Here is a 72,089-nt window from a genome sequence, read left to right on the forward strand (position 1 = left end):
AAATGTAACCAATTGGAAAGTATTCTTGGAAAAAACCAAAACAAATGAGAAATTTGTGTAAAATGATATTTTGCAAGGTTAGAGAGGCAGATTTAATGTCCACATCCATGTGTACTAAAGTCGGTCCCACCAGCTCTTTTAGTTTAGGGCACCACCAATCCAAATTATGATGACATGAACAAAAAACTTGGACCATATAATTTAAAAAGCCATATTTTCAGTCACTTTTATTCTATGAAAATTTTTTAACCATATTCTAGCTCTATTAAACGATTTTACCACAAAAAAAACACCCAAAACATTACATGTATAATGTATTACGAGATGATCAAAGCAACATTTGCATCCACAAATTTATATATCCAGTTATATCTTTTATACCCAATAACATACGTCCACTATTATTTCTTAAAATAAGCATCAAACATCTGTGAAGAAGACAAAAACACAAAAATAGTATACTCAAGCAACAGATTGAGTCTTTTCAGGAACAACAGCACCATTTCCAATTGACTCCTCATCGTCTGATTTCAATTGCGAAGATACATCATCAATGGCATCATTCAGCTGTGCTATCTTCTCTGTTAGCTTTTTCCGTGTTTTCTGAACAAAAGAACCATATCAAATTCAGAATAGATTATATATGTTTACAACAATATCATACAAAAACTTTGAAAACAGATTGTATTAGTATGTATACCTCCAAAGCTTTTTCTTCATCATAAATGAATGTAGGGAGCTTCTTCAGCAACTCCTTTTTGTCAGTTCCAGCTACAGATAACGCCTTGCTTATCTGGTTTAAATCAAGATTATGCTTTTGATTAAGTACAAAGTTTAAACAAATCATAGGATTATGCTAAGTTTTTAATAATCTAACCTGAGGTGCATATACACAACCAAGTGTGCCAATAATTAATCCACCAAGAACAAAGCCACCAACAAAGGCATTCCCATTGTTGGATCTTCCATCATCACTGGAGATGAATAAAACAATAACTTAACAATTGAAGAAATGAAGAAATGGAAAGAAAAAAAAAAACCAAGGGCAAATTTGTACCTATATCTTGCTTGAATGGAGAGTGTTCTTTTAGATGTGTGTAATTGTACTTTACTCACATGGGTTTGTCCAAACAACAATTTGGTACTCTGATCAAGCGATTTCAAATCTACCATGAGATCAAAATTGTAGAAAATGATTATCTGGTTTGATTCTTGAAGTCGCTATAATCACTTTGAATAAGCACATCCAAACATATCTAATGATTTATTGGTATAAAAAAGCTCCTCAGATATCCTAAATTCCTAAATTTTAGGTAAAAACAGACATTTTTTTGCAAATTGGGAAGTGATACAAGAGCTATGAGCAATGCAGATGTTAGGGTTTTGAAATCTCTAGCAATGCATGAAAACGAGATAAATTAAGGAAATAGAAAAGGAGTAAAGGACTCCCCACAAAAATCAATCCGTAATCATAAACTTGTCACGATGAATCAATAAAAGGAAAAGTGAAACAACAACGATTCAACTGAAAGAGCAATAACAGTAATGCTAGCGAATGAGCAACGATACCTGAGGATAAATGATTTGGTTTGTTCCTGGGTAAAACAAGGGAGTTTGATAGTGCAGTCATGTTTTCAGATTTGCAATAGAGATCACCGGGTGTGGAGGAGAAGAGAGAGAGAATGGAGAGACAAAGAAATCGAGGAGAAGGTGGTGGCGATTATGCGAGTTATTAATTTTCCCTGTTCGATGATACCAATGCTTAGCGGCGTTGTTAACAACGATTGTCAAACCGACTCAAAATTGATTGCTGACGTAGAACAGTTTCTGTACAAACTAATTAGGGTGTTTAGTCGTCTGCAGTAAATCGTTCCAACTAAATTACATTTTTGTGCGTATACATCATTTTATACGTTTGATCATAGTTTACGAATTGAGAAAAAAAAAAGGAAAGAAAAAAAGAAAACTATATACATTGGGCCTCTATCTTCCGGTTTCTCGTATAAGACATTAATTTCTCATCCCGATATCGTATTCTCTCTTCCACCTTCGTTATGTTTTACAGTGTGGATGCTGACAATTTCGTTGACGATGTCAACTATTTCATTCGGTTATGAGGATGCATATGCCGCTTTCTTTCATTTTTGTTGTCTTTGAGGCGGTGATTCTTCAACATAAAATGTATACAGCTGTTGGCTGAATCCAGGTAAAATTATGAATCAGAAGATGTTGTTTAGGGATTGGATGAAAATGTTTTGGTTCATTCTGATGAAGGAGGTAGGGAGTCTTCACCGACTTTTTTACGTGCAACCATTTCACTTGATGTTTCAAAATATCACAAGTTGACATGGGATGTAATCACAAGTTTTTTTCATGGGGAAAAGTTTTCTGATTATTAAGCCTCTGATACTCGCTTTGTAAATCTTTAAAAACATCGACCTCGGATCTCCCGCTAGTTAGACTATTCATCTTACGATTGTAGATGCTATTAAAATCTTTAAATTTCTTTTAGAGATCTTTCCATTTTGAACTTACTTGGTGCCTTGTCTGATTCGAACCTCCCAATTGAACATTAAAATGTTCTTAAACCCGCACCCAAAATGCCTTGGACCTTTGTTAATTTATGTGTGCCTTATCTTCATAAACAACGGCATACGCCTTAGCCAAAGCCACTTATTCTTTTTCCAACCATTTCTTTGACTTTTAACATTTTGTGTACTCGTGTTAGTTATCGGAAATTGGTTCATACGTATCGCTTGCTTGTTGATAGAACCACTTTGTTTGGATTTGCTACAAAAATTTATAGAGTGAGTTGGAGAGGTGTGGAATAGAATTGTAGAGGTGTGGAATGAAATTTAAGATAAAATGGAATTGGAGATAGAATAGAATCGGTTGCGGTTTGTTTTAATAGTTGAGGTATAGTAATATAGGTAAAAGTCAATAAATAAATAAATATTTATTTATTTCTCTTTGATCAGAGAGAGAGAGAGAGAGACTCGTGGGTTCACTAACCCACCAAAGTGATAACCAAGGGTAACTCTCTAGGTCAAAATTTCATTTCCCCGATAGTACCGCCACTGTTTTCCCATCTTTTGATCGATACCTCCACCCTTACGAGTCGTTCAAAAAAATAGAATATTACACATAAATTTTTTTGAACAACTGAATATTATAAACGAACCTAGCAAGAAGCTAAAATTACAAAGAAATAGCTAGAGATGAGTTTTTAAACCACTCAAACTAACTACCATTAGTCTTATTGTTTCTAAAAACAAACCAATTATACGAGTAATCAACTATATTATCAAAAATACAGTTTTTTTTATCGGAAGCAACTCCCCAGAAATAACTCAATTATGAAATCTCCAAATCAACCAATGAATAATAAAATCCAAAACTACCGTTATATTTGAAGAGAGAGACATACCGCTTCCAACCAAGAAAATAAGTCCAGTAAGACATGCACACCCGACATCACCAAATCCACCTATCTAAATACCCTTTTCCAAATAACAGAAGCCTCCTCACACAATAACAACAAATGATCACTTTTTTCCACATGTTTAAAACATAAAGGGAAAAGCAACGAAGAAATATCCAAACCTTTGAGGCTTAGACTGTTGGGTTTTAGTATACTACAACATCCTATGGTGCACATACAACCCTAAATACCTTGGATCTATGTTTTCTCTATTATACATGCAAATATGAAATTTCCAAGGTATTACCCTATCTAGCATACAATCTTTGATACTTGGGTAATAAAATAGATAGAATACATACCTTTTTGATGTAACTTGTCTTCATGAAGCTTGAGTGCCTAGTGCCCCAAGTGTGACACCTCAAATGGTTCACACAACACCATGAACACTTGGAATAACCTTGAGAATAAGGATACTTTGGTTCTCTCTAGTGAAATCGGCCTTGCCCTTTTGTGTACACACACTAGTGCCAATTTCACCAACCAAGGACATCTTTATATAGTGTGGAGATTAGGGTTAAACCCACGACCCTTCATTTCATATGATCCATGGGTTAAACACTCCAAGGACTATCCATGAAAGCTTAGCCCAACCTAAATGAACTTGGCCCATCACACATATATATCTAAGAGTCCATATTTAATTAGTTCCTTTTGATCACTTAATTAATTATAAATTAATTCTTGATCAATACTAATTAAATAATATGATTATATATTAATATATTAGAACTTATAATATATTAATATAAATCACTAGTATCCTTTTTTTCCTCATCTTGTCTATCTAATTGTCCCGATGCCATGCAACCCAAATGGACCATGCCGGGTCAGGTCAAGTACATACCAAATATAGTTATGGACTTAGACATTAATCCAAGAGTTCCCACTTGGATAAGTCTAAAACTATTATTGAGTATGACTTCAAAACCCGACTAACAGTCGTAGCTCTCAAAAGCTTCTGTCGAACTCTGACGTGTTAACTGAACTCTGATCTTGTCAATGACTTGTCCATTAGATAAGGGATCATATATTCCTCCATTCTAGATATCATATGGATTGAGACATGGATTATAAATCATTCTCTCTGTCCATTTGTTGTTTCCCGATTTCCGATTTATGACGACTGACTGATTGAACAAATCAAATCAGTCCTGGCTTGGCCAAGCACTCACATGTGTCATCACTAAATCATCGAGGGGCCCACGCATATCGCTTTTATCCCTTTAAGGGTAAAAGGAATGGATAAACTTCGACTCGTATGGCTTGTTCTACTACTTCTTGAATCATACACAAAGGCACGTTTTATAACATCGAGTTACCAATGCGTTTTCGTGCAATCAATGTATAACCAACTCATAGTAACAACTCATATCTCTAGGTTTGAAGAATATAAGATATTATCGTCTCATGATCACTCGTGATAAAATCCATGAAGTGATTCAAATGAGCGTGGGTTGAATCCAATACTCATAGCTTATGAGAACTCATGAGTGTTGTAGCACCACTTTGTCCAACATCTTAGACCTCTACAAGCCAACCCATGACAGTCTTGATTCATATCTACTTCGAACATATGACCGACTGTGGATGGTTTGAATAACTTAGTCATTCGGGAAGAATAACCTAGTTTATTCTGGAAGTCAAAACATGCAAAATGAAACACAATAATAATTGAATCCAATATTGTATCAAAGCCTATGAATATAAATAAGACACTTTTATCACCATACTGATTACTCATTATTCATTGTTTCGGTTTTATCAACTTTATACTTGAATTAAAAAACACTAGTTGTCCCATGCTCCAAGCAAGTACACTATGTTTTTCAAAACAATAGCTTTGCCATACACCAAGTATGCACTCTATGTTTGTCTATGATCCTTACTTTGTGAACTAGATCGATTGACCATACTTTCAATGATTCTCTTTTCACACTTGCAAATCCTTATCGAAAAATGTGAGAATTTCAAATTCCTATCATTTATCGAAATCTGTTTAGATTTTAAACTTATATGCACTGACCCTCTTGTAATGAATATGTACAAAGTCACAAAGACTTGTCAACAGTCATTATAAGGTATTCCAATGGAGATCAACTCCATGGAAACTAAGTCTCATATTCAAAGTACATTGCTTTGAACATGCTTCTTGCATTAAGTTTTCTAATCTTACACAGATAACTTCCACCTATGGAGACAACTCCATATTCTCATTTTGACTATCACTTCTGAACAAGAGATGCCTCTTTTCAAAATATGTCAATATGGTCCTTCCAAAATTAGCACTATACTTCCAACTGTCCCTGAGCAACCAATCTTTGGTAAACCTTAGATTGTCCTCGACAATTGCTTAATCATTTTAGTCATATCCAATTCTAGACCTTTTCCCTTCTTAATAACTTTGGGCATTTAGAAAATTTAGAAAGGACAAAGATTATAGCACATGCAATCGATCATGTACCCAAAGCAAATGGGACACGATTCATGATGTCTCACATAAAGACATGATTCTAGACCAGTATTTTGCTACAATATTTTTGTTTACCATGTTTTCAAAATTTGACTATGAAGAGGGATGTCGTAATCATAATCGAATTTTGAGAACGCAATATATAGAATTTCCTTAAGTTGAACCAATCCAACATGAAATTCATATATATATATATATATATATATATATATATATATATATATATATATATATATATATATATATATATTCTTGACTAAAGATGATTAATGTCTCAATCTAAGCCTTTAGAACTGAAATGAAGTATATTCTCTCCCTTAATTATAGCAAAACAAATTTTTCAACCCCTGCAACTTCACGAATTGAAACTTTTGTTTTCTATAATTAACATTGCAACGGTTTGACTCAGACGAGAGTTGTGCAACAGGGTCAGATCAACCACTCAGAGATTATTTAATCCAACTCCAAACAACTTAGTGCATATCCCAAACATAAGCGACTCGGCACACGAATCCCAAGCCAATAAACCCACCTCGACTCTTCTTACTACCACTTACTACTCTCTAAAGGCAGTCGAGACCTCCCTGATCTCACCTTATCTGTCAACTGCTTGAAACATCGGACACCTAACCGATTGCTGATCCAGGACACACGCACAACATTCCCTCACGACCTCCGAATGATACCTCTTCTGACAATAATTTCCCTATCTATACCGCCACTCATGGCTCCTTCAATCCTTTGATCCATCCGATCATGATGGCTGACAACCTGTCGCCACTGAATCCGACACAAAAGGTGAATGCTACTAGAATAATTGTAGTCTTACATCATACCCGGTCTCCTTCGACCTACCGTTTCCTAACTTCCGTTGTGTTGTGACCTACTCACAACCTTGCAAACTGGCTCAACCTGGCCTAAGTTATCTGAATGAATCCGTGAATGTCACGGCTACCCTGCAGTCTTTCTGCACTTCCCATACTATCTGACCGCTTGTGAACGCTACGGCTCCCCCGCAGTCTTACAACACTCTCCACATTATCCGACTACTAGTGAATGCTACGGCTCCCCCGTAGTCTTACATCACTTTCACCCAACTGACCATGAGTGAATGTTACGGCTCCTCCTGTAGTCTTACAACACTTCTACTCCCACTGACCATTAGTGAATGCTACGGCTCCCCCGTAGTCTCACAACACTTTCACCTTGTTAACCCTGAGGAATGCTACGGCTCCCCCATAGTCTTACAACACTTTCACCCTGTTGACCCTGAGTGAATGCTACGGCTCCCCCGTAGTCTTACAACACTTTCATCCTAACTGACCATTAGTGAGTGCTACGACTCCCCCTTAGTCTTACAACACTTTCATCCTGTTGATCCTGAGTGAATGCTACGGCTCCCCCGTAGTCTTACAACACTTTCATCCTGACACAAACGCAGCCCAATGCCTTACCCCTAATCTATCGATTCGAAACGCATACAGAGTCGAGCACGCACTCGGCCAATCACCCAAACTGAACTCCATCCATGACTGGAACCCCACCTGGTTCCCTCCCCCAAAGCCTGATATCTGACGTCCAGAAGACGCGATCCAATGTTGGGGAGTTTCCCGAACTCCCATCCTGCAGAATCCTATATCAAGACAGCCACTAGGGTCGACTTCCTTTCTCAGATGGGGATGTAAAGCGTATCCTAATTCCGCCCTTGCTTTTGTTCTGGCTACTTGGACGGTTCACCCCCACTTAGATTCAACTAAGTCCGATTGACACATGAAAATCGAAGGATTCCCAATCCTTCTTACGTTCCAATGATCAATCTGTTGACGACCGATGCTTACCAACGCTAGTGCACCCAAGTAACCCTTCCCAAAACAACACAACTCCTGAAAACCAGCTAAAACTTCTTGAATTCCAACCACATCAATGACTCCAGATGCTAAAAAAATGATATCACGGTTTCTCAGATGGGGATGTAAAACGTATCCTAATTCCGCCCTTGCTTTTGTTCTGGCTACTTGGACGGTTCACCCCCACTTAGATTCAACTAAGTCCGATTGACACATGAAAATCGAAGGATTCCCAATCCTTCTTACGTTCCAATGATCAATCTGTTGACGACCGATGCTTACCAACGCTAGTGCACCCAAGTAACCCTTCCCAAAACAACACAACTCCTGAAAACCAGCTAAAACTTCTTGAATTCCAACCACATCAATGACTCCAGATGCTAAAAAAATGATATCACGCCCAAATCTCGAAGTCCAAAGGACGAATGGTCTAACCAAAACCTCAGCAACAACTCTCTCTTCCCTCGGCAATCCCGATGGCTCTTCCAAACACAAATACTAAGGCTACTGAAAACTAGTCATAACTCCCTCGTTCAAGCCCTTGAACCAACCCCGAGAATAACTGGCGCAGGTGTACTCACTGCTCCTCTCTCATCGTCAGACAGTCGACTTCCTTGTTTCTCACCTGATCACCACGAAAATATAACGGACTTGCCCCTATGGGCAATCCCTGATGACGTGGCCAAACCTGCTACATGTAGCAACCCAGATCACTGAACAGATTCTGACAACGACTCGGAGCAATCACGGTACACGTGGATCCTGCTCTGCGAGATACGTCCGTCTGAAGATTCCTTAAAGATTCCTCGACTTGCTGACTGGTCTCTGACAACCCTTTCTCACTCAGACTATAGCAGAGAACCGACCCGAGATCCCACTTATCACAATTCCAAAGTGATGCAATTTCCCGACATCCACCTGAAGTGGTAGAAGATAGCATATCCGCAAACATCTGAAGGAATCCTAACCACCTCCTCCTGCGTTACCTCGACCATCCTGAGGACATGGTGTACACTTCCTTCCGTTCCCAATGACAACCCAAACCCCTGGAACGAAACTCCATTGTGCAGTTTCCGCAAGTGTTGCACTGAATCCGACCCTACTGGCCTCTCAAAAGCTGATCCGAACTCTTGGGTCTCCGCCCGAGATCCTCCAATAATTTCACCTTACCTGAACCTTTCTCATTGAGGTACTCCTAATCACTCTTCCGTCCTCAGCTCTGGGATCCATATCATTCAGGCCTTGCACCCTGACACACTCACCAACTCAATCGTCAACGACGGAACTGCAATAGCTGGAGCAACCTCTGCCCTACCCGGGCTACAACTACTCCCAAGTCATAGTCTCCAATCCCAAAAGCGTAATACATTGCAAAATCAATATGTTTCGTCCGATACAAGAGATCCACGATGAACTCAAAACCCTGGCAGTCCTTCCTCTAACTGGCTCACCTCCGGAGCCGGGACCAAGCCCTGGTCCTTCCTCATGCGTGCTCATCCTCATCTGGCAAAGCACCTATCCTCACTATCAGAGCATAACCAAGAATTCTCCTCCCCATAAGTTTCTTAGATTTTCCAAGACTCTCACTGATTCGAGTATGGATCATATGCTTTCAGTAGTACGAGCCCATACTACATTCCACACCTATCCATACTTTCCTCAACAATCCTCCTGAATCCTCTAAGTCACCTACTCCACCGGTACACCAAATATCTGCTAAACAGCAACACAATACCCACCCAAGCAACTCCTAGGCTCCCCCTAGATTCCCAACTTCACCTGATCACCCCACTAACTCACCGGATCATACCCTAGGCTTTCCTAGGTTCCCAACCTCACCCTGCCATCAGCTACTGAAGAACTCCCCATGATGCCAGCCATCCACATCCTGGATATCGTCATATCCACTTAGTAGCTGACTCCCATCACTCAAGAGTTCCACAAAGCACAAAGCAAGCAGCATTCGTGCAGTAACACTCCGATCCAACAGACTATCATAGAACATTCAACCCACATATCGCAACTCGCGATATCCACATCCATCCATCCTCATTGTCGGCTGCCTTATGCATGTAAATTATACACATAACATGATCTAATAGACTGTCGAATAATAGACTCTACCCTAGGACCACAACCAGACAAGGAACAAGAAATAAGGCCAAATCAATTATTCTAAGACTATAAGATCCTAACCGTATACAATTGTAAAAGCATACACTTAGCAGTTACTATTACCAATAATCATTCTCATTCTAGCATGGCATCCAGTATTCCAAGGTTACAAGCATCACATATCATGCCAATCTATCGCTGACTACTCAGCACTAGCATGCAAGTCTACCAGCTCATACAACATATAAAGGCACATCTCCTAGCCCTAACTAGCATGCGATTCTTAGATCCATAAACCAAGTAATAACAGATAACATAAACTTACTTGAGCTCGGCTGATTGCATGCACCACACCCTTTCTTGTCTTAGAAAACCTTTTCCTTGAAAACATTTTTTTTGAAAACTTTGCGGATCCTCAGTTTGAGTTCAGATACACCCGAAAGTATGTCCGGATCCCTCAAACCAAGGCTCTGATACCAACTTGTAACGACCCAAAAATCAAGGGTAAAAATTTCATATTTACTATAGCTAAAACATTGATTCCATTTATTTCAATCATTTCAAATCATCCTTAAGTAAAACATTTATCAGAGTTTATCCCGAAATCATTCATTGCGGAAATCATAGGTGTGTGCACTGCGATCAATCCGAGCTCTTCTTTTCCAAATCGATGATACCTGAAACCAAAACTGTAAATCGTAAGCACAAAGCTTAGTGAGTCCCCCAGAGCATACCCCACACACAATCCACATAACACATATCATATTAGCTATAAAAGCTATCTTTACCACATACCACCTGTCATATTAGCTATATAAGTTATCTCTACCACATAACATTAGCTATGAAAGCTACATATACCACATAAGCCATGCATACATAAACTTGTAAGGATGTCGTAGGCTCCCCCCAGGGTCTTACACCTTCGTGCCATGGGCTACCCCACATGGTCTTTACCTGGGAATGCCATGGGATACCCCACATGGTCTTATATCCAACTGCCACGGGCTCCCCCCGGGGTCTTTCATGCAATAACATACATAATCAACCTAGTATATCATATCACAGAAGTATCTAACATACTACATACACATACATAAACCTGTAAGGATGCCGTGGGCTCCCCCAGGGTCTTACACCATCGTGCCATGGGCTACCCCACATGGTATTTACCTGGGAATGCCATGGGCTACCCCATATGGTCTTATATCCAACTGCCACGGGCTCCCCCGGGGTCTTCCATACAACAACATACAATAACTAGCATACTATTTAGCACAAAGCTATTCCACATATCTGTACAAACACTAGTGTACCACATAACATAAAATGGGTCGGCCTTGGTGCCTTAGACCCATTGGTATGGTGAGAAGACTCACCTGACACTGCTGAAGCCCTGCTGATACTCTGCTGATACTCTTCTGGCTGCTACCTGGCAACTCCCCGAACTGCTACTCCTTCGACTCCCCGAGCTATCAGTACCAAAATAACACTTAGACCAAAATACCCTCAAAAGTCAAACTAGGTCAACCTTGGTCAAAGTCAACGCTCCGAGTTGACTCAACCCGCCGTGATGCTCCATCAACTCGTCGAGTTCTAAAACTCAGATTCCTGAATTCGCGATCCAACTTGTCGAGTCAACCCCTGACTCGTCGGGTTCCCTGACTAATCATGGTCGCGACTTATCACATCAACTCGTCGAGTCTGTCCTCATATTCGTTGAGTTTTACCATAACAGAAAACGGAACAACTCACTTCGACTCGTTGAGTCCCTCCCTGGACTCGCCGAGTCCTCAGTCTGTTTGGGCCATCTTAACAGATTAATCCCCTACACTTCAGATCCAAACCCCAAACTTCGTCTACGTGCTGGAAATAACCTAATGAGGGTAAAGTTTCCAACTTTACCCACTCCTAATCCTTCTTAATGGGTTTAGACAAAACCCTAGCTCCTTAATACATAACTCTATGTCCAAAATCCATCATTACTCCAACCCAAAGCATAACAATATAGATCTAGGCCTTATACACCAGAAGAACATGAAAAGTCTCTGCCTTTTCTTCCATGTATGGCCTTTTGAGGTTTAAAAGACCATAACCACTCCTTAAAGCTTGCATCGAGGATTCTAATGGCATAAAGCTTGAATCTTTATGCCTTAACCACTCTTAGGAACTCCAGATCTGAATGGATCTTTGATTGGGACGTCCTTGTCACATAGATCAAGCCCCATGGACCAAAACTCTCATAAAATGGTCATAAAGAGATCTAAGAAACTATAAGTCAAGATGAAGACTTGATTACCAGAGAATGATGGAAATGGGATGGTGTTGCTGGATCTACAAACTTCTTCTTGAACCTTCAAGCTCCTCCTTCTTCCTCAAGCCTCCAAGAACACATAAAACACTCAAGAATGGCTCACACACTCACAAAATGCTCTAGGGTTTTGTGGGGTAAGTTCTGGACAATGGAGGATGAGAATGGAACCAAGAGAAGGAGAATAAGATGCTTAAATAGGGTACCAAGTCCCGGATTTAGGGTTTCCCTAACCCTGACCAACTCGCCGAGTTGGTATCCCAACTCGTCGAGTAGGTTACTTAACCCGCGACCCATCATATGCTCCTACTCGTCGAGTCATCCCACCTACTCGACGAGCTGCCTCCTGATTTGAGGTTTTCCTTACCTTTCTAGGTCCTCTGAATTCGGGGTGTTACACCACCACCATTTAGCAAGGAGAGCAAGATTAGCGGAGTCAAGACAACCAATACAAAGCCCGCCCTTGCACTTTGGTTTAATAACTACATCCCAAGCAACCCAATTTATTATTCTTTTTTCCTCATCACCTATTTGATTTTGTAAAAGCAAAGGGATATTGTTCTTATAATAAAGGAGAGTACACCAACACACATATACATTGGCTAATTTCTTTTTCTTTCTATCGATATTAACCAAGAGCATGTAAGAAAATAAATATTGACTTTTTCTTTTATTCAAAAGTCATTTAATATCATTATTTCATTTTTCCATTTTTCTTTCCTCTTAGCATCTAATTCAGAAAATACTAACTAGAATACTAATTTTGTATTCTTTTCCACTAGATAAATATTTGGGGTTTTAATTTAACTTAACCCAATGAACAATGTGGGTTACCTATTGTATTTAGCCCAATAACATATTCCTTGTCCATTAATATAAATAATTAGAAGCCCACTACCATTTACTTTCATTTGGAATGTTACATCATATATGAAACAAGAGCATGTAGATCTGACCCACTATTGACCTTGCTTTGAAACCCACTATTGGTTACAAAGTTCGTAGGGTTTTAATTTTTATGCACAAAATAAAGATATTTCTCCCTCTTAGTTTTTTGATTTACGACTAAAATATGACAACACAATTCGGTGGTTGTAGTCCATCATCGGCCCATCAATAATAGGTGCTAGTAGTGATGGCGGTCACTTTGGCCCCTAGATAGTAGACACCATCTTGGTGGTGAGATGACCTTCCTAAGTCCTTTGCTTTTACAAATTTACCAACTTTCCTTATAACTATGAATTTGCTTCAGTTTTAATTTTTGATTTGACAAATTAAACCCTCACATTTCTTACATTTCACTTTGGTCCATTGGCAATTTAACCCCTTTAGAAAAGACTTGTTAAACGAACAATCATTTCGTGGTCGTCTTTTTCCTTGTTTTTACTACAAACTTTATTTATTTATTTTTATCATTTTCACTATGGATTAAGGAGATGACAATCTATAAGAAATGTTAAGTTCAAGCTTTAACATCACTTTTTTTAAGGGACATTGTGATTTATCTTCTCATATTGGTTACCAGACCACCTCGTCAATGCCCATGGGTCACATATTTCCTTTTCATACTTTCACACTCAGTCCATTAAGATGACGTCTCAATCTCGTTTGAGCCATGCCCATAATATATCTCCAATTGTCATCTACTGAGGTATATTGTCATCATGGGCAGACCTATGTCAACCTTCAAATATTTTTGGCATGGTGGAAATTTTTTGAGAATTTTTCGGTATAATGTAGTTTTTCCGACATGTTATCCCCGATATTTTGTTCTGGATCCGCCACTGATCATCATGAATAACTAAACTAATATATTTGTTAGATAACTAAACTAATATATTTGTTAGATAATGTATACTGTCTTTTTTATTTCTAACTCCTTATTTCTTGGGGTGTGTTACAAGGTCACAAATATGGATGTATTGGTTATAATTAGGTGATCATATTCATATATATATTCTTGTCATGTGAGATTCATGAGACGTGTCCCTTTTATACAGTCTTCATGTTTTTCTTGTTTCATATAATCATGAATTGCGTTTGGTTGTTTCTTTTTGATGTTTGTATAATTAATTAAAATTCTTTGTATTGTGTTTGATGGTTTTCTTCTTATATTTTATGTGGCTTATATATTTATGTTATTATTGTGGCTTACGCATGTCAACAAGAAGGATATGAGTTGCCACTATTCATCCATACCACTCATATATAGCGTACCTACTTATAAATTTGGTCTCTCCTTGCTGTCTTCTCATTTATTTATCATATATCCATTTCATCGGTAACCTACTCCATGTTAAATTATTTTTGACAAACATTTTCACATGTAAAGGAACATAGCAACAAAATAAAATAAACTAACAAAAATAACACAACAAATAGCATATATTCGATTTCTTTAACAAAATTCGTTATGAACTTTTTTGTTATATATGATAAGATTTGAATTTGACATGTACTTAAGTGGTGTCAACGAGACAAAACGAAAATGGAACTTTCAATCAATATCAATATTTAGTTTGTGGTGGTTGTCGAGGCCAACATAAATAATTACCTTCAATATTACACACTAAAATAGTGTATAGTGGTAAATTGATCGAATTCACGGGAATTGGTTCGATTAATTACTCTATGATAATCTTGTTGTACAAATACTTGTAAAACTACAATAAAATAAAATTGGGGGATTTTGATCTTTTAAAATATTTAAAAGAAAACTAGAATTATACTAAGATTTTAAAAACACAATTAAAAAAACAAAGTTTGATAAAAAATCAATAGAAGATGAATGTATGACTTTGACTTCCATCACATGGACATTTAGCTAATTATCATTAGACATTATGGTGCAAGACTTATGATTCAGTTTAATTTAGCTATAGCAACCCAAGAAGCTTGAGGTCACCTAGACTTTTCTTAGTTAGTAAAATAGCTAGAGAAGCTCATAACATATTTCCTTAGTTAAAGTTAAAGTCACAATTTTCATTAAGCATGTAGTTAGTGAAAGTTAACTAGCATTAAAAACTAAAAAGTCACCAAATCCAAGAGGAGTCAAATAGTCTTCAAATAACTAAACATCCATTGATTTCACCAAAATCAACCAAAGAAAGTTTATCCTATCATGACTAAACTTAAGAAAGTAAAATAAAAGTTAGGAGTACCAAACATATAGCAAGAATCAAGAGCAAAATGATGATGTTCTTCAAGTGTTCTTGGTGTTCTTGAGACTCCAAAATGCAAAGAAAAACTCTAAAATTGGATGTGTAGAAGTGTGGAAAAGTGGCATACTAACCTTCCCCTTATAGCTCAAAACAAGAATTCTTGGAAATGCCCCTGCAGAGTTGTATGCGACCTGCGTGTTGTTGCGCAGGTAGCTCGCGCAGGTGGTGTTGATTTGGGCTCCTTTGTGATTTAGGCTTCCAGTGACTTAGCCCACTGGCCCAGAGCGAGTCCAATCCGTTTGTAGTCCATTGTTCTTCAAGATTTCTTCAATTTTTACCCATTTCACTTTCTCCAAGTCATCCATAGCTCGTGTACCCGCGCCGATCATTTTAATCCCGGATGCAGAAATGTTCCTCCATTTTCTTATAAGCACAAACTCATCTTATTAAATGATCCATCCATCACTAGCCCACTCTATGCATCATCTCCACTAGCTATCAAACTCATAATCCTTGTTGTCCTCCAAGTCTAACTGCTTCCCAAAGGTCCCGAACATTCCTGCTCCGCTAGTCTCCTTGAAATATGCAATTGTACTCAGAAAACTAGAAAGTACCCGAAATAGTCATAAAATAACAAAAAGGAAAATATGCATGATGATTAACTAAATTATAAATGAAATATGCTAAAATGAACTATAAAAAAAGTAAATAAAATGAAGCTATCATTTTGTACAAATAATTTCAATATTCTTTTGATCCAACCTTAGATGATGCCTTATATTACAAAAAAGGAGCATCACACATGAACTATTCAAATTAATTAAATAAGTAAACCTAAAATGTGTTAGGAATCGGACCGGGTACACGCAACGGAAACACTATCACCCACATCAACAAACTCACGAAATAAAAGCAAGAAGAACACAAGGATATTACGTGGTTCGGATTCGGTGCAAATCCTACATCTACGGGCCGCAACTAGAGATATTTATTATAGGCTTAACAGTAAGATTACAAGTATTGTTGTCTAGAGGTACAAGAAAACCGGAATACAAGGCTGCTATTTATAGCCATGGCACCAAAGTGGCAAAAGAATAAACAACTCACAAAAGTCCTTTCCAAGGTGTAAAGCTCCATTATTGTCACTAACCCACTTTGCCATTGTCCCCCACTAAGCCTTGACAACCAATTCCATGTATTTTCTTCACATGGTCTCCACCAACCAACAATCTCCCACTTGGAGAAAATAACCCAACAATTCTTCAGTAATCTTAAAACAACCAAGTCTTCCAAGCCTCCAGTTCCCAAGAACAAACTAAACTTAGTCTCATTTCTCTAGTTGCAGCCGCCCCTCATCATCAAGTACAAGAAGGGCCAGTTGAAGCTCCCACTAGCTCCAACTCAGCCGTGGCTAATCCCACCACCGACTCATCCTCTGTCTCAACCGGTTTGGACACTCCACCAGCTCCAGAGATACACTGAGGACCACTAACACTCTCCAAGCTTAGCAAACATCCAACAGGAGAGAATTTTTCAGTCTTAGTTTTCAAAACCCAACGACTCTTTGTAATTGTACCCGGAACACGCCCCATTCTCCCACTGTCACAAAATCTCCTTACTGGTTTAGACTTTCCGACTCGTTCAGCTAACATCCCCATGTCTCCAGAATTCATGTTTGCAAAATGAACTCTCTTAGCACTAGATTTAGCGAACCAGATTTTGTTACGCTTAACCGGGACGGTCAAACTTCCCTCAGCAGGTACCTCAACCATATATAACGACCCACGCTTCATACCATGAGCAATCACCAGATTACCATTGACCACCCTCCATTTACCACCACCAAACCTTACTTCCAGTCCTTGTTTATCCAGCTGACCAACAGAAATCAATTTCTTCTTCAGCTCCGGAATCACCCTGACATTTTTCAGGTTCCATGTAGTTCCCAATGAAGTAACCAGATCAATATCTCCCATGCTCGTTACCTGAAGCATCTCGTTATTTGCTAACCGTACCTTCCCAAAATCTCTTTCTTTTAGATTCACCATCGTTTCCCCGTTGTCCATGGCGTGAAACGAAGCCCCTTAATCCATGACCCAAGAGTCTACAGAACTTTCCATACTGAGCATCAATGCATCATCCTCAGACACACTCTCAGCACCGGCAATGTTCAATTCTTTCTTTGGACATTGACTCTTAACATGTCCCACCTCTTGGCAGTTCCAGCACTTCACATTCTTCCAAGTTCTAGACGAACTTCTTCCCCGACTCCCACTGCTCCCACCATTCCTGCTATTCCCTCTACCTCTTCCGATATTTAATAACTCAGAAGAAGACGAGCCACCTTGATTCTTGCGTCTGATATCTTCGCCTAGAACCAAATCTCGAATCCCTTCAAACGTCATGCCACTGGTCCCCACAAAACTCGTAACAACGGTTACTGTTCCAGACCAGCTATCAGGTAGTGAAGCTAGTAGCAGTGATGCTTGAGTCTCATTATCAAATTTAATTCCCACAGATGATAATCTGGACATAATTGAATTTAGATTGTTAATGTGAACCGTAACTGAGCCTTCCTCATTCATCCTTGTAGTGAACAACTCCCTCATCAAGAACACCTTGTTAGCCGCCGATGGTTTCTCATACATATTTGACAGAGCATCCATCATACAACGCGCCGTGGTTTCATTCATGATGTTGAAAGCAACGCTCTTCGTCAACGACAATGTAATAACCGCCTTGGCTTTCTTATCCTTTGAGTTCCACACATCTTCAGCAGCTTTTTCCATTTTCTCCGGTTTGTCTCCGAGTACCACCTCCAAGTCCTTCTGACATAGCAATGCTTCTACTTGCATTTTCCACCAGCTAAAATCAGAACCGTTGAATTTCTCGATTACAACCTTGTCTTCAGCCATTACGACAAACAAGATAAAAACAGGTACACTTGTGTGTGACAGAAAAACCCGACCGTACAACGACAACGATCGTACAGTACCCAAAACGGTCAACCTTGTTTTTGATGTGGCAGATCAGACTAAGCTGCAACCACATAGCATAATACAAGATATGACCTCCTTCAACCTAAGCTCTGATACCAGTTGTTAGGAATCGGACCGGGTACACGCAGCGGAAACACTATCACCCACATCAACAAACTCACGAAATAAAAGCAAGAAGAACACGATATTACGTGGTTAGGATTCGGTGCAAATCCTACATCCACGGGCCGCAACTAGAGATATTTATTATAGGCTTAACAATAAGATTACAAGTATTGTTGTCTAGAGGTACAAGAAAACCGGAATACAAGGCTGCTATTTATAGCCATGGCACCAAAGTGGCAAAAGAATAAACAACTCACAAAAGTCCTTTCCAAGGTGTAAAGCTCCATTATTGTCACTAACCCACTTTGCCATTGTCCCCCACTAAGCCTTGACAACCAATTCCATGTATTTTCTTCACATGGTCTCCACCAACCAACAAAATGTTTATTGGAACTCTAGTTCCATTTTATAGTTGGAATTTGGAAGCAAAGTAAATTACAACAAGATGAAAGATAAACAGACAACAAGCTGCATATCTATTTTTTTATGGATTACAAAACTATTTTTTTTATACTATGTTCACAAGATAAAATTTGTTTGAACAAAGAGACTCGAACTTTATGATTTTTACCATGTTTAGTTCAAAATTAGAATAATTTTCATTTTTGTTTCCAAAACTTCTTAATTTTGGTATTTATCTGAAATCTTTCATATTTGGTCATATAATTTTGGTTCTTACTTTAAAGTTTTATACTCCCTCCGTCCCAAAATTATTGTCCACAGACAAAAACACATAAATTAAGAAAAGCAATCATTAGTTTTGTCTTTTTGAGTAAAATGACCCTCTTGCCCTTTTCTAAAACCAATGAAAAATGTGCGTTTGAAATTATTCAAGTTTACTTTATTAAATGTTAGGGGTAATATGGTAAAAGTGTATATCTACTTTTGGTAGTGGACAATAATTTTTGGACAAACTAAAATAGTAAGGTGGACAATAATTTTGGGACGGAGGGAGTATTTGTTGCTTGATCTTGCTGATTTTGGTATTTATTTCAAAGTTTTATATAGATTTTGAGTAATACCAATAAAAAAAATAATAATAGGATATGGACACCATTTTTGTAATTTAACTAAACATCTTTCAATGGCGCACCGTTAATTGTTAAATCAAACACATAGGCCGAGAGGACTCATGTGTGTCTACTGTCTAGAGACTTGGTCCACAGCAGTTGCCACTAAAATATTTGTGCTTTTAAGCCCTTAACGTCCCAATGGAAGCACTAGCAGCATGACTTCACAAGAGAACCTATTCTATGGAATCAAATGCGCATGAAGCAGTTGTGGATCATACAGATACAGTTTTAGTTTATCATACAAAATAATCCCCAACTTTCCTTTCTTCTTCCACGCCTCATTGATCCATTTCTCAACCCCCACCCACCCACAAACCCTAGAATTTCTGGAATCCAAGTGGGGTCGGGTTCTATTGGGGTTTTAACATCTGATCACAATCAACTACCTTATCCTTGACTTTCAATCTTCCCCATTATTACCGTTGAACTGGATATAGAGGAGCACACAGTAGTTGGTGCTTTGTGTATTTTCTGGGTTTACTTTACAAGTTCCTATGACGATCTTGACTGTAAATACGCTCTTGATTTGAGGGTTTTTGAGTTTTGACTTCGTTTATTGATCATGGCTAGGCGACATGGATGGGAACTTCCTGCTCACACTTTTCAGGTACGATTTTTGTGCTTAATTCGCTACTTCGATCCGCTACGTGTTTGTGTTTTCCCTATTTTTTGCAATGTGGGTTGGATTCTATGTATTTTAAGTAAAAGTTCTGTCTAATCATGCTTAATTGTTAGAGGTTAATAAATCCATGAGATTTACCATATGAATCAACTGTCATTCTTACAAAAACACACACTACCATGTTTGAGGTTAATAAATCCAAATCTATCTAATCAATTTGCAGGTTGTGGCTATTACAGTATACTTCTTACTATCAGTTGCCTTCTATGCATTTTTCTCACCTTTTCTCGGAAAGGACATCTACGAACATGTGGCAATCGGTGTCTACTCCTTCTTGGTAAATGACCTTTTAACCCTTCAATCAGCTATCTCCATGTTCTCCATGATAACCATTTTTATCACTACAATCTTTCAGGCTCTCTGTGTATTTATCCTTTATGTAAGATGCACAGCTATCGATCCTGCTGATCCTGGCATTCTAATTGACCCAAACAGGGCAATTGCATCACCTTATAGATCCCATAATGGAACTGAAGTACCCGGTTAGTGATCCAAATTGTTTTGACTTTTGACCCACCCGTTGACTGACTCGCCCGTTTTGTAATCTTTGAAGCAAATGTTTTTTTGGGTATCAGGAAATGGATCATCTGTTGGAGAAGCTAGCAAGATTGGGTTTCAGAATGTTGGAATATATGATAATGGTAGCTCAGGTTGTTGTTCAAAAGTTTGGGGATTCTTTTGTGGTTGTATTGTAATAGAGGATTGTAGAAAAGATGAAGATATGCAACAAGGAGGGGAGGAAGAAGCTTTATTTTGTACACTATGCAATGCTGAGGTATCTATTTTATATATTTTCTGTAAAAAAATTAAACTTTATTCGATTTCTGAAGTTGTATTTTGTATACTAACTCAACTTCTTATGATATGATTGCTGATTTTCTGGACAAATTATTTAATATCTTGTTTTTAATTTGTTATAGGTGCGAAAGTATAGCAAACACTGCAGAAGTTGTGATAAATGTGTTGATGGGTTTGATCATCATTGTAGGGTAAGATCCAAATTCCAAAATGAAAGAAATGGCAACACACAAATGAAAAATCTTCTAGAATCTTTTTCATTGTTTATATGTAAATTCACATGACTTAATTTTTATTCTAAATTATTTGTTGTGCAGTGGTTGAATAATTGTGTAGGGAGGAAAAATTACTTCACATTCGTGTGCCTAATGGCTGTAAGTGTTGTTTGGGTAAGTTGATAATCGAAAAAAATTGTCATTTGATATTTAATCTATCAAAAGTAATTCTAAATATTTTATTGTGTTTTAATGTCAGCTGACTTTTGAATGTGGGGTCGGGATTGCTGTTCTTGTTCGATGTTTTGCTGATAAAAAATCTACAGAAAACCAGATTGCAGATCGCCTTGGAGATGGATTTAGTAGACCTCCATTTGCAACTGTTGTGGTATCTTCACTCTTTCCAGTCATGGACAAGGACAAATTCGTAATTTCAACTTCAAATTTTCATTTTTTTTTTACCCTTTTTTCAGGCTATATGTACTGCTGTTTCTTTTCTTGCCACTATTCCACTATGCGAACTCTTCTTTTTTCACATAATCCTCATCCAAAAGGTTTCTCTCTTTTCTCTCTCTCATCTACCTCAATCTCTAAATTTATATGTATTAGAAATAACAATTTCTTACAATTATTAATACACAGGGGATCACAACATACGAATATGTAGTTGCAATGAGGACTCAAAGTGAGCCTCCAGGAGCATCAATAGATGGAATGGATCAACAAAGCCTGCAATCATCTCCAACAAGCTCTGCAATCACTGCCATTAGTGGAAGAAGCTCCCATGGCTTAAGCTTACAACACAAAGGTGCTTGGTGTACACCTCCAAGAATCTTCATGGATCAACAGGTTGTTAGTTGTTATTCTTCTAGAGTCTTCCATAATCTTCTAGAATGTTCTACAACCTTCTTTACCATGTGATTGATTATATCGGATTCTAAAATTATTCAGGATGAAGTGGTCCCACATCTAGAACCAGGGCGCCTACCATCAACGGTTGATCCGGACGCAGTTGACAACAAGGGTAAGAATTTACCAAAACGCCCTGTGAGAATCAGCGCATGGAAGCTTGCGAAACTGGATTCAAATGAAGCAATCAAAGCAGGGGCAAAAGCGAGGGCCTCATCCTCTGTTTTGCGCCCTATAGGATCTAAATACGATCCTGATCGTTTATCAAGTAGCAATGTGAGTGGGAGAAGCAGCCCTTCACATTACAAATTTCATGAAAGGAGCCACTCAAAAAGCTCTTATCCGCCTAGTCGTGCCAGCAGGGATGATGACGTGGATACATGTAATCATAGTGTTAGTAATTTAAGTAGTCCGGCTCCTGGTAGAGACCATTTTAACCCTGTGTACCAGTCTTCAGCGAATCAGTCCCCATGGTCAGGGAAAAATGAGCCAATGGTGGTGTCACACGTGGCACCTCCTCCTCCTCTTCCTCCTAGGAGAAACAACAACAACAATAATAACAACTTGGGTGTTGGTGAAAGTACGAGATCGTCCTCGGTGTATTGGGATCAAGAAGCAGGGAGGTTTGTTTCTGCTTCAACTACAAGAAGCATGGGTGGTGGCTCTTCCTCTCAGGCTTCGGGGTCGGAGCTTACGTATACAGGACAGTCGATATTTTTTGGTGGGCCGCTAGTTGGTGGTGGTCGGGGCGGGACCGGGACCGGGCCGCCAGGTGGGGTGGCGGGTGGTGGTGGTCAGCGGGGGGCGGGCGCGTTGAGTTATTATCAGCAAGGTAGAGCGCAGAGAGGAGGGCAGCTACCGGTGTTTGTGCCGAATGAGCAAAATCAGACTCCTAGATTATAATGAGATTGTTTATCTAATTTGGTTATTGGACTTGTGTAGATTTGTTTCTTGAATATTTATCAGCAAATTTTGTTGTGTTTCTTGACTTAGTGCATACCTTTGTGTTCGGTTTGTTGAGCTTGAATGTAGCAACACACTCAACCTTTGTGTCTTAAGGGTGAGACACCTGCTTACATGCTTGATGATAGGTAACCGGGTGATTATGACGCATCACACATGGATTAAGTAACTAGAAAAGCAAAAGAGTACATGAGATGTACATGGTTCTCATGATCAATGAGATTATGTAACGTCTACAACTGAGCAAGATAATTTTATTGATAATGTGATTGTGGTTTTTAATTATATGAGATTCATAAATAGAGATTGCGGACCTAAATTTCTCAATCATTGTTGGTTGACAACCATTAGACTCCACGACTCATCAATTTGTCATTTTGAGGTTGCTCAACAAATCAAATTGTATTCCATGACATGTAAGTACACATAACTTAGTGTTAACGTGATCTCATTAGAAGCAAATACATGGTCATTGAAGATCCTTTATAATTCACACTATGACTATGTATATAAATCCTTGTAAATTGTTTGATTTCCCATGCAACAAGAATTTATAGAAAGATAGATGATCACTAAAATGATCACAAATTAATGCCAAGAGTTACGGGTCTTTTCAAGCTGTTTTTTTTCTCTACAAATAAGTTATAACAACAGAAAACAAACAAAGATTATTGTTGGTTCAACGCAACAGATGACATGTAAAATATGAAAAACTGATTATTATCTAACAACTTACTTTGATATAGTTCATGATGTATGTTAAATCACCATCTTCGATTGTATTATCTTCTTCAACAAACATTGTTTAAGAGAATATCAACTTCTTTATCAATATATGATATGGGCTTATTTAGTCATAGAAATCATTCATTACCTTATTAATTATTGTTGATTTTATATCATTTTATGGACAAAAGGTACTTAATTAGCTTAATATTTCAATTTCAGCAATAAAAGACATGCTCGGGTGAAAAAGGAAGAGGATTGAGTGATTGGAAGCTTGGAGATTGAAGACTGAAGAAAGAATGATGTTATTGAACAGCTTGACCCCTCGTCAGTGTTTTGTCCATATCTCATGAACCGTAACTCCGATTGACGAGATTCAAAATGTTCTGAAAACTAGACACAATTTCGGACGACTTTCGTGTTTTGAGAAAATGTTGATTCCAAGAGAACTCGACGAGTTGGTCAGAATGTTCCCGATTCGAAGATACCTTGCCGCACACGCTGTATACGCGGATTATCGAAAAAACTCGACGAGTTGGTGGTGAAAACTCGTCGAGTTGGCCCTGTTTTCATAATTTATATATAGAAATGCTTCTCATTCGAACCCTAACACTTCCTAGAGGCTAGATGCGATTATTGAAGACCAGAAGGGTTCTTGAAGCTTCAGTTTTCGAGATTGCAACATAAGAGACAATTTAGAAGAGAATCAAAGGCAAATAATCATTCTTCTTTTCTTAATCTTTGTTTTGAACAATGTTTGAATCATTAGATTTTGATTTTAGGTTATTACTTGCTGTAGATATGAGCTAAAAGCTTTTTACTTCTGTTTGGATGAGATAATCTTATGAACATGGTTTGATTGAGTGGTTGGATTAATATTAATTTGGTTATTTATCTTGTTAAGCTTGTTAAAGATCCTCATGTATTGATGATAAATATTTTCTGTTAATAAGTGAGTTATTAAGTTGTATGAACATCTTCTTGATTACTTGATTCATATAATTTTGAGAATACAAGATTGTATGCCTAGGAATAGTGAACATGAAACTAGGGTTAACTAGAAAATATGTAAATCAATGTGTGAGCATGTGTGATGAACAACCACATATGAGTTGATTGAATTGAACAAATTTGATTAGCTATTATTACAAGTCTTACTTGATACGAACTGAACACTAGGAAACTTGTTAGTTTAATCAACTGGCCACTGTTTGAATTAACTTGTCTACTAAAGGATTGGTAATAGTGAACATGAACCCAATCATATTAGGAATCGGTAACCATTGACATATTGATCCATTGCACTTGCCACGAAATCAACCATAGGAATAAGTGAATCAAATCTGAACATAAGTCTCTTTTATCATTGAATCTAGTTGTCCTTTCTTGTTCTTCTTAATTGTTAACTGTATTTTGTTTGAGTGTTAATTGATTGTTTAAGTTTCTAGTCTTGCAAAACTAGAGAAACCCCCTTTTATATTGTTTTATTTAGATAATATTAACATTTATTTTAATTGTTTACCGTTCCCTGTGTTCGATACCCTACTTACCTGAACTAAACTACTAATCGATAGGTACACTGCCTTTTGTGTCTTTTTTTTTTTTGTTTAAGTTAGTAGGATTAAAACTAGTACGTTTCACACACATCAATATATATTGTATGTATAAGTTGTTCCTCTTCGTCCTCAACATCGACTTTATATTTGCTAGAAATAAATGGCACTCGCGAGATCATAACAATTAAGGTTGTTAGGGAGGAGGGAGTCATTCCCTCCCAACCCACTGAACCCACTGAATCCACTGTCACATCACTTTTTCTCTTTTATTTTTCTTCATCTTTCCGAACCCACAACACACGGAAATCCTATCTTTTTGAACTCACTCAATCCACTCAATTAAAAAAAAAATACAAAACAATCAAATGTAAAATCTTAATTAGCAATAGAGTTATCGGCGGTACCACTCCCGCTTCAACGAGTGGGTTGATTGGTTTCACTAACCCACTTCATCATCTCTCTCTACTTTCTCTTTCTTATTTTTTCTTGTACCATGTGTTTTAAAACTTGTACCTTAGTTGTTTTGTATTTTTTTTAATTGAGTGGGTTGAGTGGGTTGAGAAAGATAGGATTTCCGTGTGTTGTGGGTTCGGAAAGATAAAGAAAAATCAAAGAGAAAAACTGATGTGGCAGTGGGTTCAGTGGGTTCAATAGAAACGACTCCCTCCTCCCTTAGGGAGGAGGGAGTCGTTTCTATTGAACCCACTGAACCCACTGCCACATCAGTTTTTCTCTTTGATTTTTCTTTATCTTTCCGAACCCACAACACACGGAAATCCTATCTTTCTCAACCCACTCAACCCACTCAATTAAAAAAAATACAAAACAATCAAGGTAAAATCTTATTTAGCAATAAAGTTACCGCCGGTACCACTCCCTCTTCGGCAGATTGTTTAATTGGTTTCAGTAACCCACTTCATCCTCTCTCTCTCTACTTTCTATCTCTCATTTTCTCTAGTACCATGTGTTTTAAGACTTGTACCTTAGTTGTTTGATATTTTTTTTAATTGAGTGGGTTGAGAAAGATATGATTTACGTGTGTTGTGGGTTCGAAAAGATGAAGAAAAATCATAGAGAAAAGCTGATGTGGCAGTGAGTTCAGTGGGAACGACTCCCTCCTCCCATATTGGGAAAAGTGATATATATTTGCTAATTCACGGCCATTATGTCTTGAGATTCGTGGTTTTTTTAACAAAATAAATTTATGTGGTTTTTTGTGTATAGTTGGCCTCCTACTAACACCATTTTTTGTGTAGAGTTGGCCTCTTTTTGCCAAACACTTTAAACAAGTAATGATAATCAACTTAAGAACCCATCGTAAACAGCTCTTAATTTGATAGACATTATATAGCAAACATAAGATTAAATACATTGTCAAAGCATATTGAATCCATCTAACTACGAACTATGTTGGGTTCAAAAGGGGTGCCATATGTGATTTGCATAAATGTGAGGGTTGTCATTGTGATGTAAACATATCGTGTGGCCAAGATTTGTGGTCATGTAACTGAATTCCCTATTAACACTCTGGTTAATTGGTTTTTCAAGGTCAGCATTTTTCAAAGTATTTTTTTTATCAAAATGGGGAAATATGTTTTTGTTAGTTAATTTGACTCCCAAAATACACAGTTTTTCATCCATCCGTACACAACCTGGTCCATTTCTGTCAGGACCAGCAAATACAAGAAACCTTTTCTCCTTTTCTCAATCTGCTTTTTTCATATCAATATCCAAAGGGCCACAAAAAAGAATCCATCCTCATCATCATCTTGAAGCCATTTGAATATCTTAATCTCTATGGGTGATTACGTTCATGACAAAGAAAACGAACATTGATGTGATGTGTAAGAAAAAGCTACAGTTTTGAGAAGATAATTCGATTTTGGTGGTGTTTGTTTGCTTTTAGGTTAAAATGGGAGGAGGAGGTAGGGGTCTAGATGAAACCGCAACATGGTCTGTAGCCCTGGTTTGTGCAATCATCGTTATAATATCGATCTTGATGGAAAAAGCTATTCATCATGTTGGACATGTAAATATATAATCCTCAACCTTTTATAATCATCTAATCCTTTATATATATATTTTCTATTTGAATTTGGAACGTTACATTGTTACAATATAACTAATCGATACATGCATGTACAATATTTCAGCATTTGAAACATAGAAATAAAGAGGGACTGCTTGAAGCACTGGAAAAGATCAAAGCAGGCAAGAATATTATATTATAAGCTAAGTTTAATTATCATTATATGAATGTTTTTTTTTTGTGTATTGTATTTGATGATTGATATATGTATGTATTATGGTTGTATGCAGAGCTTATGATTCTTGGATTTATATCTCTGTCGTTGACATTTTGTCAGAACTCGATTGCTTCCATTTGTGTTTCTAAAATACTTACGAAAGATTTCTTGCCATGCAAAAGAAAACCCGATGGTAAAGAACCAGAAGATGACGATGATGATGCTGAAGATGCTCGTCGCAGGCTTTTAATGTATGATACTCATCGAAAATTAGGAGGCGGAGAACCCGTAGAATGCAAACCCGTAAGAATTTAATTTCTTTCAAATATTTTCAATCCTTAATTAATTGCTACAATTAACTTATTTATGTTATATTCGTTTAAAATCATTTAATTTAACAATGGTGTTAATTAATTAAATTATGTTTTAATCAATTAATCAGGGATATGAGCAGCTTATAACAGTTACAGGATTGCATCAACTCCACATATTCATTTTCTTTTTGGCAGTTTTTCATGTTGTTTATAGTGCCCTCACTATGATTTGTGGAAGAGCAAAGGTGACATTAATTTATAAATAAATTTTTAAAAAAAATCTATAAATTTTCTTTTGATCGATTTTGCTCATCTTAAAGCGTTTCTTTCGATGCAGATCCGTGAGTGGAAACACTGGGAAAAAGATATCTTGCAGCAACAACAATCCGGACACGGTGTTTAATTATTAATTACTTCTTTTTTTTCATTTATTACCAAAGTTTTATTGTGTGTGTGTTTTTTTTTTCATATTTTTGATGATTTTTGTGATGATGTTTAATTATTTATGCAGATCCTTCAAGGTATCGGCTTACAAAAGAAATATCTTTTGTTAAAGGGCATGCCACCAAGACCGGATCCTCAGCCTTCTTCTACATTGTAAGCCAATTATACCACTAGCTTTAATTCTCACGTTCTTATTATTAATTATTAGATAACTGTTTGTTAATAAAGTAATTAACATACAAATAATTCATTTAATTTCAGATCTGTTTTTTCCGGCAATTCTTTACCTCTGTTGGTAGATCAGATTACATGGCGATGCGCCATGGGTTCATTTCTGTGAGTTCTACATTCTACAACCCCAATTTCTTTTCTCATTTATAAAAATACTAATAGTTAATATATAGTAATATTCATGACTTTCTTTCATTGACATATATATACAGGTTCATTTAGCTCCTGGAAGTCAATTTAACTTTCAAAAATACATAAAGAGGTCACTTGAAGACGATTTTAAACTACTTGTGGGAGTAGGGTAATTACTTTCATACACTCTTAATTATAGTTATATGCATTGTATAAATCAGTTATTTCAGCTGTATGAATTTTAATAAATTTGGCGACACTTTCAGTCCGTTGTTATGGACTGTTGCGGTTATCTATCTGTTTGCCAATGTTGAAGGTGAATCTTAATTTATCCAAAGTCCTTGTGTTTTTAAGTATAAATATCCATGTATACATATTGTAGTAAATAATAATAATAATCCATTCATAATGTATGTATGCAGGAACTCATGCTATGATTTGGCTATCTCTATTCCCTGTTGTTGTAAGGATTTTCCCATGCATTTAATCAAGAAAAGTTAACGATTTCCTAATTATGTGATCAAGAGAGAGAAGTAGCTAGTTAATCTTGATTAATTATTTACTGTTAATTAACTAATAATGTTGATTTTGGGATAAAGATAATCTTAGCAGTTGGAACAAAGCTTCAAGCCATTATAGCACGAATGGCTATTGAAATCCAAGAAAGACATGCTGTTGTAGAAGGCGTACCTCTTGTTCAGGTCACGGATAATCATTTTTGGTTAAAGGATCCTACGCTAATTCTTTTATTAATTCAGCTCACGCTCTTCATGGTACGTATCTTTCTCTTCGATCTCTCATTAGTTAACTATCAAGACTTGGGAGATATATATTAGTTATATATAATAATATATAATATATAATTATTGTAACAAACATTTTCAGTATATATATACCATTTTGCTGTGTTATAAATTATTGCAACTTAATTTAATAGTTTGCTAACTTGTGAGTTGTGAATTTTTGTATGTCCAGAACGCGTTTGAGTTAACACACTTCTTCTGGATATGGGTATATATCGGCTTCCTTTAGTTTTCTTTATCTTTTTTCTTACAAAACTAGTTATATATGCTAATTAATAAATATGATTGACTACGATACATGATGTGATATCGATTACTACAGTATGAGTTCGGACTCTTCTCTTGCTTTCATCAAAAGCCTCTTCTTCAACTTGTTAGAGTTTTAATTGGGTAAGTTTGGTAGTTGTATTCATTCTTTGTCTTGGATCAAAAGTTTTTACTTTTAATCTTTATCCAATACAAAAAAAATTCCATGGTGGCTCTAATTGCATCACATATTCACAAGTTAAATATGAGAGTTATTATTGGGCATGCAAGTTCGAAGATTTTGATATGTTTGCTTTATTAATTTACCAGAATTATAGTTCAAGTCTTATGCGCTTATGGCATCCTTCCACTCTATGCCCTTCTTTCTCAGGTACCTCTAAGGCTCTAACTACTATTCCCACTAATAACTAGAGTAAATTAAGGGTCAAAATGGGTAATATTTAATATGATGTTTTTTTTTGTGCAGATGGGTTCAAAGATGAAGAGAACAATTTTCGATGATCAGACCTCGAAAGCCCTCAAGCATTGGCATAAACATGCAGTGAAAAAGAAGGATGCCAAGGGGCAATCTGGTCATCTTCCGACGTCTGGAAATGCTGCAGCACAAAGTGCTGCTCCAGACGCTGCTGACGGGGGTCACGCTTCCTCGGGCCAATCGGCTCACATTGTGGCCAGCGTAGACATTCCACAAGATAAAAAGAACGCATCATGATTGATCTACCCCTAACTTGCTTTGATCTTCTAGCTCATTTTTTGTTTGTTGTTGATTAAATTAATATATATATATATATATATATATATATATATATATATATATATATATATATATATATATATATATATATATATATATATATATATATATATATATGAACCTAATATATACTAGAAGATATATTCATGATGATGAGAACATCAAAGAATGGCATACAAGTATATGTGATTATGTTTAGAAGGTACATATATTGTTCCCACTCAATTGGTTCCTTATTTGTAATTAAATGTTACATATTTCGGTTTCATGTCTTATTATTTATGCATTTTGTTATCTTCTTCATTCCTATCTAATTAGATGTGGCACAATTGGTGTCTAGTAACAGGTTAAGTAGACCATATAATTTGTAGTATAGATTAGTTTGATCCACAACATTTCCTCTCCTATTCTTTTTACAAATTAACTATGTGCTAAATATGATTAGAGTATCTTGTTAAATGTGTTCCTTGAAATTTGGTGACCCAGACCCGAAAGGAAGTGAAAAAACTTGACGTCATATATTGACGAGATAAGTGTTTTGAGTAGGCTTAGGACCGATAGGCCTTAAGCCATACACGACAAACACTTAACCCATGGTGGTGGGAGGTGCGACTAGGCCTGGCAATGGAGCGGGTTTTGACCCTGATCCGATCCAAACCCTCAAGAATTATATAGGTTTGGAGCATATTTTTTGATTCGTTTATCCGTTAATGACTCATACCCGCTAACCCTTTTATTAAAAGGGTCGGGTGTGGATCATCACTGATCCGCTCCGTTTATAACCCGCCCCGCACAATTTTTGAATTATTGGTCTATATTTTATACTGCTTAAAGTTTAATTTTAATTCCAATCGAAATTCCAAAGGGAAAATGCCAAAGTCTAAACTATTTATACATAAGAATCAAGGAGTCGACTTCTAGACTTCCAGTCTACTACTAAGAATTATGATGTCATTTTCATTTATATTTCATCAAGCAATCGTTATATTTCATTCATAAATCAATAAATTCATTCATCAACTGAAAGAAAGTTTGTCATTGCTATTTTCTATACAATAATTGACAGTCAAAAATAAATCAGAAGTTACTACAATAGTAATTTTTAATTCCAATCGGAAGTCCAATGTGTTTTCTAAATCAACATTTTTTTTATATAAGAAATATTATTTTATTAATCAAGTAAAATGTGTTTGATAATTCAAAAAGTCTACGGGTTACGGGGTGGGTTTGGATATTCGTTGATTCGGTGGATAAGGGTATGAATTTGATTATTCAAAACCATTCGGGTTATGGAGCGAGTTTGGATCGAATTTTGAAATTTGTTAAAAGGGTTTGGATCAAGGCCGGTTCGCTCCAAACCCGCCCCATTGCCAAGTCTAGGTGCGACTCCCGCGGTATGAACATTTTTTGTTATTCTGAATTTCCTTGTATATGGGCTCAGACCTATAGTTGCTAGGGTTGTACGATTATAAATATTTGTAGCTAGAGATTCCTATGTAATCACTTTTTAAACAATTGTTAATAGAAGAGTTGTCCGGTTCCTGCCCATGAATGTAAGTTACATCGACCAAACCACGTGAGTATAAAGTTCCAACCTTGATGTTTTTTCCTTTAGATCTAGTTTTGTGGGTCCTTTTGGTATCTTTGGTCCCTTTATTGGAGTTTTTGGAGAACTCCAGAACCATATGAATGACTTAAATGATTTACAGACTTGTTAAAAGATAAAAAAAATGAGTATGCATATATTCCCTTGTGTCATGCATGAGTTTTTGGTTCTTTTAGAGTTATGGTTAGAGTTTAGAAGAGATTAAGCCATGGAAATGGATAACTTTATCAATTAAGTCACTTAGAAGATCCATATCTAAAGTTTGAGCTTCTGACTTAAAGGAATAAGTGTTTAATAGAAGGAGGTTGTTAAGTCATAGGGCACGACGCGAATTTTGGTTGTTGCAGAACACTTCAAGGGTTTTCACAACTATTTTTTCTTGTAGTGGGTGAGGAGCGCCTGGTCTTGGTCACGATGCGCTTTTGTTGACTTTGACCGTTGACTTTTTGACCAGTTTGACTTTTGGTCAAACTTAGAGGGTCCGAGTATAAAAGAAAGATATATGATTTCAATCATGTTTTCTATTATGTAGGTTGAAGATAATCAAAATATTAGGTGGTGTTCTTATTCTCATACATTTCATGACATTATGTTGCACATTAGTATGACAATTGTATGAAAGTATAAATGAAAGATATATGATTTCAAGCATGTTTTCTATTATGACTATTCTAATGGTAACTTAAAATATAAAGGAAAATTTTATGAATTCAAGTGTCGGTAAACCATTATTTCAAGAATAGTTTGTACTTTATAGTGCGAAAGAAAAGTCTATCATTTCCTAAGAAAGACTATAATATGTTTTCAAAAATTAACTTATGGTATGAAAGAAAGGTTTATGTTTTAGAGTATAATTATGTTATGTTTTTCAAGAATAGTTTATACTATATGAAAGTTTATATAAAGTTTTGAAAGAGAATTTGCACAAGGTTATATTTTGAAAGTTTCAGTAAAAGTATATGAAATGATATATAAAGGTTTGTATCTAAACTCACGTATCTCACGAGACGTTTTTGTCTTACTATGTTGTATTATGAATGTATTTGAGGTTAGTATTTAGAGACTAGAAGAAGATTGGTGTCACACTACAAGCACTTTTGAAGATTAGATGGAGTGGAGCTTGTAAATAGGATCTGTTATGATCTTTTGTTGATTCTTATTTGTTTGTTATGGTTGTTGTTGATATGAATTTAGTAACATTTAAGTTTATTAGTACTTAAACTAATGCTCAAAAAGACCACATTTTAGTAAAGTGTGACTTAATGTAATAAAACATTTTAAACCATAGCATATAAAAAGCATTGTAAAATGGGTATTACATTAAGTCTCTTTCGAAGTTTTTATCGAGTGGATGTGAGTTGGTGGGTTAAACTTCTCAATTCCCTTTATTGTAACTTTAAAAGATGACTATATGGTGGACTAGTTAATTCTAATATTAGGTTTCTAAATTACACATCATCGAGTCGTTTTATAAAATCTGCATATATGTGTCTTGCATTATGCTTTGTACTCGACAATAAATCTCCTATAACTACAACAAGTCTGTATTAATAATGAAAGTGGTTGCATTGTTAGTCTTGAATGAATGTAAGCAAAAAGTTGATTTAAATTTGTACCTTGTGTTGTTTAGAAATTAGTGGTAGATCATTTCCACAACTATGAGAAGATCATCAAATACTATTCTAACAACCACTTCGAGTATTAGTTATTTTCAATAGATATCACTATCTACGAAACTATAAAAATATAGTTATTGACAACCCTACCCACATCATATATGATTTCCCCGATGCATATTCCTTTTAAGAATTAATCATGTAGCTCAATTACCATTTGACAACACTTTATTTACACCAAATTAACTCCTTGAAAGTACATATAAAAATAGTTAAGTTGTATAATATGTATGAAAATGTTTGTGGTAAAATGATTATAAAAAATGTCATAATTCTAGGTCATCAGCTACATAATATGACACGCCAAATAATAACCGGGTAAATGTACCAAAAAAAATTCAATGGAATTTTCTAAACAAAATTAACGAACGATTGATAAATCATGTAAATAAATTGGTTTTAATTAGACCTGGAAAACGTGTCGTGTCAAAACGGTAAACGAGTTGAGAGAGCTTGATCCTAAAGCGACCCGTTTGATTAACGTGTCGTGTCGTATTGTGTCAACCAGTTTATTTTCCTGTCGAGTTCGTGTCGGGTTTCGGATTAGGGGTATACCTTAAAATGTGTCGTGGCATGTGAGTTTGAAACATTAAACATGTCGAAAGAGTATGATTTGGATAGGTGGAAAGTAAATGTAATAGTTAGGAGGCGGCAGGGCCGGTTTTGAGGAATCAAATGCCCAGGACGAAACGGAGAAAAAATGCCCTTAAGCCTTAACGTGTAACATTTTAACGAATTAAATTACATAAACTAATTTTTTTATTAAAATGACGATAAACCTTATAGCAATAAACATAGCAAAATCAAAGTATTTTAATGACTAATAAAATATCCTAACAGTTAACCGACGATCCTTGAAGCTCTCCCAGCATTCTTGATTGCAAATTGGTTGATCAACTCTTCGTAGTCTATACTCTCTAAGATTTCGTTCTCAATAGATATCATCGCCAAACCGCTAAGTCTTTCTTGGGTCATTGTGGAGCATAAGTAAGATTTCACAAATTTCAATTTGGAAAAACTCCTTTCCGCAGATGCGACCGTTACTGGAATAGTCAACAATATTCTATATGCAATGCTTGCATTTGGGAAATAATCAAGTTCTTTCAAAAACTTCAAAACATCTATAGGGTTGCTAAATTCATTGGTTTCCAATGTCTCAAATAATTTCAACTCCGTATAAAGTTCCTCGGCATCAATATCCGATCTTTCTTCAAACTTGGGTGCTTTTTCAAGACGATGACAATATAACTTAAGATCTTTATCTTCAATTCCCCTCAAATTATGTGGAAATAAAAAACCAAATACTTTATCATACTCTTTGAATTGTTCAAATCTTGTCTCAAGAGAAGAAATAGCTTGATCAACAATGTATAAGAAATATATGACTCTGAAATTTTCTTCAAGTGTAAATGAAACTTCTTCGCTACTTGAACTCTCATCAAACCTTTTTTTCCTTTCAATCAAACGCTTTTGTGGAAATATTGGATCAATACCCATTTCAATAGCAATCTCCTTAGCTTCAACAATCGCTTTTGAAAAACCAGTTTCTCTATAATCCTTGAAGTACCCAATCAATTTGTTTATTTCTATAATAGCATTATCAAGATGCATATCCTTTGATTGTAACTTCTTACTCACAATATTCACATGGTTTAGCACTTCATACCAAACAACAGTTGATACCAAAAATTCAAAGTCACTAAGTTCTTTTTCTGCTAGTGAAGTTGTTTCACTTGCAATTGCAGCATCATTATCTTTTTCTCCAACTTGAAGTAAAGCTTCCCGTACATCCACAAGTTGCAGTTTAATAGCCTTTACACTCTCAACCCGACTTTCCCAACGAGTTTGACACAATGACTTAAGACTCCAAGCTTTAACATTATCTTTCAAAATTGTCCACCTCTTAGTAGAATTTGCAAAGATAGTATAAATACGTTGGATGAATCCAAAAAAGTTCTTTCCTTTAACACACTTGTTAGCCATATCACATAATGTTAGATTAAGAGAATGGCAACCACAAGGAGTGTAAAACGCTCTAGGATTTATATCTAAAAATCTCCTTTGCACTCCTTGGTGTTTTCCTTTCATGTTTGCCCCATTATCATAGCCTTGACCACACATATCATCAATTTGAAGACCAAGAGACTTTAACTCCTCAAGTGTAATATCAAATAATCCTTTTCCAGAGGTATCATCAACATTCAAAAAACCTAAAAAGGAATCCTCGATAGTAACAGAATTATATGATAACTTTAAATACCTCACTATTATAGTCATTTATTCTTGGTGACTTGAATCGAGAGTACAATCAAGTATGAATGAGTAGTACTTTGCTTCCTTTATCTTCTTGATAAGTTATTTTTTAATTTCTTCAGCTAGCAAAGATATTAGTTCGTTTTGGATTAGGTGCCCAAGATAATGCACATGAAGCCCTTCACTTGTGAACCATCGCACATGCTCTTTGATAACCGGGTCAAACTCTTCCAACATTTCAATGACACCCAAAAAATTTCCATTACCTATTAAATACAATTAACAAATAAGAAGTGGAATCAGTCATCATAATTAACAAAAAAAAAAAATTTTGGTGGAACTAGAACAAAAAATACAATTTATAGTTACCTTTTTTATACAACTTTTCATTGGATCCACGAAATGCTAAATTATGTTTAGCAAGAAACTTCACTACTGCAATAATTCTTAAAAGCACTTGTTTCCAGTAATCTCTTTCTTTCTTGAATTGCTCATGTTGAACTTTATCAATTGTTTCGTTCAAGTTCAATCTTTTACGCATGTCAAACCACTTATTCCTATTTGTAAGATGATCCAATGAAATTTCGTGTTCTTTAACCCTAGTGGTAACATGGTGCCCATCTGCATAACCTTCACCATCTAATTTACCTTTTGAAATCCTTTTTATAAACACTTTACAACAGAAACAAAATACCCTGTCTAGCTCTTTCGAATATACTAGCCATTCTCTATCACACTTCTCCAAATTTGATAAAGTTCTTGTATACAAAGCTACAGAAAATCGTCTACCAAATTTATCGTAGGGACCATACATAATACTATTATCTCTTTTAGGACCTTTCTCAACCAAAATTTTAATCTCATCCGAATTAAGTTTTTCCCACCTTCTTGGATCATATATATCAACAAGGTCTTTAACAGGCTCATGCTCTTCTGTCTCTTCTACTTCTACATGCTCTTGCTCTTCAATGTGCTCTTCAACATGCTCTTCAATGTGCGCTTCAACACGCTCTTCAATGTGCTCTTCAACAGGTTGTCTATGGATAAACTTATCTAGAGCACCGGCATCAACATTTCTCTTTTCTTCATCTAGTTTTCTTTTTTACGTTTTTGATAACCGGATGGTTGTTTAGACTTCATCACTACAAGTTCATAAGTTTCAACTTTCAACATTCAAGCAATTACAATAAACATAATTTGATAAACTATTTTACAATAAACATAAACTCATAATTTAAACTATTAAACTGGTTTCTAGGAATCTTAGAAACTAATTCATTCATTCACTATTCTATTGACTATTAAACTGATTTCTATAGTAGATAAACTGATAATAAAATATTAAATTCATTCAATAATATTAAATTCATTCAATGATTCAATATTCTATTAAACTCATAATCTATGAAAGTATGAATCATTCAAGTATGCAATTGACAACTATAAACTTGATAATCCTCAATTTCTCATAAATCTTACTTGATTGGTTGATTAGCAGGAGATAAAATCAGATAATTGACCCTTGATAATCCTCAATTTCTCATAAAAGATCGTCTACCCTTGTTGAATGAGTGAATGGCGCTGAGCCGCTAAGTTGCTGTCTTTGCCGATTGCTTTTTTTTTGAACGAACGAACAATTGATGATCATGAAGTGCTGCAAATTGCGGCTTCTGTTCGTGACTACTGGCTTGTTCTATTGATTAATTCAGATTAATGGGCTGTCGATTGCTTACACTACCAAAAAAAAAAAAATTGGGCCCCTTAAGATTTTGGGCCCTGTTCAAATGCCCATGTTGCACATGGTCTAAGCCGTCATTGGGAGGCGGAATGACTAAATTTATAGTAAGTTTAAAGAGCAAAATGGAATGAATATGAGTTGGAAGGAGAAGGGAGAGATCATGAGGATGATGGAATGGTTGAGAGGACTGTGTAATTTGAGTGATAACAAAAAAAAAATGAAAATAAAAGTCTTAACTAAGACGACTAAGTGAATTCCACGTTACAAAACGAGTCAACCCAAATGTTTTTTTTACGTCTTGTTTTGGTTTTTGGTCTTTCTACTTTATTTAGAACATTCAAAAACTTACATATAAATGGTCATTTCAGAGTCATATTCAGATTGAAATTCTCAATCCTAACATTACCTGTTTATTTTTCATGTCGTGTTGTGTCAACCCGTTTAATTAAACGGGTTGAAATATTTTACCCAGACCCGTTTATTTCATATCGATTTTGTATTGGGTTTCATGTCGTATCAGTTTTTATCACCTTTAGTTTTAATAAAACCTAAAATTCGTTAGTCTCTTAAAAAAAATTGGTTACTAGCGCATGATACCAGTTCTGAGCTAAATAACGCATCTATCGGCGCATTTTAAAAAGTCATGACTTCTTGGTCGTGCATAAAACTTCTGTGTCCTTAATTTGGCGAGGAACCTCTCTATTTTTCTCACTCCGATATCATAAACCCTAATTCAATACATTAGAGGAAAGAAGATAAAATCATGGGTAGGTTTCGATTTGATCTGCTACTGTTACTACTTGCTGTACATTGGGGCCCCGCGCTTTCCGATCTAGTCATCTCCAAGCTTGATCGACGGGTAATCTTTCATCTGTGTATATTTATTTCATTTCTAATATTCTCAGCTAATTATTGATCGGATCCGAAGTTTTGGTTTATATGGTTGGTTGTATTGTTATTGAACAAATCGAGCTCAGTTTGATTTCATTTTCTTAGTAAGTAGAGTTATCAACTTATCATACTCGTAGGTGATTGTTACACAATTCGCTCCAACAAAAGCTTAGATTTGATAATGCTAACGTTTTTAATTCTGTAAAAGTGTTATGAACTCTAGTATAGTTAGTAATTTGTTGTTGTAAAGCTTAAGATCGGTATCAAGTTCGAACTCGACTTTACTTTTGATGCCAAACTCGAATGCAGCTATAAACAATTGGCAAATGGCTTCAACTAGACCATTACAACCGAATGCTCGACTTTTTTATTGTCTTCATTGAACCTGATAGAATCTCATTTTTCTATTGCAGATTGATCTGACTTCACAGATTGTACGAATGACCATGTCCTTCAAGGTGCACAATCATTCAAAAACTTATTTCACATTTCGCCTCATCATTTCTTCACCATTTTTAACTCATTCCAAGAATTTTGAATGTTTCCTACCTTGCAGGTAGAAAACACAGGTCCTGATCCAGTTTCCAAGGTTTCTTTAACCTTCCCAGAACACCAAGCAAACAATCTAGCACTTTTAGTAGCAGTCAGTACAGAAGGGAAAGGGAAAACAAGAGGCCCCTCCACCAATCTCCCAATCAAAACCAACCAACCTGCTGACTCACCACCATCACTAATCTGGTATGCTGCATCTCTCCCAAAAGAATTGGTCAAAGGAGAAAGTTTGACCATGGATGTTTTAGCAGTCTTCACCCACACCTTACGCCCATTCCCAGAAAAAATCACACAATCAGAATCTCAACTCTTCCTTTTCCAGGAATCTGCACACTTTCCCTCACCTTACAAAGTTAAATCCCAGTCAATGACAGTCAAACTTCCATCTGAAAATGTCGAATCTTATACAAAACTCGAAACCACAAAATTCTCAAACTCAGAGATCAAATATGGTCCTTATGAAAACCTCCCTCCTTTTTCATACTCTCCAGTAATCATCCACTTTCCAAGCAACAAACCATTTGCAGTTGCACAAGAATTAGTTAAAGAAATAGAGATTTCTCATTGGGGCAATGTACAAGTCACTGAACATTATACCCTCATTCATGGTGGTGCTCAAAGCACTGGTGAATTTTCAAGGTATTATCACATCACATTTTGTAGCTTATAACTTTATGTTCTTTGATTTTGACTTGACATTGCTGATGTCATCATTATGATGCCAGGCTGGACTTCCAGACAAGGCCACATATACGAGGTGCATCAGCTTTCAGGAATCTTCTTGCTATGTTGCCACCAAGAGCACATTCCATTTATTACAGGGATGCCATTGGGAATATTTCAACATCTAATATATATGGTGATTCAAGCAAGGTGAGAGATTATATCATTATATCATTATATGATATAATGAACTGAGTTCTACTTTTTTATTTTTCTAATGAGTTTTTTTTTTTTTTTTTTTTTTTTTTTTTTTTTTTTTATAAAAAATTGCAGACATTATTGGAAATTGAACCTCGGTATCCAATGTTTGGAGGTTGGAAAACTTCATTCACAATTGGATACAGTTTGCCACTTCAAGATTTCTTGTTTCAGTCAGAAGAAACTCGGTTCCTTAACATTACTTTTGGTTCACCCATGAATGACATTCTTGTTGAAAACCTTACTGTGAAGGTAAAAGAAAGATGGGCAAAATGGGTATTTTGTAAAAATATTTTTTTGTAATCCTTTTCTTTTCATGAATGCAGGTTGTTCTGCCTGAGGGATCAAAAGATATATCTGTTTCAGTTCCATTCCCTGTAAAACAGTCACAAGAGGTCTGCAAAACTCCTTCCTTTTAATACTTTGAGTAAATTACCAAAATGGTCCCTAACCTTTCTGATTTTCACCATGTTTAGTCCAAAATAGAAACTGTTTCATTTTTGGTCCTTATTTCAATGTTCATGGAATCTTGAAATAAGGACCAAAACTGAAACTAAACATGTTAGAAAGTACAGGGACTGTTTTTGTAATTTACTCTAATGGATTATGTTTTTTTTTTCAGACAAAATTTTCTCACTTGGATATTGCGGGTAGGCCCACGATTGTATTAGAAAAAATTAATGTTGTCCCAGAGCATAACCAGTATTTCCAGGTATTCATTCATTTATTTATATTGAGGTTATTTTGGTAATTAAATTTATAAGTTTGACTTTTCAGGTCCACTACAAATTCAGCAACATTTCACTACTTACAGAGCCATTCATGTTAATATTTGGGTTTTTCTCCCTCTTCATTGCTTGCATCATCTATATGCATGCTGACTTCACAATCTCAAAGTCTTCACCTTCATATCTTGCAAAATTGCAATGGGATGAGGTAATACATGAAAACATTTCAAGAAATTAATATTCTCATTTCATTTACTAAACCAAAATCCATTTTTTTTTTGTTTAGGTTCTGGGAACGATTCAGCAGCTTCAAGATATGATAAACAGATGTTTATTGATACATGAAAAACTGGAAGCTTCTTTAAGAGAACTTTCTAGAACAGGTGATGTCCAGGCTTGTAAAGCGGTCCGCAAAGCAGCGGATACTTTGTTGAAAGATGTTTCTAAAGTATCAAAGCCCCTTTTGTCTCTCCTACAGTCCTCCCCACAAGCTGCACATATTTTTCCCAAGGTTTTTTTTTTCTTTTTTCTCTATACATCAGTTTTATAATTTCAACCTCATTTTTTTTATATATTTTATTGAAAATGGTTTTTGTTTTGGTGTGTGTGTAGGTGGAGGAGTTGGTTGTGAAAGAGAGAGATTTGCAAGAAAAGATTATGTTGAAACACACAATGGTGGTGGATTCATATGAGAAGAAATCAGGGGGAAAAGATTTTGAGAATCGTGTGGCTGCAATTCAACAGAAGATTACAGTTTTGAAGCAGGAAGTTGATGATCTTGTTGAGTTTGTTGAAGATATTTAATCGGATATGTTTTTTTTTCTTCAGATTAATGAGGTTACGTGAGTAGTTTAAGGACTTAGAGTTTGTGTTGTTTTGGATAATATTGTGAAGGCGACTTTGATATGTTGAGGTTTTTTTTTATTAAACTTTTGTAGAAAAACTTGATTTTTATACAGGATAGACCTAAGCATTTTAGACTTTAGTTATGTTGCTATTGATGCAAGAATTGTTAAGTTAAAATCTGATTGTTAGTTTGATTAAATCTTCCATTTTATTCCATTGCACTTAATTCATTACATCACTTCCATTCGGTCCATTGCACTTAATTTGCTGTCTTTATAGTGGTAAACACACCGATTCATCATTTGCAAATTGCAATGCAATACATCAAACTGCAATTATTACTTGTATTGATCCAGATAACATATTTACAATTCATTATTTCATTATTCAAGTTATCAAATTAAAATATATAAAACCTAAACCATAACATGGTCCATGAAGTTAAGGCATCCTACAAATCTAAATCGTGGAAAGTTCAAAAAGTGAGTATGTCATATTCATCACCATAACCGCACCTTTCCCTTAACCCTTGACAAGCAACTTGGTTTTCACTACGTAAACCTGAGTTTCTAATTGAAGAAGATGATGATATTTTGAACCTACTCTAAGATTTAGCCTTTAGGTCGTAAGGAAAGAGGAAAATTTTGGTAGTAAAAATACGAGGAAAGACATGCAATTGGTTTATATATTACCTGTCAGCATTGTAAACTGGTTGGTCATATCAACTTCTCATCTACATAATGGATGTGGTCACGGGTACAACCCCACTATAAAAAAATCGCATGTATTTTTTTCTTTTCTAAGTAAAAAAAAAATGATGGTTTCGTTATAAAAGGAGCAAAATGAATAGACTTTTCTGACAATAACCCTTTATATTATAGAAAATGACAAAAATAACTATATTTTTTTAATCGTTTGTTAAATAATAACCCAAATTTAACCACTACGTTTCGTAGTGGGCACTCCGAAATATTATACTTAAGGATGTTTATCCCCTAAAATGCAAGATGAATCATTGCGAACTTAGGCGTTGCAAACTAGGCCTAAGGCCTATACTGCAAAATGGGCCATTGTAAAATGAAGCACAGAAGAAATTGTTCATATTATAGAAAAATCATGAATCTTCATTTAGAAAATATTTTTTAAAGTTTTCTTTTGTTATGAATTTTCAAAAGTCATTTAAACATACAAAAATGGAGCTTCGTATTGCTAAAACGAAGTTTTAAATTGACATAGATTCTATAAAAAAAAGTTGTTTAAAAATTAGGAAAATTGGGAAAAAAAAAATATAGAACATTCAGCAATAAATAGTGCATTAAAAATATGTGAACATTGTAGTAATAAGTAAAAAAAAATTAGGTACTTTTTAATAAATAATTAGAAAAATAACTATTTTAGTACTTTTCTTTATATATTATCATTGTAAATTTGTGATAATATAATCTCTATATTACCACTTAAAGGCGTCATTTATTTGTGAAAAAAACATAATAAAACTCTTGGGCGTATCCATTTTAGGGTTTTACCACCTACTCATCTTTTCTTCTATCGACAAAATTTAATCAACGAACCTTCAGAGAAAAAAAAAATGGAGACTTCGCTCAGATACGGCGGAGATTCCACTGCTCTCAGAGTCAATACGAATAAGAAACCTCCTACAGTCAGGTACGTCGGTGATACCAGCGCCCTCAAAATCCATGCTAAGCAGAAGTTCCGTATCGATTCCAACACTCGACTTCAGGTGCTCCACATCAAACGCACCACAACTCCATTCTTCTTATTCTTCCAATTTCAGTATCTATTGCTTCTATTTGAAAAGCAAATTGATTTCTCGGTCTGAACCCTAGATGATTTTATGTTTTTTCATTGGGGGTTCATTATATTCTTCACCGTTTTTTTTAAATAGTGCAGTAATTTTTAGTTTAACTATGTCTGTTTTTGAGAATTTACGCTGATGTTAATTGAATTAGCTCTTGAATTGTGCTACATTCATGTCCATTTGGGAGAAAGGCTTTAAGACTTGTTGCTTTATGATTAGGTTTCGAATTTAGCAACCCATTCAAAGGTCCTGAACTAGCTTTTTGCCCAAAAAGCATTAGCGTTTGTATTTCCCCTTAGTGTATCAATTTTGAAGACATTCATGTTGAAATTGCTTACCTTGTAGTTTATGAAAGTATTTAGCTTTAATAGCTTCTAGAAAGTGATTGTTTTGATACTTAATAACCACAATCAGATGATTAAAATATGCCACAAGAGATAAAACCAGATTATTTAAGTATCCAGTGGTGTATTGAACGTTCTTATATATAGTTGAATCGTTTGATGACTTTGTATATTGTATAATAGCTGTTGACATTTGCAGCTTCATGGAGAACTTGATACAAGAATTGGAGCTCCAACTTTTTTCAGTGCAATCCTTAGATACTTTCCTCCAGAAGTAAGCTACCTTTTCTTTATGTTAAAGTTTCACAACTAATTGTAATAATTAATTAATAAATAATATTCTTTCTTTTTTATCCCCCATATATTATATATAGCTTTCAGCAAAAATAGGAGCAGGATTACAATATGATAGACGTGAAAAACTCCATTACACCATGCATGGAAAAAAGTCATTCCCTCTAACACCTGATGGAGCTGTCAATTTCGTTGTGAAAGGGCGTTGTGATCTTGACAAAGAATTTAAACAAGTATGACTTTTTATTATTATTATTATTATAAAAAAAACTAAACTATAATTTAGTTATTTTACTTACTTTTTACTTTTTTACAGCCCACACCAAGTGGAGCAGCTGAATTGGTTTGGAACATTCTTGATTTTCAAAAAGATCAAGATGTAAGGGTTAAAGTAGGCTATGAAATCTCTGACAAGGTAATTGGAATTGGAATTGGAGATTCCATTCTATAGTTGCCAAAAGGGCGGAGTTCAATTCCTTCGATACATTAAGTTAACTTATTTCTCATTTTTTTTTTTTTTTTGCAGATTCCGTATGTAAAGGTGATGGAAAATAATTGGACATTTTCTGTCGATACAAATGGGAAATGGAATGTGAAATATAATTTATGAGTTAAAAAATGAAGAGAGAATCAGATATTCAGATAGGATTGAATTCATGTTTCTAAAAATACTCGATTGTTATTAGTTTTTATCAAGCTTTCATCGTATAATGTTGCTACATTTTATTGTTTTTGGGTTTATTTGTTTACAGTTTTTCTTAATTTAAAACCCTTCAAAATACAAACATCCCAAGTAAACTCCAAATCTCAACACAAATATATAAATAAGAATCTATTACTTCTTTAAATTATAACAAAAATAGAAAAAACATAATAATGGAGTCATGGAATCTATCTATTTCTTATGACTAGACAACTTGCTGCCCATTTTCCCTACTTTTTAACTCCTTTTTCTTCTTTTCCTTTTTTTTTCTTTTGAGAAAGATGTATTAATTATACTTGTTTTAATTAAGTTCCGATGTGGATTGATTTGATGTACATGGAGACATAACATGCCACATGCATAATGTCCAATCTATTATAACATGTTCACATAGTTAGTTGCACATGAGACCACAAAACACTTAATATGACATGTTATTAAATAACTTTTTGTTTGTCTTAAATGTAGTACATATTATGTAAATGTGTTGGAAAGGAGTTATTTTAGTTTATGATAAAGTTGAATGGGTTTGATTAATTAACAAAATAATTTTAATTTGATACATATGTTATACTTTTATCAAATTGATGAATAAATGATATTAATACCACAATTTGCATTTGTGTTTACAATTTTGACTTGATATTACTTTCGTAAGTTGAAATTCTTGAATTATATATGTACGTGGTGATTCTATTCATACATTCTCATTACTAAATGTAATTCTTTGTATAATTTTTTAATATTTATTTTTACTAAACAAACGCCCCTAATTGTTGTACTCTTAATATTCAATTTTTGTCAAATCAAGAGGTATATATTGTATAATAAATAAAATGTCTTACTATATTTACTCCTCTTACTCGAAATAATAATAATAATAATAATCAAACATGAAGTACATAGGGGATACAAAAACAATTTTGGAGTACATTTAGAATTAGCCTAGAAACTTTTTGAAAACAACAAATATCATTAAAATATAAATATAAAGGGTCACAATTAGCAAGTAACTAAAACATGGCTAAAGTATAATACAATGAGATAGAAAACGAAAGAACATGAAAATTAACTGTGAATGTGTCTAAAAGGCGAGCAACTCCACTCAGCCCAACTCTCACACCCCTGAGAACTCATGTGTTTACACCAAGTGTAGGAAATGGAAATGATATTATCAGCCACTTTTGTTGGACTTACGAATGTGTTCTTGAAAACTTTGTCGTTCCTTGTCAACCATATATTCCAAAGAAGACAAAATAATATGGTGCTCGTGATCAACTTTTTTCTATTACAAGTAATCCCTAAAGTCGCCAAGTCAAGGAAGTTTGGGATGTTCGTGAAGCTTCTAGCTGGCAGTCCACACCAACTGAAAATCCAATTATGGATGGTTTGGACAAACTCACAATGTATCAGGAGATCTTAAGTTGTTTCTAAACTTTTATTACAAAGTGGGCACAACTGGTTAGAGTTACGAGCACCTCTTCCTGCCAATGAAACAACCACCGTTTGTTGTCAAACTAAAACATAAACCATATGAGGATGAAGCTTTTAAGATATCCAATTCACCAAAATCCTTATATAGCTGCAATAATTCGTGCAACTCAATCGGAGCAGATGGCGCGTGGTTCCACCTCCATGATAAGTCGTTTGCAGACAAGCTGTTGGTTAGGAGACAACATTTAGTCGAATCACGCCTGTACAAATGATGAAATTTTTGTTGAAATGGAGTTGAGCCACACCATTTCTTTCCAAAATAGTATATTCACTTCGGATCCAGGAATAAGCTGAAAAAGTTGTTGATTGTTAACTCCAAAATTTTCCAAGGCTTTAACAGCCTTATGGATATTACACCACACTCTGTTTGAGGTCTCTCTTGCAGTATATGTTGCGGGTTTCTTAATTAGGTTATGTATGTAAGTGATAAAAATTTTCCAAAGACTCCCTTTTTCATTCATCAATCGCCACGGCCATTTGACCAATAACCGCCAAATTTTGTGCATTTAGGGTCGAAACTCCCAAACCTCCATCAGCAATTGAGGCATTGATCTTTGACCAATGTACCCAATGCATCTTGTTTTTCAACTCGCAGCCTCCCCAAAGGAAATTACGTATGATCTTTTCCAAAATGTCAAGTACGCCTTGAGGAGCTTTAAAAGGTGGCATAAAGTATGTAAGAAGGATGTTTACGACGTATTTGATTAAGGTGATTCGACCTCCAAACAAGAGTGACTTAGCTTTCCAATCCAATAATTTGGATCTAAATTTGTCTACAATTGGTTTCAAATGCCTTTTCATCCCCATATTTGCACCAACTCGACTCCTAAATATGTGAATTAGAATGCACCTACCACACAACCCATGACTCTAGCCATATCCTATTGATCTAGTGTTGAGATGCTAACACCAAATAGTTGGGATTTCATGAAGTTAACTTTTAATCTTGAAGCGATATGAAAACACTTCAATATTGCCGAAAGAATCTTAATATTAGCCCTATCTCATTTACCAACAAATATCGCGTCGTCGGGATAAAACAAATGAGACAAGGATTTTCCGTTCATTCGCATCTTCAAACCAAATATTAAAGATTTTTCACAGGCACTTTTGATTGCAAGATCCAATCCTTCCATCTCAATGATGAATACGAATGGGGAGAGTGGATATCCCTAGCGAACTCCTTTGGATATTGAGAATTATTCAATGGGCGATCTGTTGACTAGAACGGAAGCCTTTGAAGATGAGAGACACCCCATAATCCACCATCTCCATTTAATCCCAAAATTCATTTGGTTCATAATGGAATCTAGATAATTCCAATTTATGGAATCAAATGCCTTTTCAAAGTCCGCTTTGAATAAGAATATCTTTTTTGTATTTCCTAACCCAATAATAGATTTCATTCATTATCAGCGGACCATCAAGGATGTTGCTTCCTTCAATGTATGTTGATTGTACTTTATCCACCACTGAACCAACCGCCTACTTTAACAGCATTGCAAGCAATTTAGCAATAATTTTGTACATACAACCAATGAGGCTGGTGGGACGATATTCACCCAAGTTGAGTGGATCAAATACTTTCGGGATTAGGGTAATGAAGGAAGAGTTACAATCGTTAGGGATTGAACCTGATCTATCAAAGTGCTTTACAAATATAAAGATGTCCCCTTTCATTATCTCCCATTTGGTTTTGATGAGTTTGAATGAGAAATGTCAGGGCCAAGCGCTTTTTCTCCACCATAACACCACACTGCTGATTTTATTTCTTCCATGGAGAATGGAGACTCCAAGAACGAACTCTGAGGCATAGTTAATTGTTTGAAATTTGGGCATAGAAACTTCGGTCTATCAAGCCATCGCTCATGGAATTTGTTTGCATAAAACCTATGGACTTCGACTTTAATTACTTTTGGATCAGAGACCTAATCTTCATTGATTGTTAACCCATGGATTTTGTTCTTTTTGTTTTTGTTTTTGAGCATTCCGTGAAAGTATCTTGAGTACTCATCACCATCACAAATCCATTTGACCTTGGCCTTTTGTTGTAAGTCGATTTTGGCGATTCTCTCAAGATCCAAGATTTTCACCTTGCCTTCTCTCCAAGAGGATCTTTCCACCTCAGTAAGTTCCCTTGATTGAATAGTCTTTTATAAGTCATTAACCTTGGACCTCAAATGTATGAGTCTACTGACTTTAATATGATGTTCAGATGCTCTCCATTTGCTGAGTAGCTTCTTTACATGCTTGAACTTAACTAATAAAGATCTATTCGTTGAGCCATACCTAATAAATTATTCCCATGCGCTATTAAATACATCATTAAATGTATTCCTGTTCAACCACGAATTGAAAAATCGAATGGGATAAGGACCAAAATCCACATTGGAAAGCTTAAGAATCATCGGGGAGTGGTCAGAATGTTCTCTTGGGAGCGCGAGAGCATTGGAGAATGGTTGTATCCCAATAAAGTTGGAACAACCAAGGAATCTGTCAATTTTGATTAGTTTGAATCTGTCTTTTCTAAGAAAAGTGAATTTTCGTCCATCCATATGAAAATCATGCAGGCCAACATTTGCGATAAAACTATTGAAATCAGATGTCAAATACTTGCATAACCTTGAATTGAATCTATATTCTGGTTTCCCGACAGTATTAAAGTCTCTGAAAAACACCCAAATTCTAGAAGTCACGTTCTTTAAAGAGTGCAATTATGCCTATAAGGCCCTTTTATTTGTTATTGACTGTGGAGCATAAACATTTACAACAATTGTGATCCCAGGGAACCCCTTCCAATGACATACGATGAAAATATAATACATGGAAGTTATAGAGTTGATGTTGGCGAATAAGGTCGGATTCCAGATGAAGATTAAACCACCCGATCTACTGGTTGGGTTTACTGCTTCAAAAGCATAATCGTTTGAGCTCGAACATCCAACGATGTCGATATGATTGAATTCAACCACACGAGTTTCCTGTAACCCTATAAAGTCAATTTTATGCATCTCCTTGAGCTTTCTTATCCATTACACCTTGTGAGATTCACCCACACCCCTTATGTTTAGACTTAGAGTATTCATTGACACCCATCGATAGCTCCATCACCTTAAATTTCGTTTCCAATAATATTTTCCATGGAATGAATATTTTTAAAATCGACCTGAAAACCCAATTCACCTCCAACTTTTGCGATGAAATTAACTTCATTTGAGGTTGAGGAACAATCATCATGACTGGAAATGATACTAGGGTTGGGTAGAGCAATGTTCAGTTCAAAATCATCATTCAGCCGACGTGGAATAAGAGAAGCGGTGGGCGGTAGCAAAACAATTTTTTCTAATTTCCTCCATTTGGAATTGGATTCACCAAGATCAAATTGTGGAAGTTCAAGATTGTTTGGTGGGATAACGATCGATGGAGCTATAGCAATCGGATAAGTGTTGCGGGATTTGGAAGTTGGTTTTGGCTCCAATTAAGTGACAATAGGGATGGTCCAAGTTTTGGAGAACATGGAAGTAGCAGATTAATTGTTGGGTCTACAGTCAACATGTCAACGTTAGGTATAAAATCAACCATCTGGGAATCATCAATATTGGGAGTAGCCGAATTAATTGCTCCATCCTCCCCCGTGTGACCTTTCATCTTCCGAATTAATTGGCGCATTGTGATTTTCTAGACCTGTCGGCATCGAAGAATATGTAAAGTTTTCAGAATCTGCAACAATCTCTCATTCTTCAATATCATTGACCCATGTATCAGAGATGTCATCACCATCAGATTCCAATACAACCAAGCTACCTTAGTCCTCATCTTCATCAATAAGCCTTTTTTCGACTTCAAAATACGTGCATTTGCATTCGTCAAATATGTGTACCTTTAATTTTGACCATCCACCTCCAATACTTTCCCAAAAGTATTGATAATTGCAATAACGTTTTCATCAGAACAAAGATATATTGGAAGGCCATGTATCCTGACCCATATCAATATTTTAAACCCATAATCTTTGGTGATACCCTGCTTTAACCATTTAAACCATTTGTTCCAGTTGTATTGGGCATTAAGGAATGTTTTCGTCGCTTGTAAATGAAAGAATTTCAAAACCACCTTCATACCACCAGCGAAGAACATGTAACATGGAACATTCCTGTCGGGATGTAATAGTTTTGGTAGGCCTTTTAGGTATTCAAAGCAAGAAACCTCACCAATGAGAGAACATTTGTCACAAGAGTCCATGACACTTGCCTTCTTTAACTAAACCACTAGGGCCTTCAACATATCGTTGGGTTTGTGTAACGCCCATGTTTCGATTCTAAGCATTGATACGATGATGTAATAGTTAGGGTCAACAAATATAACTTATTTTAAAGTAATAAAGATGAATTACTTGAATATTATGTGAATTATGTGATTTTATGTGCATTATACTTAATTATAAGATATAATAAATTAATAATGAAAATAAGTGTTAAAAATAAAACAATAGATAAACCCAATATCTATGAATAAAGTTTTAGTGGTCGTGACAAGGATTCAGGAGATATAGAGAACACCGAAATCCGAGTTATAACGAAGAAGTTATGACATGTCGAAGTTTTACGGCGAAACCGGCACGGCACCGCATAACGTAAAAAGTGAATTTTTGCTAAATTACTTTTTAGCCTTAGCAATCTAAACGAAAGTCTTAGTATACATTAAACCGAGAACGTTCATAAAAAGAACGTCCAAATCTGACTTCGTATGAGGAAGTTATGATTTTTCTAAGATTTAGCATAACAGTGCACAACCCGGAATTCAAATTTTAGATCGATCGATTTTTTTGCCAACGCAACCCGAATGAGAATTGAATATCTCATTAATAAGAGTTCAACGATAAAAAGGCAGACGAAAACGGAGTCTGTATGTAGAAGTTATTAATTTTACACGGTCGTTTAACAGTTTAATCTTCTCATACTGTTAAATTTAAAATTGGTCGAGAATTAGCAAATGGGGTCAAAAGAAGAGTTGTAGATATCATAAATACCTACGTGTGGATATAAAGAACGTTGAAAACGGAGCTCGTATGGAAATGTTACGGGGTTTAGAAGTCGGCAGGGTGCTGCTGCAAAAGGGGTGACATGACATACTATAGGCCACTACTTGTCCTCCACCAGAATGGTGACACTTGGCACCTACTCGAAGAGTTGGAGGCCCAAAACTCATCGAGTTGAGCCAAAATTCAGCTATAAATAGAGGTGTGAGGCTTGCTTCATTCTTCACACCATAAACCCTTTATTTCTCTCTCTAAACCTCCCAAACACCCCCAAGCCTAGGAAACTTCACTAGCACTAGAAGAAAACCCATGAGCGCCTGAAGGCTCCAAGAAAAAGATTTTTTCGGCTCGGAACTCTACCCCGTAGAGCCCGATTTTCAAGCAAATCTCCCAGTTTCGTCGAAGCGAAGCGTTGTCCAAGTTGGAATCACCACCTTATCAAGTGAGTGCATAGTTACTTTCATCTTACACATAGATATGAAATATTTTATATAAATTACGTGATATGTGTGTATATTATATGTATATCTTGAGATCTATGTTGGATGAAAGATTTAAACCTTTTTTTCAGATCTAAATTGTATATGTATTTTATATATTGAGATATATGTTGGATGAAAGATTTAAACCTTTTTTTTTCAAGATCTGAACTGTATACGTGTTTTCTATCTTGAGATCTATGTTGGATGAAAGATTTAAACTTTTTTTTGAGATCTAAACTGCATATGCATTTTATATAAACAGATATGTTGGGTAAAACATGGGTAGATGAAATAGTTGATGAGTGATGAAATAAATGATGAGAGGCCTCGATGTTGATGATGATCCAGTCATCTAGCGGAGTATGGATGACGACCACATACTTTTCTAGACAGTCCAGTGGAACGCTAGCAGGCTCGCAACCTGTAGGTGTTTATTTGAACTACGTGTTCACAAGATGTACTCCATCCCCCCATGGTTGCCTTATTTGACATGTATTGCTGAGGAATCCCCTAAGCAATGTTGTCCATCTCGATGAAAATCCTTAGGCTAGGTCCCTTATAATAGATGCTTTAGGGACGTAAAATGAGGATAACGGGAACTGGTAATCAGGTTGAATGATTTGATGAAAATAATTACATTTATTTATTGTGGGTTGAAAACCCTATGTGTTCACCAGGCTCCCCAGCCTGACCCACTCAGTTTCTTGTAACTCATTAATATTGAGATTATAGTCTAGGTTAACCTTGTAACTCATTTTGAAGAAATGAAAAGGACTTATGTGAATATTATGTGAATTATATGTTTTATGCTTAATTATTAGGGTTTAATTAATTAAGAATAAAAATGAGCGTCAAAAATAAATATTAGATAAAGCCGATATCTATTAAGAAACTTGTAGTGGGCGTGACAAGGATTACGGATATATAAAGAATACCGAAATCCGAGTTATAACGAAGAAGTTATGACATGTCGAAGTTTCGCGACAAAACCGGCACGGGGCCGAATGTCGTAAAAAGTGAGTTTTTGATAAACTACTTTTTAGCCTTAGTGATCTAAACGAAAGTCGTAGTGTTCGTTAAACCGAGAGTAGGCATAAAAAGAACACTCAAATCTGACTTCGTATGAGGAAGTTATGATTTTTCGAAGTTTCAGCTTAACAGTAGACAGCTAAAAACTCGAATTTTAGATCGACTGATTTTTAGCCGACACGACCTAAACAAGAATCGAAGGTCTCGTCAATAGTAGCACAACGGTAAAAAGACAGACGAAAACGGACGTCGGATGAAGAAGTTATGAATTTTTAACGGATTTCTTGTCCCGGTTTGTTAAAAATAATAATTTAAAAATTAAAGTAAAAATTAGCCGACGATGTCTAAATGAAAGTTGTAGATCGTAATTTTACCTACGCGTGCATATAAAGAACGTCAAAAACGGAGCTCGTATGCGAAAGTTATGGATTTTAGAAGTTTTGGCACGAAAATCGAGAAATAATGCCAAAACCGGGAATTTCCGCACACGTGGACTTCGGCCACGTGTCCTCGCCTCGCATCCAACACGTGTCCAAAATTATGCTGAGTCATCCGATCTAGTGAGTCATCCGAACCGGAGAGCAAATCCGAAGTGGTCCACTAAGGATCCGACGCGTGTCTACTATCACATGTCTGAGTCTCGCAGGGGGGTGCCACGTCCGAAGTCTCGGACTAGACCTCGGTCCAATCAGCGGTTGCCACCGAGACCCTCGCACATGCGAGCCATGTGCTGCGCGCCTTCGCCCTGCTGCCGCGTGTCCTCGCATGCTGACTCTTCCCTCCTTAACCGACTTCGGACCTACTATAAATAGAGGGCTTGCGAGCCTTCTCGGTTACTTTTGGAATTTTGCCACATTTAACCCCTTTTTCCATATTTTCTTCATCTTAACATCCCCCAAAGCACCGGTATCGATTATAACCCCCGGAATACGCCACGAAGAGCCCGAGAAGCCCGGAAAATTTATCTTTTCGGTTTCGAAGCCCGACCCTCGCAAAGCCCGGTTTCTGAATAAAACTCTCGGTTTTATTAGAAGCGAACGTTTTAGGAAACGAATTGCTGCCCGATTTTCATCAAATCAAGTGAGTGTATAGTCACCTTCATCTTACACCTAGATATGAAGTATTTTATATAAAATACGTGCTACGTGTAATTATATTAATTGTTTAATTGAGGTGACTGTTGAATTGATGTTTTATACAAGTTTTAAACTGTATATGTATTTTTATCTACAAATATGTTGGGTAAAACATGGGTAGATAGTGATGTGTGATGAAATAAAAGTGATGAGAGGCCTCGATGTGATTTTGATCCAGTCATCTAGCAGATTTTGGATGACGACACGGACTTTCTAGACAGTCCAGTGGAACACTGGCAGGCCCGCAACCTGTAGGTGTAATGGACTTGGGTGTTCATTCGCTGTACTCCATCCCCCTCATGGTTGCCTTTAGGACATGTATGGCTGAGGAAACCCCTTAGCAGTAGTTTCCATCCCGATGATATTCTTTAGGCTAGGTCCCTTATGATAAGTGTTTAGGGACGTAAAGTGAGGATAACGGGAACGGGTAATCAGGGTTATTGTTGATTGGTGAACTTAATAAGTTTATTATTACTGTAGGTTGAAAACCCTATATGCTCACCAGGCTCCCAAGCCTGACCCACTCAGCTTTTTATGTTATAGGTAGTGGACCCCGAGCATAGTCGGAGGACAGTGAGAGATTTTTGGATTATAGGCCAGTAGTTGTAAATAACTGTTGAAAGGCTTATAATGTCTTGTTTATGCTTTTGATCTGTATCGGAACATGACATCCCGAGGTTTTGATATGAAATGAAATTATATATTTCTTTAAGAAAGGTTTTGACAAACTTTTATCTTATTTTGTATTGGGGACCAATTCCGCAACATCTTTTAAAAAGATTTATCTGATTTTATTTTAAAAAGCATAAATTAAATCGGACTTTTCTGGCCGAGAAATTAGGGGGTGTCACAGTTGGTATCAGAGGATTTGTTTAAGCGAACTAAGAAATTGTAGAATTTCTAAACTTAAACTTAGAATGCTAAGTGATGATTGTGAGATGAGTGTCTACCATATTTAAGACACGAGCACTAGTTTATTTTAGGAAATGTGTCTAAAATGCTTTTATGTGCTAAATGTTATATGTTTGCCATATATACCATTATTTGTTCGGATCTATGGTCTGTTGCCGACCGGATCTGGAAACCTTATGTGTGTAGGATTCTAAGCGTATGATTACGAGATTAGAACTAACATATAAACGTTTCGGAGTGATAAGGGAATTTAAATACCTATGGAGGATAAACACCTAAATTCGCCTTATTCGGTATATAGATTGTAATGGCAAGAACTCGTAGTGGAGTTGCAAATGCAAACGGAAACAGGGATCAACAGCCTCAACCTCAAGTAGTTGAGCAAGTACCTGTTGTAGGAGCTGCACCTGAGCCAATGACGATGGCTGGGGTACAAGAAATGATACAGATGATGTTAGATCGCCAAATGGAGGAGACCAGGCGATTACTACAACAGAATAGGGAAGAAACTACGATACCTGTTGAACAGCCCGTATTGAATGAAGGGAAATCAGTAGGAGGGAACTACAGTGGGACTCTTGGTCAATCCAACCCACCGATAGTTAGACAAAACAACCAGGATGGAGGAGTTGATGGACGCGGATGCAAATAAAAAGATTTCATGGCATCTAAACCGCCGTGTCTATCTGGAAGTCCGACACCGGTGGAAGTCATGAACTGGATCTCCGAAATGGAGACGATGTTTGAAAGTTGTGAGTGTAGCAACAAACAAAAGACCGCACTTGCAATTCCTATGTTAAAGTCTGGTGTACTGAGCTGGTGGAAGTTACTAGCTGATTCGATGCCCAAGGGAGAAGCTAGCAAGATGTCTTGGGAAGATTTTGTGGTACAACTGAAATTGCAATACTGCTCAGAGCAGGATCTTCTGGAAATTAATAATGAGTTCCAGAATTTAAAGAAGGGAAAGATGAGCGTTACTGAATACGCTGCTAGTTATACGGAAAAGATGAAGCTTGTTCCTCATCTAGTTCCAACTGAACTCTCTAAGGTCAACAAGTTTGCCCTCGGATTACCAGCGGACTTTGGTCCGATGGTTAAACATGCAACCACTTTGAAAGCCGCCATCTGGGCTGCTAAGAATATGGAGATTCAAATCAGAGAGAAGGGTCTGGAGAGGGCAGAAGTTGGTGAAAAGAGAAAATTTGAAGGAACTTCAGGTTCCAACAAGAAAAGCAAATTTTCAAAGTCCAAGAAGTTTGGAGGAGGAGGTGAAGTGAAGTGGTGTGAGAAGTGCAAGAAAAAGCACTCTGGGAAATGTAGTGAGGGGGTGACTTGCTTCAAATGTGGAAAGACTGGGCATTATGCCAACGTGTGTCCGTCCGACAAGAGGGTATGTTTTGAGTGCCATGAAGAAGGGCATGTTTTTAAAGACTGTCCAAAAAGGAAGGATGCAGCAAACCACCAAAGCCGAAGGCGAGAGCCTTTCAGATGACACTTGAAGCTGCAAAAGAAGAAACCGATGTCGCTTCAGGTACCTTTCTCGTAAGCGAATTGCCTGCCCAAATTTTGTTTGATTCTGAAGCCAATTACTCCTTTATATCGCATGAATTTGGTAGAAAACTAGCTTTGCCTGTAGATAGACTAGTTGATGCCTTATTAGTCAAGATTGCTAGTGGCAAGTTTGTACCTGTTAGCCATCGTATGAAAAACATCCTCATTGACTTGGATGGGAATAAGTTCCACGAGGAATTATTGCCTATCGAGTTAAATGGATTCGACATAGTTTTAGGAATGGATTGGCTTAGCGCCAATGACGCCGAAATATTGTGTAGGAAGAAGATAGTAAAAGTAAACCCGCCAGGGAAAGAGTCGTTTATGGTGTATGGAGACAAACGCAGAGTAAACTCTGGAATCATTTCCCTAATGAAAGCCAGAAAGTGTTTGGCCAAGGGATGTACATCATATCTAGCGTTCGTGATCGATGCTAAGAAGGAGAAGAAGGAGGTGTAGAATATTCCGGTGGTGTGTGATTATCCGGAAGTCTTTCCCGAAGATCTTCCCGGATTGCCCCCTGATCGACAAGTAGAATTTCGTATCGACTTGTTACCAGGAATGACGCCGATAGCAAAAGCACCGTATCGATTAGCACCAACAGAGATGAAAGAACTTATGACACAACTTCAGGAGTTATTGGACAAAGGTTTCATTCGACCTAGTTCATCGCCCTGGGGAGCCCCTGTGTTGTTTGTAAAGAAGAAAGACGGGAGCATGAGAATGTGCATCGATTACAGAGAGCTGAATAAAGCGACGATAAAGAATAAGTGTCTGTTGTCGAGGATCGATGACTTGTTCAACCAATTGCAAGGTTCGAGCTATTTCTCGAAGATCGATCTTAGGTCGGGATACCATCAACTAAAGGTGAGAGAGCAGGATATCGAGAAGACTGCGTTCAGAACAAGATATGGACACTATGAATTTTTGGTTATGTCGTTCGGATTAACCAATGCCCCAACAGCTTTCATGGATTTGATGAATAGGGTTTGTAAACCATACCTTGATAAATCCGTGATAGTATTCATAGACGATATATTGATTTATTCGAAAAGCAAGCAGGAGCATGAAAAGCATCTGCGTGAGGTGCTAGAAGTCCTGAAAAAGGAGAAGTTGTATGCAAAGTTCTCCAAATGTGAATTTTGGATTCAAGAAGTCCAATTTTTAGGTCATGTGGTTAACCAAGAAGGAATAATGGTTGACCCAGCAAAGATTGAAGCTGTGATGAAGTGGGAACAACCAAAAAGTCCTACGGAGATTAGAAGCTTTTTAGGATTAGCTGGATATTATCGAAGATTTACCCAAGGCTTTTCTTCGATTGCTACTCCATTAACAGCTTTGACCCACAAAGGAGCTACTTATGCTTGGAATGAAAAGCATAATGAAGCCTTTGAGAAGTTGAAGAAGAGATTGTGTGAAGCACCGATTCTTTCGTTACCTGAAGGAGTTGACGACTTCGCAGTCTATAGTGATGCCTCTGGAGTTGGGTTAGGTTGTGTTCTGAACCAAATGGATAAAGTGATAGCGTATGCATCGAGGCAATTGAAAGAGCATGAAAAGAACTACCCCACTCATGATCTGGAGTTGGCAGCGGTAGTATTCGCCTTAAAAATATGGAGGCACTATCTTTATGGTACTAAATGTAAACTTTTCATTGATCATAAGAGTCTTCAATATCTCTTTAATCAGAAGGAATTGAACACGAGGCAACGGTGCTGGCTAGAGTTACTCAAGGACTACGACTGTGAGATACTTTACCACCCTAGTAAAGCAAATGTTGTTGCTGATGCTCTCAGTCGGAAGGTGAACCTTGAAAAGAAAAGGCCAAGAGCGTTGAGAATTGAAGTTGTCTCTACGATTGTGGAAAGTATAAAGAAAGCTCAGGAGGAGGCTTTAGAGAAAAATGACCGGAAGGAGGAACGTTTGGGTAAAACGTTGGTGTTTGATATAAACGGTCAAGGACTGAAGGTATTCAAAGATAGGATTTGGGTACCTAAGATGGGAGGAGTAAGAGATCTTCTGATGGAAGAAGCTCACAAAACCATGTACTCGATTCATCCCGGCAGTACGAAAATGTATAGAGATCTAAAACCCTATTACTGGTGGCCGACGATGAAGCTCGATGTTGCTAAGTATGTGGCCGAGTGTGTAACTTGTGCTAGGGTTAAGGCACAACATCAGAAACCGTATGGGAGTTTAGAACCTTTACCTGTACCCATGGGTAAATGGGAAGATATCACTATGGATTTTGTGACTAAACTGCCCAGAACAAGGAACGGTCATGACATGATTTGGGTGGTCGTTGATCGCTTCACTAAGAGTGCGCATTTCATAGCCGCTAACGAGAAATGGTCTATGGATAAACTTGCGAATTCTTACGTGAAGTAAATTGTGAGGCTTCACGGTGTTCCGTTAACGATTGTATCCGATCGTGACAGCCGTTTTACCTCAAGGTTTTGGAGAAGTCTACAAGAGGAATTGGGTACCAAGTTGTGTTTGAGTACAACTTACCATCCTCAAACCGATGGTCAAAGCGAACGAACGATTCAAACATTGGAGGATATGCTGAGAGCATGTACCCTAGAATTCCAAGGTAACTGGGATGAACACTTATCTCTAGTAGAATTTTCCTATAATAATAGTTTCCACTCGAGCATCAAGATGGCACCTTATCACGCTTTGTATGGGGAAAAGTGTCGAACGCCATCATGTTGGCTGGAAGTTGGGGAAAAGCAGTTTATGGGACCTGAAATAGTCCATCATACTGCTGAAAAGTTGAAAGTGATAAGGGAAAGGATGTTAGCTGCTCAAGATCGACAAAAGAGTTATGCTGACAAGAAAAGACAACCGATATCCTTCGAAGTTGGAGATTCGGTTTTACTTAAAGTCTCGCCGTGGAAGGGACTTATAAGATTTGGTAAAAGAGGAAAGTTGAGTCCAAGGTTCATTGGACCATTTAAAGTTCTTCAGAGGATCGGGAATCAAGCTTACAAGCTAGAATTACCGGAAGAACTGGAGGGTATTCATAACACCTTTCATGTGTGTTATTTGAGAAAGTTCACGGGAGATGTGCCCGACATAATTCCCATTTCTGAATTAAGGTTGGATGAAAATAAGAGGTTGATCGAAGAACCTGAGGCAATCGTTGACCGTAAGACTAAGAAGCTGAGACGCAAGATGGTCGATTTAGTGCTTGTGCGTTGGAAACATACGAATGGGCCAAATCTCACTTGGGACACGGAAAGTGACATGATGAGTCGCTACCCGCATTTGTTTGCTGATGTGTGATTCTGGAGACAGAATCATCCTAAGGGGGAGAGAATTGTAATGCTCGTGTTTCTAGGCTAGGCATTAATATTCACATTATAGTCTAGGTTAACCTTTTTAACTCATTTTGAAGAAATGAAAAGGAATTATGTGAATATTATGTGAATTATATATTTTATGCTTAATTATTAGGGTTTAATTAATTAAGAATAAAAATGAGCGTCAAAAATAAATATTAGATAAAGCCGATATCTATTAAGAAACTTGTAGTGGGCGTGACAAGGATTACGGATATATAAAGAATATCGAAATCCGAGTTATAACGAAAAAGTTATGACCTGTCGAAGTTTCGCGACAAAACCGGCACGGGGCCGAATGTCGTAAAAAGTGAGTTTTTGATAAACTACTTTTTAGCCTTAGTGATCTAAACGAAAGTCGTAGTGTTCGTTAAACCGAGAGTATGCATAAAAAAACGCCCAAATCTGACTTCGTATGAGGAAGTTATGATTTTTCGAAGTTTCAGCTTAACAGTAGACAGCTAAAAACTCGAATTTTAGATCGAGTGATTTCTAGCCGACACGACCTAAACGAGAATCCTCGATGTGAGGCCTCGATGTGATTGTGATCCAGTCATCTAGCAGATTTTGGATGACGACCACGGACTTTCTAGACAGTCCAGTGGAACACTGGCAGGCCCGCAACCTGTAGGTGTAATGGACTTGGGTGTTCATTCGCTGTACTCCATCCTCCTCATGGTTGCCTTTACGACATGTATGGCTGAGGAAACCCCTTAGCAGTAGTGTCTATCCCGATGATATTCTTTAGGCTAGGTCCCTTGTGATAAGTGTTTAGGGACGTAAAGTGAGGATAACGGGAACGGGTAATCAGGGTTATTGTTGATTGGTGAACTTAATAAGTTTATTATTACTGTGGGTTGAAAACCCTATATGCTCACCAGACTCCCAAGCCTGACCCACTCAGCTTTTTATGTTACAGGTAGTGGACCCCGAGCATAGTCGGAGGACGGTGAGAGATTTTTGGATTATAGGCCAGTAGTTGTAAATAACTGTTGAAAGGCTTATAATGTCTTGTTTATGCTTTTGATCTGTATCGGAACATGACATCCTGAGGTTTTGATATGAAATGAAATTATATATTTCTTTAAGAAAGGTTTTGACAAACTTTTATCATATTTTTTATTGGGGACCAATTCCGCAACATCTTTTAAAAAGATTTCTCTGATTTTATTTTAAAAAGCATAAATTAAATCGGTCTTTTCTGGCCGAGAAATTAGGGGATATCACAGTTGGTATCAGAGCATTAGTTTAAGCGAACTAAGAAATTGTAGAATTTCTAAACTTAAACTTAGAATGCTAAGTGATGATTGTGAGATGAGTGTCTACCATATTTAAGACACGAGCACTAGTTTATTTTAGGAAAGGTGCCTAAAATGCTTTTATGTGCTAAATGTTATATGTTTTCCATATATGCCATTATTTGTTCGGATCTATGGTTTGTTGCCGACCGGATCTGGAAACCTTATGTGTGTAGGATTCTAAGCGTATGATTACGAGATTAGAACTAGCATATAAACGTTTCGGAGTGATAAGGGAATTTAAATACCTATGGAGGATAAACACCTAAATTCGCCTTATTCGGTATATAGATTGTAATGGCAAGAACTCGTAGTGGAGTTGCAAATGCAAACGGAAACAGGGATCAACAGCCTCAACCTCAAGTAGTTGAGCAAGTACCTGTTGTAGGAGCTGCACCTGAGCCAATGACGATGGCTGGGGTACAAGAAATGATACAGATGATGTTAGATCGCCAAATGGAGGAGACCAGGCGATTACTACAACAGAATAGGGAAGAAACTACGATACCTGTTGAACAGCCCGTATTGAATGAAGGGCAATCAGTAGGAGGGAACTACAGTGGGACTCTTGGTCAAGCCGACCCACCGATAGTTAGACAAAACAACCAGGATGGAGGAGTTGATGGATGCAGATGCAAATACAAAGATTTCATGGCATCTAAACCGTCGTGTCTATCTGGAAGTCCGATACCGGTGGAAGTCATGAACTGGATCTCCGAAATAGAGATGATGTTTGAAAGTTGTGAGTGTAGCAACAAACAAAAGACCGCACTTGCAATTCCTCTGTTAAAGTCTGGTGTACTGAGCTGGTGGAAGTTACTAGATGATTCAATGCCCAAGGGAGAAGCTAGCAAGATGTCTTGGGAAGATTTTGTGGTACAACTGAAATTGCATAACTGAAAAAGATATGATTTTTATGGTCCTTTAGGCTAGATATGGTATCATGGAAAGTCCCAATGTGCATCAAAAAGGATTATGAGCTTAATGCTCACAGAACAGTTCTTACGACGTGAGAAGTATGGTCTCACGACGTGAGCACGTCGTTTTCCCCGATCTGAAACCCTGAGATGAGTGAACGGAGTTGACTCGTTGTGTCGACCCAAGACGAGTTGACTCTCACGACGTGAGCCAGGGAAGGTCATGACGTGAGGATGGAATAATGAGAAAAGTTTACTATTGACCTCGACCGTTGACTTTTGACTTTGACCATGGTTGACCAAGTTTGACTTCTGAGGATATTTTGGTAATTTGGGATTTTAATGGAATTAGTCATATGGTGGTTACAGGCAGTTGAGTTTGGAGCTGTAAGTTGGGGTTCGATTATCAGTTTAGCACTACTTGTGGTGAGTTCTCCTCACTATACTCAAGGGTCGAAGGCACCAAGGCCGACCCTTTGGATTGTTATCCTGCTTTATTGTTAGTGTGATCTATTAGATTGGTATCCTAGTAGATAGGATGTTTCTATGTGGTTATGATCAGTTAGATCGGTATCCTAGTAGATAGGATGTTTCCAATCTTAGTGATCTGTAGATCGGTTTGTCTGTCTGTAGACTGTTATGTGATTATCTGATATATGTGCACATGATTGATTGGTGGTTGAGGCTTATCTACTTTGTGCGAGAGCCAACAGATCGGGGCATTCCAACCCAATGGTTGTGGGCCGAAAGTATTCCATCCCGAGGATGTTTGGACTCATAGTATGTGGGCAATCCAACCCGATGGTTGTGGGCCGAGGGTATACCATCCCGAGAATGATTAGACCCATAGTATGTTGGCATTCCAACCCGATGGTTGAGGGCCTGGGGCATTCCAACTCGATGGTTGATGGGGCCCATAGTATGTTGTTATTATATGTGTGATATTTGTTGTGCGGGTATTTTGGGGGAACTCACTAAGCTTCAGGATTACAGTTTTGGATTTTGTTTCAGGTACTTTAGATGATCGCAGGAAGGCGAAGGCGTGATCATGCACCTCCTCACATTTTTATAATCTTGATTTCTGGGATACTCTGATATGAAACTATTTTGAAAACATTTGTAATAATTAAAGGTTTTTGAATGCTTGAAAAAGTTTTAAACCGGCTTGAATTTTATGGATGTTACAACCAACAAGGATGAAGTTGGTAAGAAAAGTAAGTTTGATGGATCTCCAAGGTCCAACAAGAAGAGCAAATCTGGTTCAAGGAAATTTGAAGGAGAATGAGGTGAAGCTAAGTGGTGCGAGAAGTGTAGAAAGAAACACTTCGTGAAATGTAGCGAGGAGGTGACTTGCTACAAGTGTGGAAAGACTGGGCATTACGCCAACGAGTGCACATCCACCAAGAGGGTGTGTTATGGATGTAACAAAAAAGGTCACATTTTGAAAGACTGCCCGAATAAGAAGGAGGCAGCAAAGCCTAACATTCCACCAAAGCCAAAGGCAAGAGCATTCCACATGATCCTCGACGAAGCAGGTGACAATGCAAGAGATCAGGAGTGAGGATCTATATATCCATAGATCGGGATATGGAGTAGCCATATAGATAGTATCACGTGGTATAGCCTATTATAAGAGGCCTAGTGTAGGGTGAACTTAAACACCTATGTAATTGTTTCAAGAAATAATATAAAGCTTGGTTATGTTATCCGATGTGTTAAATGACTATGTGAAATTCTTGTATGATGACTTGGAAAACTACGAGACAATACTTGGGACGAGTATGAGTAAGTGTGAATGGTAGTAGATGTCACACCCCGATCCTTGTCGGAATCGATCGAGGCGTGATATATTGTTCAAAGTCTCATGACAACTATGTTATAATATGATTAGATTCAATTAAGTACTAAGTATGCAAACAAGATCCACAACATACAAATACAAATCCAAATATGAACAACATTTATTACATCAAATTTAAATAGTCTTGTGGATTTCTAAGGCACAACCTATTTTTCATCAACTTCATTCTTCAAATCTGCATCATGGGTAAAAACAGGTCAACTACGAGAGTTGGTGAGTAATCTAATTTTAGTAGAGAAAATTGTGAAGTTGAAACCTTTATAATTGGAAATTTGTTTTCTTTTGAAGTCGGCAAACAATTGTATTTGAGATAACGGTTTATAAATCAAAAATTGATTAACAAATGATAACAACAACAATAAGTCCTCACCCTATATATATACATATGTATATATATACATAAATATATATAGGATGGAGCATCTAATCATCATACACACTCAACCACGTGCGATCAATCACCTTAGCGTCCCAAGGCGGGGTGGTCAACCCAATAGCGCTATTATTGTCCATAACGTACCTCAAGAATACAGGCATAGTCATGGAGATTAGACTAAAAATGATAATGCACTACAAGTACATGTAGCGTAAACAAACAATAGTTATACAATTAATGACTCACGTATAAATGTCCCAACAATGTCTCAATTGTGATAAAAAAATAAAATGAAGTTGGAACATATTAGAACCACATGATACACCCCAAAAGTATTGAAAATTATAAATTATGGGGTAGATTACTCACATTAGTCCCAAAACGAAATGCGTGTGTCGTACGATAGACGATTCGGGTCAAAATGGCGTAGAACCTAATATAATTAATAGTTTTGGTTTAGGAACTGCTAAACGAGAATGGAGTATTAATACAAATAATTAGACACATATTCTTATATTAGATGAATTAACAATAATTCATTTTGATTATAATATTAAGGTATTTATTTGTTAAATGAATTTTAAATTGAATTACTTACTTTGCATAATTAATTTATATTTTCAATTTAGGCCAGATTTTAATAATTTCTTATTAAAATAATAACTTGCCCAATTATAATTATTTACAGATTTTAACAATTATTTATATGAAATAATCATTAAAATGCATTTTTACATGCTTAAATACTTAGGAAAATGGTTCTAAATAGTAAACAGAATTGAAAAATTATGAAATTATTAGGAAATCATTATTTCATACAATATTAATTACTGTAAAATTTTTATATTTTTCTGAACTGTTTTAGTATTTATTAATACTTTAATGATTAAACAACAACAAAATTCGGGAAAAATAGTAAATGATTCCCAAAAATTCTGTAAAATTAACCATAGTTTTATAACATGATATAGAGCCCAGTGTATAAGTTTCAGATATTTGTGACTATGGGAAGTATTTTTTATATATTTCATTATTAATTAATCAATAAAATCATAAATAATAGTAAACAGTAATATAAATGCATGAAACTTCATAAATTATGTTTAATCAATATATAGGTCATCCCAGAATTTTCTCAGAATTTATTGAATGCAAAAAGTATTTTATGTGAATTATTTCCCTACTTTATTGCAATAATTATAGTAATTCAATAAAAATAAGTTATTTTCTGAAAATTTCCAGAACTTCTTATTTTATTGATGGGATTCTGAGAAAAATCAGGTTTATGCATAAAATGAGTTTTAGATATTTTGGTGGATTTAATTTGTTTCTTGTATGAATATGAAACTTTTAACAACATACCTTGATGAATGCTTCAAGAGGGATGAAGATTTGAGTATAATAGATTGTTCTTGGATGGAATATGAGTATTCTTGGAGGAAATTTCGAGATTGAGAGTGAGAGAAAGAATAGAGAAGGTTTAAGTGGTGAAGAGAATAATGTGTTGGGAGAAAAAGGAAAGGAAAGTGGATGGGAGGTGTGAGTGGGAGACCATGGGAATAATCTTTTTGCTTTTGGTGGTCTTCATAATTTCCCACTAACACAAGCATCTTTTACATAATTAATATAAGAGTTTTATAAAATTTAAAGTAAAGTTTATAAAAATAGAGTTTTATAAAATTTAAAGTAAAGTTTATAAAAATGGAGTTTTATAAAAGATAGGTTATGAGTTGATTATAACAATCTACTTTGATTTGAAGTTTAATTATAGCATTCAAGTTTGATTCTTTTAATTTAATTAGAGCATTATACTTTGATTTGATTTTAATATGGTATCATAATTTAATTTGATTATAGTTATAACGTTGTACTATACTATGTTGCTATTAACGTCAATTTATATCGTAGTGTATGGGTTTTGATCCTATTAGCGTCAAGTAATCTTGAGTAGGGTTTGAATGAGATTGAGAGAGGTTTCGTTTGTGATCTTTTTGAGTGTCCGGCTTCACAACGCAAGGTCCATAGACCCCGTTAAGCCATGATTTAGTGTCCTACACAATCCCGATGATTGTGCAATAGTGTTTTATCGCTTTGGTTCATTGTTTAGCACTGTTAAGGCTAAGGAAAATCAAACACATGAACTTTCCAAATGATGTTTTCTCATTAAAATAGCGAATTATACAGTGATTACATAACGTAAACCCTATCATACAAGGGTTAATGGAGTTGACCGGTTTGACTAGTTGACTTTGTTTGTCTTTGACTTGACCGAAATTTGATGGTTGTCACATCATCCCCCCGTTAGAGGGAATTTCGTCCCGAAATTTGCATTTTGATTGGGACTTCAAGAGTTTGGAAAAAGATGTGGAAAACTTTTCGTAGTACAAGAAATTGATTATGGTGAGGAACAACCCTCCTGATGTCACATGATGACCTTGGAAATTTCTTATTGTAACTTGAACTGAGTCAATTTAAAAGAAGTTTATTGTTTTGGGATGATAGAGTATTCTATGTGTGCTTTTATACTCCCTGTTTTATCCTTGGTATTACCACTATGAATATTTTATAACGTAGTTAGCGAGTTCCATCATTACGAATGTTTCAACAAATTTTGACGAAATTTGCATTATAATTCCTACAAGTTCTTTTATAGTCGATTGACGTAAACTAGTCGTATATCATTAAGATTGCAAGGGCATTTTGGATGGGTGACCCCGCCTTAAGCCCACAACCAAACAAGGAACAGGGAATGAGGCGGAATCACACATTCTAAGTCCATAGAATCTTAATGATATATGACCATAATGTTTACACTAGCCCTCATAGATTCCAGGGGCGTAGTATTATTGGGCTAGAAGTAGGAATTGTAGTTCAAAATAAAATAGTTATAGGCCTGCTATCTTCAAACTTGGGCTTTGGCCCCTCCCGATTCCTAATCAGAATGGTCCAATACTCCCAATTCTCCAAGCGACCAAGCGGTATCAAGAAATCAAAATCGATTCATCCCCATTTTCCCAATTCGCTGCCTATCTCGCCTGCTGTTCGTTTGTCGCTGTCTCGCCAAGTCAGTCGCCTGGTCTCACTCTCGCCAATCGTCATCGCCAAGTGCCCAAGTCCCCATTCTCACTTCACAGAAATCAGGTATGTAATCCCGAGACCCAAATCCTGTTCAGATGTTCTTTCTTTTCTGATTGTAAGATTGTAGATTGTTGGTGTTGGCGTATTGCACTGCTGCTGCTGTTTTCTGTCAATTTGTTGCCTATTTATGCGTTACTACTGTCTTACTGAGTTTCCTTTTAATTTGGCTGTCATTTGCGATTTGGCGATTTGCCAATTTGATTTATAAGTTATGAACTTATAGATTTGGTTATTGATTTGGTTATGCTTAACAGCTTGTCAGCTTCAAACAAAACTGAAAAGTGACACCAAAGATTGATTTGGTTATTGTTAAATGAGTTATTGGTTATTGTTCTGATTTTGAATTTGATTTTGTTTTGATTGGATCAATTGTTCCTTCATTTTGATTTTTCTAGATATAATCATGGGAAAGATGAAAACATTGAAAGAGAAATTGTTGTCTGCTTACTAATATATCATTCATAATCTGTTTTTAAAGACATTAAAGGCTGTCGGGCTGAGTTGTAATTCTTTTTCTAGGTGTTTTTTGGTGTTTATTTGTAGAAAACAATCTGTTCTTTTTTTAATTTTAATTTCAGTTTATAATATTTTCGCCCCCCCCCCCCCAAGTTAATTGTTCAAGCTCCGCCACTGATAGATTTACTAGTAAAAACCCTGAGTTTTTTTTTACATAGATGATAAGACTTATTTGGGTTTTGCCGTGTTCTCAAGATTCATGGTTTATATACTTGAATCGATGCTAGTTTTAGTAATAAAAAGAAATTTTGAATTTAAACGTCGAGGTTAGAAGCTTGTACTGATATTTAAGGGGTTAAAAAATAAAATTTTATTAGTTACCTATAGCGACACACAAGTCATAATTTGCATGTGTGAAGACTTGGAGTACTTTCTAATTGGTTCGTGTGTGAAGACTTGGAGTACTTTCTAACTGGTTCATGTGTGAAGACTTGGAGTACTTTCTAATGAAAAGTGTGCTACTGGGGAAATTTGAAACTGGTACGTAGCTTCAAAGTCAAGAATATGCGGTAGGCATGTGATGTATTAAATGCATGAGGCACATAAGTCATAATTTGCGGCAACATATACGTATATGTGTGTGAATTGAAGAAGAAGGTTACAGTTCAAAGACCATATATATTCATTTCCTCTTTATTTGTTATTAATTACTTCTCCCACTTCACTTATATAAATCATCACATTCTTACCGCAACTTTTAACTTCTCCCTCACAAATGGATCCACCTGCAGATCATCAAAACCCCATAGATGACCTCGATTGGTTTCAGTACTTTGATCATCAAGATCTTTTCAGGTATATATAAACGTCACTCATTACCCCATCTTTCGCACAGAAAAGTGATTTTGTCTATATTGATCAAAACATGGTTTGGATTTGTAGTGATCAAAAAGAGTCTTTCATCGTGTTGGATTTGATTATCTTGAGTTTTTTTTTTTTTTTTTTTTGGATTTTTGCAGTGGTGACATGCTCGACCATCATGATTACGAGTTGTCGGAAAAATTACATTAAGTGCTCGATCAGAACGTTTCCACAGTACTTAACAAAGATCAAAACATCATTTCTAGAAATGAGTTTCACGATTTGGATCCCCTTAAAGACATAAGCTTATGGGATTGTTGGGAGGATGGTAATTTACCATTGGTTAGTTTCAGTGAAGACTGTAAATCCGGTGGTGAGGCTACAGGTAGTTCTAGTGCTGCCACCACTGATCACGGTGGCCGGAAGGTGGCAAATAGATTGAGACCATTGGAGTTTGAAGAGATAGCGAAGTACTTTGAGATGCCGATAATCATGGCAGCAAAGGAACTAGGGATAGGGTTAACATTGTTGAAGAAAAGATGCAGAGAGCTAAACATAAACAGATGGCCTCATAGAAAACTTAAGAGCCTTCAATCCCTCATTCAAAATGCCAAGGTAAACTACGATAATAACCTTCTATACATTACTCATGCATGTATGCATGCACTTGGTAACCAAAGTAGTTTTGGTATTTTCTAAAATTTTAATTATTAGTTTCTTTATAACATAACATAGGCCCTAGGCATATGCCACATCGAATCAATTGTTTTACTATGATTTCTGATTTATATTTACATAAACTTAACTCATTGTAAATTTTATGAACTCACACGAAAAATATATTGCATCTACCTAAAAAAACTAGGAGTTGGGATTAAAGGAGGAGGTAGAGACGTTAGCAGGGCACAAGAAGATGATGGAGAAATTGCCAGGTATGGAATTGACAGAAAGAACAAAGAAGCTTAGGCAAGCTTGCTTCAAAGCTATTTATAAGAAGAGAGGACTTAACAATCCTTAGTCCTTACCTTTTCTTTTAGCCATTTTGTTATAATTAGTGGATTTTAATCTACATTGTATGTGTTTTTCTCTTGATAGATTGATACCCTTTTTAGTTTCATTGTGTTTGTCTATTGATTTTTTTATGCAGAAAATTTTGTATAATTTGGGTATTATAGTTTGTATTATGTATTTAGCTATATTCTAGATTGCCGACACGACTACACTGACGACTCTATACCAGAGGTCTATATAAATAGACTTATGAATTTAGTAGGAATAACTTGATTATAATCTTGTGATTTGTTCCATGTCTGATCCACTCCTAAGATTCACTCGACATGCCCCCAGTTATGTGTAATTAAAATTTTATTAGACTGTTGATCCTAATGAGTCTACCCTAAGTCCACAACCAAACAAGGAACATGTCAACTATGAGAAACACGCATATGGACTTGTGAGTTATTTGTAAATTGATTAGGGAAATAAAGTTTTTTTTTAGACATTGTTGGGTAAAATAATTGTAAAACACTTGTTGGGCCATGGTTAGGAGTGTTGGGCACCTTTTGGGCTTTCCATGGTTACTAAATGTGAAACATGTAGCACTTGCGTGGGCCCCCACAAAACTAAGTTTTCACATTTCTTTCCCACTTCTAGGCCCATTAGGGAACTTAATAGTCCAATGAGTTGGCCATTTTGGAGTGTATCCTTTCGGATACGTTTGATAAGGTCGGGTATTTTGATGGCTCAAAAGTAATGTGAATGACGCGCTTTGGCCTATAGGTTTGGGAACTCTCGCCTTTGGTCCCCAGATAAGCAAACTGGTCCCTCGGTTGATTGGGATGTATACGAATGCTTACCTAGTCAGGAATTTCGGGCTACCGGCACCTCCCCCTTCCAGTTACTACGCGTCAATTACTATGATCCTACCCGACTAGAGTGGATGACTTTGAATTTCCTATGAGCTCTAAGGAATATATATGTATATACATTTTTTTTAAACCACTTGAATATGTGTGTGATTTTTAGAGAAAGAGGAGAATATTCACCAGTGTATGCACACATATAAGTGTCAGGAGTAATACGTATGCACTCAAGGGAGCAATTAACACACAAAGGTATTCCTAGGATTTTCTAAGTGTGAATTGCATGCAGTTGTGTGTGCATTTTATAAACTAGCATACGAGAGGACCCTAGAGGCTATAGACTAGGTCAAGGCAATTAACCTAATTCCCTATAGTCAAGGGCTCTGATACCAATCTGTCACACCCCGATCCTTGTCGGAATCGATCGAGGCGTGATATATTGTTCAAAGTCTCATGACAACTATGTTATAATATGATTAGATTCAATTAAGTACTAAGTATGCAAACAAGATCCACAACATACAAATACAAATCCAAATATGAACAACATTTATTACATCAAATTTAAATAGTCTTGTGGATTTCTAAGGCACAACCTATTTTTCATCAACTTCATTCTTCAAATCTGCATCATGGGTAAAAACAGGTCAACTACGAGAGTTGGTGAGTAATCTAATTTTAGTAGAGAAAATTGTGAAGTTGAAACCTTTATAATTGGAAATTTATTTTCTTTTGAAGTCGGCAAACAATTGTATTTGAGATAACGGTTTATAAATCAAAAATTGATTAACAAATGATAACAACAACAATAAGTCCTCACCCTATATATATACATATGTATATATATATATATAAATATATATAGGATGGAGCATCTAATCATCATACACACTCAACCACGTGCGATCAATCACCTTAGCGTCCCAAGGCGGGGTGGTCAACCCAATAGCGCTATTATTGTCCATAACGTACCTCAAGAATACGGGCATAGTCATGGAGATTAGACTAAAAATGATAATGCACTACAAGTACATGTAGCGTAAACAAACAATAGTTATACAATTAATGACTCACGTATAAATGTCCCAACAATGTCTCAATTGTGATAAAAAAATAAAATGAAGTTGGAACATATTAGAACCACATGATACACCCCAAAAGTATTGAAAATTATAAATTATGGGGTAGATTACTCACATTAGTCCCAAAACGAAATGCGTGTGTCGTACGATAGACGATTCGGGTCAAAATGGCGTAGAACCTAATATAATTAATAGTTTTGGTTTAGGAACTGCTAAACGAGAATAGAGTATTAATACAAATAATTAGACACATATTCTTATATTAGATGAATTAAC

General features: G+C 36.3%; 5 protein-coding genes and 1 pseudogene across 5 annotated transcripts; 4 read left to right on the forward strand and 2 right to left on the reverse strand.

Moving 5' to 3' along the window:
* Nucleotides 1-325: 325 nt before the first annotated feature.
* Nucleotides 326-1,753, reverse strand: LOC145137178 (inner membrane localized protein). Its single transcript, XM_079071314.1, has 5 exons — nucleotides 1,570-1,753; nucleotides 1,058-1,166; nucleotides 878-974; nucleotides 701-793; nucleotides 326-603 (listed from the first exon to the last, which is right to left on the reverse strand). Exons 1-5 carry the CDS (start codon nucleotides 1,628-1,630, stop codon nucleotides 463-465), a joined length of 501 nt encoding a protein of 166 aa, XP_078927440.1. The 5' UTR covers nucleotides 1,631-1,753; the 3' UTR covers nucleotides 326-462.
* Nucleotides 1,754-19,610: 17,857 nt separating this feature from the next.
* LOC145137560 (protein S-acyltransferase 21-like) lies at nucleotides 19,611-23,161 on the forward strand. The gene is made up of 10 exons (XM_079071691.1): nucleotides 19,611-20,172; nucleotides 20,411-20,524; nucleotides 20,603-20,729; nucleotides 20,823-21,022; nucleotides 21,168-21,236; nucleotides 21,363-21,434; nucleotides 21,520-21,648; nucleotides 21,734-21,814; nucleotides 21,903-22,109; nucleotides 22,212-23,161. The coding sequence occupies exons 1-10, from the start codon at nucleotides 20,128-20,130 to the stop codon at nucleotides 23,070-23,072; spliced, it is 1,905 nt and encodes a 634-aa protein (XP_078927817.1). The 5' UTR covers nucleotides 19,611-20,127; the 3' UTR covers nucleotides 23,073-23,161.
* A 3,827-nt stretch (nucleotides 23,162-26,988) lies between these two features.
* LOC145137396 (MLO-like protein 9) lies at nucleotides 26,989-30,595 on the forward strand. The gene is made up of 15 exons (XM_079071520.1): nucleotides 26,989-27,443; nucleotides 27,568-27,625; nucleotides 27,734-27,963; nucleotides 28,103-28,219; nucleotides 28,312-28,369; nucleotides 28,486-28,571; nucleotides 28,680-28,754; nucleotides 28,862-28,950; nucleotides 29,048-29,097; nucleotides 29,204-29,244; nucleotides 29,381-29,554; nucleotides 29,757-29,792; nucleotides 29,907-29,974; nucleotides 30,161-30,221; nucleotides 30,318-30,595. Exons 1-15 carry the CDS (start codon nucleotides 27,327-27,329, stop codon nucleotides 30,561-30,563), a joined length of 1,506 nt encoding a protein of 501 aa, XP_078927646.1. The 5' UTR covers nucleotides 26,989-27,326; the 3' UTR covers nucleotides 30,564-30,595.
* A 4,132-nt stretch (nucleotides 30,596-34,727) lies between these two features.
* On the reverse strand, nucleotides 34,728-37,371 carry LOC145139389 (uncharacterized; annotated as a pseudogene).
* Nucleotides 37,372-38,535: 1,164 nt separating this feature from the next.
* Nucleotides 38,536-41,955, forward strand: LOC145137962 (Ribophorin I). The gene is made up of 10 exons (XM_079072104.1): nucleotides 38,536-38,737; nucleotides 39,183-39,227; nucleotides 39,326-39,960; nucleotides 40,047-40,194; nucleotides 40,318-40,494; nucleotides 40,569-40,637; nucleotides 40,865-40,954; nucleotides 41,020-41,178; nucleotides 41,257-41,481; nucleotides 41,583-41,955. The coding sequence occupies exons 1-10, from the start codon at nucleotides 38,642-38,644 to the stop codon at nucleotides 41,772-41,774; spliced, it is 1,836 nt and encodes a 611-aa protein (XP_078928230.1). The 5' UTR covers nucleotides 38,536-38,641; the 3' UTR covers nucleotides 41,775-41,955.
* Nucleotides 41,956-43,328: 1,373 nt separating this feature from the next.
* LOC145137940 (outer envelope pore protein 21B, chloroplastic-like) lies at nucleotides 43,329-44,994 on the forward strand. Its single transcript, XM_079072082.1, has 5 exons — nucleotides 43,329-43,557; nucleotides 44,179-44,253; nucleotides 44,354-44,506; nucleotides 44,590-44,688; nucleotides 44,800-44,994. Exons 1-5 carry the CDS (start codon nucleotides 43,405-43,407, stop codon nucleotides 44,881-44,883), a joined length of 564 nt encoding a protein of 187 aa, XP_078928208.1. The 5' UTR covers nucleotides 43,329-43,404; the 3' UTR covers nucleotides 44,884-44,994.
* Nucleotides 44,995-72,089: the final 27,095 nt, after the last annotated feature.

This window comes from Lactuca virosa, chromosome 9 (genome assembly GCF_052849685.1).
Source record: "Lactuca virosa cultivar CGN04683 chromosome 9, Lactuca_virosa_CGN04683_v6, whole genome shotgun sequence".
In the NCBI taxonomy this organism is placed as follows: Eukaryota; Viridiplantae; Streptophyta; class Magnoliopsida; order Asterales; family Asteraceae; genus Lactuca; species Lactuca virosa.

What these genes read in the sequence shown, in the direction of transcription:
- LOC145137178 (XM_079071314.1), bottom strand. Translation starts at nt 1,630, where the DNA reads ATGACTGCACTATCAAACTCCCTTGTTTTACCCAGGAACAAACCAAAT. An exon ending in GTTGTGTATATGCACCTCAG is followed by an intron (nt 794 to 877) that starts GTTAGATTATTA and finishes GATTTAAACCAG; the next exon opens with ATAAGCAAGGCGTTATCTGT. An exon ending in ATGAAGAAAAAGCTTTGGAG is followed by an intron (nt 604 to 700) that starts GTATACATACTA and finishes TCTTTTGTTCAG; the next exon opens with AAAACACGGAAAAAGCTAAC.
- LOC145137560 (XM_079071691.1), top strand. Translation starts at nt 20,128, where the DNA reads ATGGCTAGGCGACATGGATGGGAACTTCCTGCTCACACTTTTCAG. An exon ending in CTCCATTTGCAACTGTTGTG is followed by an intron (nt 21,649 to 21,733) that starts GTATCTTCACTC and finishes CCCTTTTTTCAG; the next exon opens with GCTATATGTACTGCTGTTTC. An exon ending in GAATCTTCATGGATCAACAG is followed by an intron (nt 22,110 to 22,211) that starts GTTGTTAGTTGT and finishes AAAATTATTCAG; the next exon opens with GATGAAGTGGTCCCACATCT.
- LOC145137396 (XM_079071520.1), top strand. Translation starts at nt 27,327, where the DNA reads ATGGGAGGAGGAGGTAGGGGTCTAGATGAAACCGCAACATGGTCTGTA. An exon ending in TGATTTGTGGAAGAGCAAAG is followed by an intron (nt 28,220 to 28,311) that starts GTGACATTAATT and finishes CTTTCGATGCAG; the next exon opens with ATCCGTGAGTGGAAACACTG. An exon ending in TATCTCTATTCCCTGTTGTT is followed by an intron (nt 29,245 to 29,380) that starts GTAAGGATTTTC and finishes TTTGGGATAAAG; the next exon opens with ATAATCTTAGCAGTTGGAAC.
- LOC145137962 (XM_079072104.1), top strand. Translation starts at nt 38,642, where the DNA reads ATGGGTAGGTTTCGATTTGATCTGCTACTGTTACTACTTGCTGTACAT. An exon ending in TCTCCAAGCTTGATCGACGG is followed by an intron (nt 38,738 to 39,182) that starts GTAATCTTTCAT and finishes TTTCTATTGCAG; the next exon opens with ATTGATCTGACTTCACAGAT. An exon ending in CTGTAAAACAGTCACAAGAG is followed by an intron (nt 40,638 to 40,864) that starts GTCTGCAAAACT and finishes TTTTTTTTTCAG; the next exon opens with ACAAAATTTTCTCACTTGGA.
- LOC145137940 (XM_079072082.1), top strand. Translation starts at nt 43,405, where the DNA reads ATGGAGACTTCGCTCAGATACGGCGGAGATTCCACTGCTCTCAGAGTC. An exon ending in ATTCCAACACTCGACTTCAG is followed by an intron (nt 43,558 to 44,178) that starts GTGCTCCACATC and finishes TGACATTTGCAG; the next exon opens with CTTCATGGAGAACTTGATAC. An exon ending in TTAGATACTTTCCTCCAGAA is followed by an intron (nt 44,254 to 44,353) that starts GTAAGCTACCTT and finishes TATTATATATAG; the next exon opens with CTTTCAGCAAAAATAGGAGC.